The sequence below is a fragment of the Lycium barbarum genome, chromosome 6 (genome assembly GCF_019175385.1).
Source record: "Lycium barbarum isolate Lr01 chromosome 6, ASM1917538v2, whole genome shotgun sequence".
Classification (NCBI taxonomy): domain Eukaryota; kingdom Viridiplantae; phylum Streptophyta; class Magnoliopsida; order Solanales; family Solanaceae; genus Lycium; species Lycium barbarum.
In genome coordinates this window covers 105,163,410-105,227,733 of record NC_083342.1, presented here as the reverse complement: position 1 = coordinate 105,227,733, position 64,324 = coordinate 105,163,410, and the positions used below count along the sequence as shown (strand labels likewise).

At 35.9% G+C, this 64,324-nt stretch overlaps 4 protein-coding genes across 4 annotated transcripts; 1 reads left to right on the top strand and 3 right to left on the bottom strand.

The window, feature by feature from the left end:
* Positions 1-35,214: 35,214 nt before the first annotated feature.
* On the bottom strand, positions 35,215-36,773 carry LOC132644319 (uncharacterized). The gene is made up of 2 exons (XM_060360903.1): positions 36,198-36,773; positions 35,215-36,087 (listed from the first exon to the last, which is right to left on the bottom strand). The coding sequence occupies exons 1-2, from the start codon at positions 36,771-36,773 to the stop codon at positions 35,215-35,217; spliced, it is 1,449 nt and encodes a 482-aa protein (XP_060216886.1).
* Positions 36,774-36,830: 57 nt separating this feature from the next.
* LOC132644318 (uncharacterized) lies at positions 36,831-39,092 on the bottom strand. The gene is made up of 2 exons (XM_060360902.1): positions 39,089-39,092; positions 36,831-37,570 (listed from the first exon to the last, which is right to left on the bottom strand). Exons 1-2 carry the CDS (start codon positions 39,090-39,092, stop codon positions 36,831-36,833), a joined length of 744 nt encoding a protein of 247 aa, XP_060216885.1.
* A 7,082-nt stretch (positions 39,093-46,174) lies between these two features.
* Positions 46,175-49,055, top strand: LOC132645196 (gibberellin receptor GID1C-like). Its single transcript, XM_060362028.1, has 2 exons — positions 46,175-46,536; positions 47,364-49,055. Exons 1-2 carry the CDS (start codon positions 46,486-46,488, stop codon positions 48,360-48,362), a joined length of 1,050 nt encoding a protein of 349 aa, XP_060218011.1. The 5' UTR covers positions 46,175-46,485; the 3' UTR covers positions 48,363-49,055.
* A 9,178-nt stretch (positions 49,056-58,233) lies between these two features.
* Positions 58,234-60,516, bottom strand: LOC132645195 (histidine-containing phosphotransfer protein 1-like). The gene is made up of 6 exons (XM_060362027.1): positions 60,192-60,516; positions 59,973-60,103; positions 59,782-59,850; positions 58,795-58,866; positions 58,589-58,661; positions 58,234-58,468 (listed from the first exon to the last, which is right to left on the bottom strand). Exons 1-6 carry the CDS (start codon positions 60,252-60,254, stop codon positions 58,421-58,423), a joined length of 456 nt encoding a protein of 151 aa, XP_060218010.1. The 5' UTR covers positions 60,255-60,516; the 3' UTR covers positions 58,234-58,420.
* Positions 60,517-64,324: the final 3,808 nt, after the last annotated feature.

Genomic DNA, 64,324 nt, shown 5'->3' with positions numbered 1-64,324 from the left:
TTCTGGAGTTTGTAACTCCAAGAGTGAAATAATGATAATATATATATATATATATATATATATATATAAGTTTTAAAATAGGTGTCATGAATGAAATAGGTATGTAAAAGAAATTATTTTACTTAAGGACAAGGTACCGTCATGGAGTTCGAACAAGTCTTACTTTTAAATAGAAATGTAGAATTTTATTTTAAAATTGAGTTGAGACAGTAGAATATATTAAAATTTCACTTTTTTGAATTCGAGCACACTATAGCGTAATGGAGCTTTTTTACCTATAGAGGAATTTCGAACATCACTATAGTATAATGGAGTTTCACTTGTAAATGTTTCAAACTTTCCCACACTATATTGGTGATTTTCCATGTTCAAGGTAAGGATATTTTTGTTCAAATATTTTTTTCGTATTAAAGACTAACTAAACATTAAATAGCTTTAGATAATGACCAAAGTTTAATTACAACAACAACGTACCTTGTGTATTTCAAAAGTAATAGATGATTAAAATGGAACCTACCTATAGGGAGGGAAACAAGTGTCACGACCCAACCTAGGGCTATGACGAGTGAGCGAACTTAACTTGCCCGATAACCCAACTTAAGTTACCTGTACTCAAACATGGCATTCAATAGGGTCTATTTAACTAAGTTTGAAAGCTGTAAATAGAATACCAAAGTCCATCTGTAACTTAAAACATCTCAAAACATACTTATATATACGTAACATATCACAAGGCAAGCCAACGAGGCTGCCGATACTTCTGTACAACAAAAAAATGGCCGGAAAGGCCAAACAGTATGGATGACACCTACGCTGACCGCAAACTACTAGAAGAGTATGACCGTGCATAAGTGACGGGACAGGGCCCCGTCGTACCCATAATGTATACAAACAAAATTATACCAAAACAGGAACAGTCTCCGAAGCAAGTGGAGCTGTCTGACTCTCAATGCTGACTCCTCCTAGGTGGCTGGATCGTCTAACCGCATCCCTGAACCTGCAGGCATGAAACGCAGCCCCCGAAGTAAGGGGGTCAGTACGAAATATGTACTGAATATGTAAGGCAATACTGAATCATAAAACAAGGAAAAGCGTAACAGTAAGCAAGTTTAGAAAGCAACCTGGGAGTAACCTGGAACAACACTTTGAACCATGTCATATGGTCCCTTACACAAATTATAGCATACATAATATAAATATAGAATATCCTACTCGTAGCCGCTTCCGGCTAATAATACAATAGTCCCTTCGGACGGCCGCTTCCGGCGTAGTCATGATGGCCCCTTCGGGCTGCCGCTTCCGGCTTAAGAATATCATAATCCAACTGATCAGGTGGAACAATAACAATACTTATGATATAAAGTATGAATATGTAATGAAGTTACAAAACGTTGCACCCCTTTCAGAGTGGTTTCTATTACAACTCCTTATGGAGAGATTTTGAGAACAAATTTCAGAGTTTCCTTCATTTACCATTTGCTTTGTAGTGAACATGTAAGTATAATGTATCGCAGAAGCTTCCTTCGAATTATCAACAAGAGTATAGCATGAACGAAACAAGACATTGGATATCGACTCCAAATCCAACTAAGAATAGAGTACTTATGTTTTACGTTCTTTAGGAGTCATATAAAAGGGATCATGCCAAAATATGAAAGAAGGTTAGCCTTACATACCTTATTTATGCCTCAAGCTAATCCTCGAGTCCCTTCCCGAGCTTAGTCAATTAAAATACCATCAACAATATAGGGATTAAGACTAGGCCAACAAGATTATTCTAACTAATCATTTATTCTGTCGCCTAACGGAATTTGGACAGTATCTCCCCTATAATCCTACCAATCCAACAATTCCAAATTAAGCTAATAACTAACAACAACAACAAATTTAACAATTTACAACAATAATATGACTAAACTCATCTTACAATTCTATCCAACACAGCCCCTAAACCACAACGCCTTAATATTCGGTATACGATAATTATAATTATATTTCTAACACTTTAATCCGTTAAATCTCCACGTAATCATCTCAATAACAAAGATGAGAAAATAATACATACTTTAGCAGCAGCTCAACCACGAAAATATCATCCCTCAAGCTCAATATTTAGCTTGAAACGACGACGACAACTCGTATTACACTTTATCCTTCACGAGCCTCGGGATTCGGGGCCTCGAACTTGATCGATCCCTTGCTTTATCTCTCTATCTCCTCACTCTCTCTCTCTAAAATATTCTAGATCTTTTGGCATGCAATGAGAAAGATAATGGGTGAAAATTTTCCTTAAATAGTCAAGGAAGTGTGCCTAACCCGACTTGGGCAAAACTATTACTACCATTTTTGCTGTTAAAATTGCTCCTCCATGAATGTTTACAGCAAGTTTAATGACAGCGCACATTGTGTTTACAGAGCAAATGGAATGAATGCCACCGTGGACGGATGACAGAAAGCGCCTGCCGCCAAGTTTATTTGGCTTTTCTTCTTTATTAGGTTTTGGTTATGGAGTACTACTACTTTTTATTATTATTAAAACTTTGGGTTTGGGAAGGGTAGCTCTTTTTTCTTTTTTCGCTTCAAAAATTATCATTTAGAATCATCATCTTGGTATTAAACTACTCGGTCATGTCCACATTGTATGGTTTTTGCTTGGGCACATTATCTAAGAAATTATTAATCCCTAAAAAAGTAACAAATATTTTTATTAATTGTTTTTATTAAATAGCATTCATTCCGGTTTATAATAAGTGTCCACTTAGGATGTGTTCGCTCTGGAGGAAAATGTTTTCCTGAAAAATGTATTCTTGAAAAATAAGTAAATTTTTACTTATTTTCTCATGTTCGTTTGGATAGTGAAAAATAACTGAATTTCTTACTTACTTTTTTATGTTCGTTTGTGTGGTAGAAAACATTTTCCGAAAAATACTCAACCCAAGCCCCCATCAACTCCACCCCAACCCCATCACCCCATACCACACCAACCAACCAACCCCACTCCCCCCTCCATGCCCGGGCCAAAAAAAGAAATTGAAGTTTTTAATTTTATTTCCTGGATTTTCTACACCACCACATCCCCGCGTGGACCCATACCACACCAATCCCCACTCGCCCAACCCCAACTCCCCCCCCCCCCCCCCCAATTTATTTTTTGAAGTTTTTCATTTTCTTTTCTGGGTTTTCTACACCACCACAACCCCACCCACCCCCCGCCCAAAAAAAATAAAAGGTTATTTTTTTAAAAATTTTACACCACCCACCCCTGCGACCCCTCCCCCCACCCCCTCCAAAAGTTTTAATTTTTTAACCACACATAGTTTCAACTTTTTATAATTTTTTAATAAAAGTAAAATTAAATAGGAAGTATAAAATTCGAGATGCGTGTAGGGGGTGCGTGCGAGGGTGGGCGTAGTGAATCAAAAAAAGCGAACTTAAAAAAAAATGGAGGGGGTGGTGGAGGGATGTGGTGGTGTAGAGAACACAGAAGAAAACTTTAATTTGGAGGGGGGGGGGGGTTGGTGGTTGGAGGGATGTGGTGGTACCAAAAGAAAATTAAAAAAAAATTAGGGGGGTGGTGCATGGGTTGCGAGAGTAGTTGGGGTTTGGTGGGTGGTGCATAGGTTGCGGGAGTGGTTGGGGGTGGGGGTGGGTGGTGCAAAAAATAAAAATAAAAACAAATTCAAAACTTTTTTCAACATAACAAAATTAATTGTTTTTGCGGGGAGAGGGGTTGTGGGGGCGTGGTGTTGGGTCGTGGGGGTTGGTGGGTGGAGGTGGGATGGGGTGGTGGGAGTGGTTGGGGGTGGGTTGGGTGGTGGCAGGGTGGATGGTGAAATGCACTTGTGGACTTGTTTTCCCTACTTTTTTAGAGAAGTTATTTTCCCCATTTTTGAGGAACTTGTTTTTCTAAAGAATTTTTTACCAAACGAACATGAGAAAATTGAAAAACATTTTCCGGAAAATGTTTTCCTCCATACCGAACACACCCTTAGCCTTTTTATTTTCGTTCAAAATAAGTCTACTTACATAATCAAAAATGAATTAATTATTTTCTTCAAAACTTACTCTTATTTAAATAAGTGAGTTTTTATGTAATCAAGAAAATATATTAACTAGATTGTATTTAATCAAGGGTAGTTTAGTCAAAATACTTATTTTTCTCTAGGAGTTAGTATTTTTATAAGGGGTGTGCTAAAGGCTAAGTGGACACTTATTTTGAACCGGACCAATTTAATAGTACTTAATTAAAAGTAAAACTGAAAAAAAAAACTATCTTGCTTGATTATGTAAAAAAGATATTTACAAGTAAAAGGTGATAGTTGTGGGTACTTTGAAGGAAGAAGGGTGTTGAGACAGGGGGATCCATTATTCTCATTGTTGTTTGTCCTGGTCATGGAATATTTGAGGAGGGTCTTGAAGCAAATGAGTGAGCTACCAGACTTTAGGTATCATCCTATGTGTAAAGATGTGCAGCTCACTCATCTCACCTTTGTAGATGATCTTTTGTAAAGGTACAGTGATCTCCGTGCAGAAAATAATGGAAGCTTTGAAATATTTTTCTGATGTAACCAATTTGAATGCTAACTCTGATAAGTCTAGTATCTATATGACTGGTGTGCATGATGAGACAAAGACTAGACTATTGGCACTTACAGGGTTTAATGTGGGGACTTTTCCTATGAAATATTTGGGGCTTCCTTTTTCACCAAAGAAGTGGAATAAATTGGATTGTCATCAACTAGTTATGAAGATCACTGAGAAAATCAGAGTTGTATCAGCTAGACATCTCTCTTATGCTGGGAAGTTGCAGGTAATAAACTCCATCTTGTTTACATTTCGCAACTTTTGAGGGGTTTTATTCATTTTACCTCAAAGTGTGTTGAAGGCGGTGGACAAGAAATGCAGAGAATTCCTGTGGGGAAGTAATGAGAAAACAAAGACGATGGCTTTGGTAGCTTGGGAGATAGTATGCACACCAAAAAAGGAAGGAGGCCTCAATGTTAGAAGCTGCAAGATCTGGAATTTGGCCTCTGTTGGTAAACTAATTTGGTTACTAGTAACAAACAAAGAGTTATTATGGGTCAGGTGGATTCATGGAAATCTATCTGCAACCTAATGAGGATTTTTGGACTCATGTCCCATCTGGAAATTGTAGTTGGTATTGAAAGAATTTAAATAAGATCAAATTGGGGATGCAACACTGGTATAGTAATGATAGGTACACTTTAACTGCCAATGGTAAATACTCTGTTACTCCGAGTTATCTAGCATTGCTAGTACATGGGAAAATCATTAAGTCACATGAGCTCATATAGAGCAAAATGTTATTGCCAAAACACAGGTTTATTCTACGGTTAGCTTATCATAGGACACTGTTGACTAAAGACAGGATGGTGGGTATGGAAATGCAGTGTGATAATGCAGACTGTGTGTTGTGTGAACAGGAGGAAATGGAGGATGCTAAACATTTATTTGTTGATTGTGAATGGGAAAAAGCAGTCTAGAGTGAACTCATGCGGTGGTTGGGGTTGCAAATGCCTCAACTGGAGACAAGACTCGCTTTGAGCTATATTAAGCAGAAGCAGTGGTGCAACATGAAGAAGGAAGTGTTGGCTGCTATGCATGGTGAACTGGTATACTTCACCTAGCAGGCCAGGAATTGGAAAATCTTTAGAGAACTAAATGTGAATACAAGCTCTATAATACAACAGATAAAGTTTATAGTGAAGGAAAGGATAGATATGTTTATAAGTTCAAAACAGACTAGGAAATGTAGTTTACTTAACCAATGAACTCCTTCGGTTTTAATCGATAAAGTCTGTCGGTCTTTGTGTTCCGAGATACTATTTTCTGACATTATTAAGTCTGTTGAATTTTTCCTATAACGGACTAACATCCGTTGGTTTGTCCCAAGGTATTTGGTCTTTTATTTAGTAATGTGTACCTCTAACTATGAGTTCTCACTAATTTTTTTTTTTTTTATATAGTTCTTGTCAAATCTAACAAACAGAGTTCGATGAATATTTTGTCAGACACTAAAAGTGTTAACTTTTGGCTAACTTAAAGGATCAAAACTGTTAAGTGTATACTTAAGAGGCTATTTTTAACCAACCCTCATAGTTAAGGGACCACTTCTGTCACGACCCAGCTAGGGGCCGCGACGGGTGCCCGGAGCTAGCTACCGAGCACCGCTTACCTACTACTCATTTAATGCTCTTTCATCAACTTTTCATACCAATTGTAGGAAAATCATATTTAAATAAAAACATAAATACTTATATGCATCTGCCCTTCGGCCATCAAAATAATATATATATGGTAATAGCGTTTTGTGAGACCATCTAACCCACACTGCGTACCTACGAGCCTCTACTAACATAATAAATACATGGACGGAACAAGACTCCGTCATGCCCAAAATATGCATGTATGAATGTACATCAAAAGAATAGTCATAAGCATATCCGAACAATGGAGTGCTATCTATCAGCTGACAGCTACTGAGGACCTGGGCCAAGCTCTCCTCCCTGTCTACCTGTGGGCATGAACACAGCGTCCGAAGAAAGGACGTCAGTACGAATATTGTACCGAGTATGAGAGGCATAAACAATGAAAGAAGGCATCAATAATATAGTGATAATATTAATAGGAAGCATCTGGATCTGACTGATGATCATAAAGAAGTAATGCATGCTGTCTTACTCATACTCATCATCATGACATATATGCATCATATGCAAGCTGCCCGTCCATGTCAGAACGGTGTGATAATCAATAATATTAGCCCGCGTCCGGGGTACCATCTCATGCCGCCCACTAGTGGTGTCTGCCCACGCCCGAAGGTCATGGTGTATCCGTATAGCTGCCCGCCTTGGCGGTGACTACCCGGCCAACTAGGCACGGTGTAAAATGCTTATGACATGCTCAATGCAAAATATTCATAATAATATGCTTATCACAAAATACTCATCTTATCATGATATGTGTATAAGACTCAAGATCAACTTTACTCTATCGGGGTGACGTAAGGTCGTAATCCCCCGGTTACATTATGGAACCATTATGGACATTCTGCCTCACCTTGAAAGGACTAATACATAAGGTAAGTGTAGGCAAGTAATAACATCCTCATATCGTATAGCTTAACTCATATAGACATTTATAGGCATAGGCCTTTAACTTCTTAGAATGTGAGAACTCATGAAGAGAATAGAGATTCAAGCTAAAAGATTCATGCCATTAGAAAGAAGGACTAGCCTCACATACCTGGTCGTTTAGCTAGACTATCGCTCACTTGCTCTCCTTCAATATCATGTCGTTACCTTCATAAGAGAATTCGGATCAACGTTAGTAACTAACTACAAGAACGCATCGCTAATTCTAGGAAAAGTCGGACAACGCTTCCTTCGTTTATACTACTTTTCTCATGCTTTATCTCAACTCCCAACATTCATAACATTACTCATAATATCACAATCGACAATCGACATTTACGTACATTTGGCAAAATCCACAATTTTCCTCCAATTTCCCCTTATTTCTACTTCTAGCTCATCCTGGCGTTTTCATGCATTTAATGCTTGATTCATGATATAAACATCGTTTATAATGTAATTTTACTCTCAACACTTCAACATTCGTAATTCAATTCCACTATCATTCATTTATGTCACTATTCATTCAATAATGACTCATTTCTATGTTCTTCTACATTTCAAGTGTCCAAGCTTTCCAATACTTCAAACAACATGGAATAATCATGAAACTTATCTTAGATGATGGTTGAACAATCCTTAAGTTGAAATACTTCACTTAGCCAAACTCTAGTTCCACCTTCTTTGGAATTTCTTCACTTAGATGATCCTTTATTGTGTTCTTACACTTGATTTCATGAATTTGGTGGTGTTGATCTTGATATCCCCTTTAATTCTCTTGAAGTCTTGTGGAGGAATTATTTGGAATGTTCTAGAGGTCTCTTGAGTTGTTGGATGAATAATGAAATAATATGAAGCCTAAGTTCCTTTTTAAAATCACAAAATCTGATCTTTAATGAATTCTTGTCGGGATGAACAGTGGTCGTAAACCACCATATACGGACCGTATTTTGATTTACGGTCCGTCCACTGTGGTCGTATTTAACCATTTCAAAGACAGAAAGTTTTGGCTGATGGACATGGTAGTTTACGACCTGGTTTACGGACCGTAAACCAGTTTACGGGCCGTAAACTGGGTCGTATTTAACCATATCATCACTGGGCAGAACTTGAGATTTTTGGCCAGCTGAAGGACGATTGCACTATACGGTCCGTAAATCACTTTACGGGCCGTATAGTGCCATATACGACCACTGGACAGAAAATTTTCCGCGACTTTCTTATTTTCCAAAAATTCTTAATTAGCCATTCCCGACTTAATAAAACATCATTCACTCAACTTTTCATTATTCCACTCATCATACAAGTACGGAGAAATTTCCACACTTGGGAATTCTAGAAAATGTTTGCCAGAGTTTCCTTTGTAATTTGGACACTACCTTTCCCTTACAACAACCCACAATATATTCGCTTCAGAGGGCTATATCACAATATCAACACATTTATGGCCACACACGACCAGAAACAAAATTAAAACATACATACCTTACATCATCGGCGTCTCATCTTGAATCTCTTTTGGGGATTAGAACAAATGGGGGTACATAGATTTCATCTTCTCCTCCGCTTCCCAAGTCATTTCTTTCCGATTATTGTTCCGCCATAGAACTTTGACTGAAGCAACCTCTTTATTCCGGAGCCTTCGTACTTGTCTATCCAAAATGTCAATGGGCATTTCCTCGTATGTCAGCTTCTCTGTTACTTGCACATCATCAACCAGAACTATTCTCGTTGGGTCTCCAATACACTTGCGGAGCATCGAAACATGGAATACTGGATGCACGGATTCGAGCTCTGAAGGCAAGTCCAATTTATAGGCTACTCGACTCACCTTATGAATGATTTGGTAGGGTCCGATATATCTGGGACTTAGCTTTCCCTTCTTGCCAAATCTCATCACTCCCTTCATCGGCGATACCTTCAGGAACACCCAATCGCCCACTCAAAATTCCAAGTCTCATCGGCGATTATTTGCATAAGACTTTTGGCGACTTTGAGTTGTTAACAGTCGGTCTCGAATCACTTTAACCTTCTCAACTGCTTGCTGGATCAAGTCGGGGCCTATCAATTGTACTTCTCCGGTTTCAAACCATCCAATTGGAGATCTGCATTTTCTTCCATATAAGGCCTCGTATGGAGCCATTTGAATACTGGAATGATAGCTGTTATTATAGGCAAATTCAATAAGAGGCAAATGCTCATCCCAAATACCACCAAAGTCCAGCACACACGCTCGTAGCATATCTTCCAAGGTTTGAATAGTACGCTCAGCTTGTCCGTCGGTCTGTGGATGGAACGTCGTGCTGAGCTTCACTTGAGTGCCTAGACCTTCTTGAAAGGACTTCCAGAACTTGGATGTGAACTGTGCCCCTCTGTCTGTGATAATGGCCAAAGGAATACCGTGAAGTCGTACAATCTCCTTGAGATACAATTTAGCATAATCTTCCGCTGAATATGTGGTTCTAACGGAGAGAAAATGAGTTGCTTTCGTGAGTCTATCCACGATCACCCATATAGAATCATACTTCCCTCGCGTACGAGGTAACTCTACCACAAAATCCATATTAATTTCTTCCCATTTCCACGTAGGAATTTCCATTGCTTGCAATAAGCCTCCTGGCTTTTGATGCTCGACCTTCACTTGCTGGCAATTTGGGCACTGTGCTACAAATTCTGCTATGTCTCGCTTCATGCCATCCCACCAATATAGCAATTTAAGGTCGCGGTACATCTTGGTTGTACCTGGATGAATAGAATACCGAGAATGTGCTTCCTCTAAAATCTGTTGGCGCAAGTTTGCCACATTCGGTACACATAGCCGGCCTCGATATCTAAGAACCCCTTCTATGGAAACTTCGAATGAAGACTTTTCCTTTTCCTGAGATAGATCTCGATAGTAGATTAACTGAGGATCTTTATATTGTCGTTCCTTCACTTCTAGATTCAATGATGAAACTGTAGGGTCATTGACACTAATACCTGCATCTCCTGAATCAATTGGCCGTACGCCGAGACTTGCTAACCGATAGACCTCACGAACCATTTCTCGCTTTTTCGAAGGAACTCCGCATAAACTACCCATCGATCGGCGGCTAAGTGCATCTGCTACTACATTCACCTTCCCTGGATGATATAGAATGTTCACATCATAATCCTTCAGTAATTTTAACCATCTCCTTTGCCGCAGGTTCAACTCCTTCTGTTTGAAAATATATTGAAGGCTTTTGTGATCCGTATAGATGTCCACATGCACACCATATAAATAGTGTCTCCACAGTTTCAATGCATGAATGACCACAGCTAGCTCAAGATCATAAGTGGGATAATTCTGTTAATGTTTTCGCAACTGTCTCGAGGCATATGCAATGACTTTCCCATGCTGTGATGAGTCGTGAAATTACGCGATATTCGACGCTAATTCCTTAAGCTTTTGTGACTCCTTAAGCACTTTTGTTGTTACTTTTTGTGTTTTTTATGTTGTTTTGTGGAAAAGATGCCCGGAGAGCATAAAAGATCAAAATGGACCAAAATGGAACAAAATAGAGCAAAACAAGCCAAGTAGCTGAAATGAGTGATCGGAAGAAACCAAGTGAAAAGAAAGTCAAAAAGAGGTCAAACTGGACATTTTTGCAAAACTGTCAAAACTAGACAGTTTTGCAAAAACGGGACAGATTTGCAAAACTGTCAAAAGTGGACAGTTTTGCAAAAACGGGCAGAATTGCAAAAACATAAATATGGGGGCAGATTTTGACATTCTTTTGAACTTGGAAGAATTAGAGGAGCTACAAAAGAGAGGCTAGGGCAAAACATTTTCCATCTTTTGCCATTTTGCAAGCTTGGAGGCTAGGGTTCATCTACACCACACTTTGGGGTTGAAGATTTGAAGATTTGGTTGAGCATTTCTTAAACCTTTAATTCATTTCTTCAATCTCTTGCTTTGTATTGTATATCTAAGTGTGTAGTTTTCATTTCTATACTTGAACCTTGTTTATGGAAGTATTCTAGGATTAAAGTTTGGATTGAAACTCTTGTTTTGCTTATGTATTGAATGATTCTTATTGCTATTGAAGTGGGTCTTTGTTGATTTAATTAATCTCGTTCTTGAATGTTTCCAAAGGGATTAGCTAACCCTAGGGCTCACCCATTTACTTAGATTGAGCTTGGAAGAGGAAATCTAGGTTGGGAAAGATTAATTAACAAGAATTTGGGTCATTAAACTCATCTAATAACTTGAGCTCGGAAGAGGATAGTTACTTGAGGTTAAATTGATTGTACCTAACATCACACTCTAAGGCTTGGAAAAGCTTAGAGTGAAATTCATTGATTTGGTTGGAAAACTTTCAATGAGATTTTAGAAATCATTATCTATTGACATAAACCCGTTCTTAGTTGTAAAATTGTAAAATACGTTGGATCGTTACTTGAGTGTAATCTCCTATTATCCATGCTTGTGGCCATTGATCATTTTACTCGCTTTCTAGGTTAGTTTACATTTCCGTATTAGTTATAATCTTTCTCAAAAAACCAAAATATTATCCATCGTTTGGCTTTAGCTTAGTTGGTGAAAGTTCCTTACTTTCTTAATCGCCTAGCATATTGTTCCCTGTGGGATCGACCCCGACTCATAGTTGGGTAAATATATTGCATACGACCGTGTACACTTTCTCTTTGAGGAGTGTATTTGGACGTTATCATGCTGCATCAATACACATCCTATTCCCACGCCGGAAGCATCACAATATACGACATAGCCATCTGATCCTTCTGGAATTGTTAGCACTGGCGCTGAGGTCAACCTGTTTTTCAACTCTTGGAAACTACGCTCACAGGCATCACTCCACTGGAATTTAGCCGACTTCTGGGTTAATTTTGTCAATGGGGCTGAAATAGATGAGAAGCCCTCTACAAATCTTCTATAATATCCTGCTAACCCGAGGAAACTATGAACTTCCGTGGGTGTCGTAGGACTTGGACAAGTCTTTACAGCTTCTATCTTCTGAGTGTCGACTCGGATACCATCGTCTGAAATAACATGACCTAGAAATGCCACCGAGTTTAGCCAAAACTCGCACTTCGAAAACTTTGCATACAATTCTCGATCTCGAAGAACGCCAAGAACAATTCTTAGATGATCTGCATGTTCCGATTCTGTGCGAGAATACACCAGGATATCATCGATAAACACTATTACAAAAAGGTCCAAGAACGGCCTGAACACATTATTCATTAAATTCATAAACACTACCGGGGCATTTGTCAACCCAAACGACATTACTCGGAACTCATAATGGTCGTACCTCGTTCTGAAGGCTGTCTTGGGAATGTCTTCTTCCCTGATCCTCACTTGATGATAACCCGATCTTAGGTCTATCTTGGAAAACCACTTAGCACCTTGCAATTGATTGAACAAGTCGTCAATTCTGGGGAGGGGATATCTGTTCTTTACCGTCACCTTGTTCAACTGCCTGTAATCAATACACATTCGTAGTGACCCATCTTTCTTTCTCACGAACAAGACCGGCGCTCCCCACGGCGATGAACTGGGTCTAATAAAACCCTTCTCGAGCAAGTCTTTCAGTTGTGCCTTTAACTCTTTCAACTCTGCTGGAGCCATTCGATAAGGGGGAATAGAAATGGGCTCCGTGTTTGGTAATACATCAATGGCAAAGTCGATTTCCCTTTCTGGAGGAAGGCTTGGTAACTCGTCGGGAAACACATCTGGAATTCATTCACTACTGGGACAGACTGGAAAGTTGGTACTTCCGCTTCCGTGTCATGAACCCGAACTAGATGACAAATATAACCCTTGGCTATCATCTTTCTCGCCTTAAGGTAGGAAATAAACCTACTGTAACACCTCGTAACTTCGGACGAAAGTTTGACTCATAAGATGATAATATAATGGAACCAATATGAGGGTTAGGAAGTGTTTTGAAAACTAATTAAGTCATAGGAAATGTCTTCGGGCAAAGAAAAGTTGGGAGCCACTCTACGGGGCATGGTTGCCAGTGAGTTTATAGATAGTCTTACTTCCAACGACCATAACCCCATTATTAATTTAGATTTTGGGAAAACTTCCTTGTTGAAAGTTGTAGCCCTTTGAAATATATTTCCAACGGTATATTATGGAGGTCAAACGGACATATGTGCAAAGAGTTATGCCCATTTTACTGAAGCCTATCTTCGCTGGAAAATTGGTGACTTCGACGGGAAGATCGACGCTCCGTCGTTATGATCGACGGTTCGTCCTTTGAACCATCGACTGTGCATTGTTCACTGGAAATTTGATCAATTCGACGGAGCAGATCGACGCTCCGTCGATCTGATCGACGTTTCGTCCTTTGAACTGTCGACTGTGCATTGTTCACTGGAAATTTGATCAATTCGACGGAGCATATCGACGCTCCGTCGATCTGATCGACGTTTCGTCGTTTGAACCGTCGTTTGGTCCGTTAAGTACGTTTTCGGGTCAAAGGTCGGGTTTGCGCGTTTTTTTTTTGTTATATTTGGGATTTGGGATTTATTTCCCCAGCCCCATTCACGAAAATTCTCTCTAAACTCATAGAGAACAAGTCCCAAACCTCAAGATCTTCTACGGTAAGTTTCTATCATGATTCTAGATTGAATCCAAGTCCCTAATCCCTTTCTAATTTGAGTAAACCCTTCTAATCTATAGAGTTATGATTGGAACACTATAGTTGGAGGTGAAAACCCTAGAACCCGAATTCAAGAGGATTGGACTTCAAAAAGGTAATGTTTCTACCCTCTAAACATTTATAGTTATGAATTGATGAGTTCTTGGGAGAATAGTAAATGGGTTTGATAAAGAGAATTATATGAACAATGCTAGAGTTTTGGATTGTTGACTTGGGATTGTTGTATTCATGTGGGTGATGAAGAATGATGTTGATTCCACCTAATTGAGATTGTAGAATCACCTCGAAGTAATAGAATGGGAATTGGGTGAAGAAATCACCATTAATAGAGACTGTGGAGCTTCATGCCCACTAAGTGTTTGATAAAATGCTTAGATGACCAAAGCATGAATATTATTGCTAATATAGAATCCCTTTGACTTGTATTGATATAGATCAAAGTTGAAAAGGTCGACGAACATTGTATTACGCTCAAAGGCTGGAATTAAGGTATGTGAGGCTAACTATCTACGTTAGGGAATGTTCATGATTCTCCCTACGCCACATTCTTCATACTTGTTCGCAATTTGACTCAGAATATAGTTTAGCCCTAGTTTCAGGATATGATATAGAACTGTTATCTTCTAAGGTTGCAGTCACAGAATTCGTTCATGGTTGTCACTTTGAACATCATGAACCCAGCACGTAATCTTTATAGACTCATGCATTATTATCACATGAGTCTCAATCAGTGTATAACCAGTTATTTTGTAAGAGTCCCAGAATCAGAAACAGTTATCATGCTATCAGCTATAGCCAGTCTCAGTTTTGGAAAATATTAATGTTTAACACATGTATCTGTACTTTTGGGCCCTAGGCCACAGTTTATGCATACGTATTGCTTGGGCCAGAGGCCACAGTTTTTGTGCACATTATTTGGGCCTGAGGCCACAGTTATATTTACAGTTTTACAGGTGACTCTTCATCCAGAACAGGGAGTACTTCAGCTTCTTACTATCCTGTTTAGTTCAGTTTCAGTTCCAGTTCCAGTATTTTATTGCTTCAGTTTCTTTACATACCAGTACAATTCAAATGTACTGATGTCCCTTTTTATTGCTTGGGAGCCTGCATCTCGCGATACAGGTAACGATACACAAGTTGATGACTCAGCTAATTAGGAGTGCACATATCAGCTACTGGTGAGCCCCACATTCCTTCGGGGCGTTGTCAGCTATCTGGTTATTTCAGTTTATAGACAGATCTATTATTCAGTACTCTTAGAGGCTTCATAGACACAGTTCAGACAGTCAGATATTTATTATGTTAGCCTTGTTGGTAGTCGTTCAGTTGTTTGGTTTAGCCATGTTGGCTAATTTCATATATGTTCAGATTGTTTAAGTATTTCCGCATTATGATATTTCAGTGAGACTTTCAGTTAATCAGCATGTGTTAGTTTTATTTTATAAATTAGTTATGTTTTGGTATCACATGTTGATTCAGCAGCCAGTTGGTTCGCTCGGTCACATGCAGTCAGGCACCGGGTGTCGTGTTACGTCCAGGCCCAGGTTTGGGGCATGAAAAAGCTTGGTATCAGAACCCTAGGTTCAAGTGTCTTAGGGAGTCTATGAAGCCGTGTCCAGTGGGGTCTCTTTTATATGTGTGAGGGCCCCGCACATATAAACAGTTGACCACCAAGACATTCAGGATTTGTTTCACTTCTTTCATACTCTAGATCGTGCAAGATAGAGTAATGCTTTTAGGAATTCTTCTAACTCATGCGAATTACGTATTTCAGAAATGGCTCCAAAAAGGAAGTACAACAAGAAAAATACGGCTACTACCCAGAGGGCTACCGTTGACGCAGCAACAGAAGGGGGCACTCAGGCCCAGGCTGCCGCCACAACTAATGTCGGTGCTACGCCTTCCAATACTTCTGATGCAGATGTTAGAGGAGCTATTCACCTGCTCACTCAATTTTTGGCAAATCAGGCCCAGCGACAGGAAACAACCCCTAGCTCTGGCGCTAGTAGTGGGTCAAACAGTTCTAGGACTCAGGAGTTTATGCGGATGAAGCCGCCAGTGTTCACAGGGTTAAAGAAGGAAGAAGACCCCCAGAATTTCATTGATGGACTCCAGAAAATATTTCGTGTGATGCATGCTACTGATACGGAGGCAGCAGAATTCGGGGCTTTCCAGCTGCAAGATGTGGCCCATATTTGGTATGAGACATGGGAACAGTCCCGAGGGGAGGATGCACCTTCTGCTACTTGGGACGAATTTGCAGACGCTTTTATTGAACGTTTCATGCCAATTGAGGTTAGAGAAGCCAAGGCTATAGAGTTTGAGAATCTAAGGCAAAAGGACATGACGGTTCAGGACTATTACCTCAAGTTCGTGTCATTGTCCAGACATGCTCCTCATATGGTTCCTGATATGAGAGCCGTGGTTAGGAGATTTGTACTTGGGCTTAAACCCGAGTTGCACAGGGATGCCAACACAGCTGCTCAGAATGACAAGATGACTATTTCTAAGATACTGGCATTCGTGCAAGGTAACGAGACAAGGATAAAGGAAGAAGAAGCCCTGCAGAAGCAAAAAGATAGAGTGTTTAGTAAGAGGGCTAAGTCTGCTGGTAATTTCAGTCATGGGGGATCTCAAGGTGATGGCAACCGTCAGTTTTTTAAGAATAGGTCATCAAGACCTACTCCCTCAACAGCTAGTGCTCCATTTCAAAAGTCCAAGTTTAACCAGAAAGACCGGAACTTCGGAACGACAGGCTCACATTCACAGGCCAGCGTGACCAACCGTGGTTTTCAACACCCTACATGCAACACTTGTGGTAAGAAACATTCAGGAGTATGCCATTTGGGCATGGATGGTTGTTTTGGGTGTGGTCAGCCGGGTCATTTTTTGCGGGATTGTCCGTCCGCAAGACGGAATACCGGAGGTAACAATAATGTAGCTCAGTCTACAACTTCAGCAGCTCCCCGAAATTTCCAAGCCCAACAGGGGCGCGGAGCAGCAAATCCCGGTAATACGGGCGGTGGTCAGAATCGTCTGTATGCACTGTCAGGTCGCCAGGATACAGAGGCTCGTGGAGATGTTGTCACAGGTATGCTAACAGTCTTCACCTTCGATGTATTTGCTCTTATGGACCCAGGATCCACTCTATCTTATGTAACCCCGTATATTGCTAAGAAATTTGGGATAGAACCCAAAAAGTTGCAAGAACCTTTCGAAGTATCCACACCGGTTGGGGAATCAGTTATAGCTAGGCGTATCTATAGAAGTTGTCCAGTGTTAATCTACCATCGCAGCACCATAGCAGACATAATAGAATTAGAGATGGTAGATTTTGACGTGATTATGGGTATGGATTGGTTAGAGTCCTGTTATGCCTCTGTGGGTTGTAGAACCAAAACTGTGACATTTGATTTTCCCGATGAACTTATAGAATGGAAAGGTAATTCAGTAGCACCAAGGGGTAGATTTATTTCCTACCTTAGAGCCAGAAAGATGATCTCCAAGGGGTATATTTATCACTTAGTTCGAGTCAGGGATGCAGATGCCCAGACTCCAACTCTTCAGTCAGTACCAGTTGTCAGTGAATTTCCAGAAGTCTTTCCAGATGACCTACCCGGAGTCCCTCTAGATAGGGAAATTGATTTTGGAATTGACCTACTTCCCGGCACTAAGCCGATATCTATTCCTCCATACAGAATGGCTCCAGCAGAGTTAAAAGAGTTAAAAGCCCAGTTGAAAGACCTTCTTGATAAGGGGTTTATTTGGCCCAGTGTTTCGCCTTGGGGTGCACCAGTCTTATTTGTCCGAAAGAAGGATGGTTCCTTACGTATGTGTATAGACTACCGTCAGCTGAACAAGGTCACCATTAAGAACAGGTACCCTCTTCCTAGAATAGATGACTTATTTGACCAACTGCAGGGCGCCCAATGTTATTCCAAGATTTATCTCAGAACAGGCTATCATCAGTTAAAGGTTAAGGAAGTTGATATTCCGAAGACCGCTTTCAGAACCCGTTATGGCCATTTTGAATTTCTTGTTATGTCATTTGGGTTGATAAATGCGCCAGCTGTTTTCATGGATCTTATGAACAGGGTCTTCAAGCCTTATCTCGATTTATTCGTCATTGTCTTCATTGATGATATTTTGGTGTATTCCCGTAATGAGGCTGATCATGCAGAACATCTCAGAATAGTGTTGTAGACTCTTAAAGATCGTGAGCTTTATGCAAAATTTTCAAAGTGCGAGTTTTGGCTCAAATCAGTGGCCTTCCTAGGCCATGTAATTTCAGGTGAAGGTGTTAAGGTAGACCTTCAGAAAATTGACGCTGTCAAGAACTGGCCCAGACCCACCTCAGCAACAGACATTAGGAGTTTCTTGGGTCTGGCAGGTTATTATAGGCGTTTTGTTGAGGGATTTTCCTCTATCTCAGCTCCGCTGACTAAGCTGACTCAGAAGAAAGTCAAATTCCAATGGTCAGATGCTTGTGAGCAAATTTTTGAAGAGTTGAAGAGGAGATTGACTTCTGCCCCAGTTTTGACACTACCAGAGGGAACCGGGGGATTCGTTGTCTATTGCGATGCTTCGGGAGTTGGTCTCGGATGTGTCTTAATGCAGCATGGTAAGGTTGTAGCTTATGCATCTCGTCAGCTCAAGGTTCACGAAAAGAATTATCCGACTCATGACTTAGAGTTGGCAGCTGTAGTTTTTGCACTTAAGATATGGCGTCATTGTTTGTATGGAGTGCATGTTGATATTTTCACAAATCATAAAAGCCTGCAGTATATCTTCAAGCAAAGGGATCTAAATCTTAGACAGAGGAGATGGCTTGAATTGCTTAAGGATTATGATGTGGATATTCTCTATCATCCAGGGAAAGCGAATGTTGTAGCTGATGTTCTTAGTCGACATTCCATGGGAAGTTTAGCCCACGTAGACGTGGATAAGAGAGTTATGACAAAGGAAGTTCACCGTTTGGCTAATCTTGGAGTTCGACTTTTGGACTCCGAGGATGGTGGTGTGGTTGTTTAGAATAGTGCTATTTCCTCTGTAGTCGTTGAAGTCAAGGAGAAACAGTTTAATGATCCCTACTTGTTGCAGCTGAAAGAGGGGATTCACAAACATAAGACGACGGCTTTCGAACAAGGGGGAGATGATGGTACCTTGAGGTACCAAGGTAGATTATGTGTCCCAGATGTAGATGGGCTCAGAGAGCGAATCATGTCAGAAGCTCACAATTCCAGGTATTCCATTCACCCAGGTTCCACTAAGATGTATCATGATCTCAAGGAGATTTACTGGTGGAACGATATGAAGAAGAATGTGGCAGATTTTGTAGCTAAGTGCCCGAATTGTCAGCAGGTGAAAGCCGAACACCAGAGGCCTGGTGGCTTGGCTCAAAATATTGATATTCCTGTTTGGAAATGGGAAATGATCAATATGGATTTTGTAACGGGCTTACCTCGTTCATCTAGGAGACATGACTCCATTTGGGTGATCGTTGACCGGCTTACTAAGTCAGCACACTTTTTGCCCGTCAAGACCACAGATTCAGCAGAAGATTATGCCAAGCTGTATGTTAATGAGATTTTCAGATTGCATGGGACACCAGTGTCCATTATTTCAGATCGTGGTGCTCAATTTACAGCAAACTTCTGGAAATCCTTTCAGAAAGGATTGGGTACCAAGGTGAACCTCAGCACAGCTTTTCATCCACAAACGGATGGCCAGGAAGAGCGTACTATTCAGACTCTGGAGGATATGTTGAGAGCATGCGTCTTAGATTTCAAAGGTAATTGGGATGATCACTTGCCTCTCATTGAGTTTTCTTATAATAACAGTTATCATGCTAGTATTGGGATGGCACCATTTGAAGCTCTGTATGGGCGAAGGTGTAGATCACCAATTGGTTGGTTTGAAGTTGGTGAAGCAGGGTTGTTAGGACCAGATTTGGTTTATCAGGCTATGGAGAAAGTCAAGTTAATACAGGAGCGTTTGAAAACAGCTCAGAGTCGCCAGAAGTCTTATACAGATGTGAGACGAAGGAATTTAGAATTTTCAGTTGATGATTGCGTGTTCCTTAAAGTCTCACCCATGAAAGGTGTTATGCGATTTGGCAAGAAAGGAAGCTCAGTCCGAGATATATTGGACCTTACAGAATTTTACGAAAGGTCGGTCTAGTAGCTTATGAACTTGAGTTACCACAAGAGTTAGCTGCGGTTCATCCAGTGTTTCATGTATCCATGTTTAAGAAGTGTGTGGGAGACCCTTCGTTGGTTGTTCCTGCTGATGCTATAATAGTTAAGGATGGCCTCACCTATGAGGAGATCCCTGTAGCCATTCTTGATCGTCAAGTTCGCAAGTTGAGAACTAAGGAAGTAGCCTCAGTGAAAGTTCTGTGGAGGAGTCAGAAAGCTGAGGAAGCTACATGGTAGGCCGAGGAGGATATGAAATCCATGTACCCTCACTTGTTTCAGCCTGCAGAAGATATTTATGATGAAGCACCAAGATTTTGAGGTATGTAAGATTTCTTTTCATGCTTTTGGGTCATGTGTGGCCAATTTATAATGCTATTGTGATGTAGACCTGTGAGGCAATGATAATATGGGTTGTTGTGACAGGTTGGTAGTGCCTTATTACAGGGGAAACTCTGGCAAAATTTTTGTAGAATCCCGAACGGTTATCATTCGAGGACGAATGATCCCAAGGGGGAGATATTGTAACACCTCGTAACTTCGGACGAAAGTTTGACTCATAAGATGATAATATAATGGAACCAATATGAGGTTTAGGAAGTGTTTTGAAAACTAATTAAGTCATAGGAAATGTCTTCGGGCAAAGAAAAGTTGGGAGCCACTCTACGGGGCATGGTTGCCAGTGAGTTTATAGATAGTCTTACTTCCAACGACCATAACCCCATTATTAATTTGGATTTTGGGAAAACTTCCTTGTTGAAAGTTGTATCCCTTTGAAATATCTTTCCAACGGTATATTATGGAGGTCAAACGGACATCTGTGCAAAGAGTTATGCCCATTTTACTGAAGCCTATCTTCACTGGAAAATTGGTGACTTCGACGGGAAGATCGACGCTCCGTCGTTATGATCGACGGTTCGTCCTTTGAACCATCGACTGTGCATTGTTCACTGGAAATTTGATCAATTCGACGGAGCAGATCGACGCTCCGTCGATCTGATCGACGTTTCGTCCTTTGAACCATCAACTGTGCATTGTTCACTGGAAATTTGATCAATTCGACGGAGCATATCGACGCTCCGTCGATCTGATCGACGTTTCATCGTTTGAACCGTCGTTTGGTCCGTTAAGTACGTTTTCGGGTCAAAGGTCGGGTTTGCGCGTTTTTTTTTTGTTATGTTTGGGATTTGGGATTTATTTCCCCAGCCCCATTCACGAAAATTCTCTCTAAACTCATAGAGAACAAGTCCCAAACCTCAAGATCTTCCAAGGTAAGTTTCTATCATGATTCTAGATTGAATCCAAGTCCCTAATCCCTTTCTAATTTGAGTAAACCCTTCTAATCTATAGAGTTATGATTGGAACACTATAGTTGGAGGTGAAAACCCTAGAACCCGAATTCAAGAGGATTGGACTTCAAAAAGGTAATGTTTCTACCCTCTAAACATTTATAGTTATGAATTGATGAGTTCTTGGGAGAATAGTAAATGGGTTTGATAAAGAGAATTATATGAACAATGCTAGAGTTTTGGATTGTTGACTTGGGATTGTTGTATTCATGTGGGTGATGAAGAATGATGTTGATTCCACCTAATTGAGATTGTAGAATCACCTCGAAGTAATAGAATGGGAATTGGGTGAAGAAATCACCATTAATAGAGACTGTGGAGCTTCATGCCCACTAAGTGTTTGATAAAATGCTTAGATGACCAAAGCATGAATATTATTGCTAATATAGAATCCCTTTGACTTGTATTGATATAGATCAAAGTTGAAAAGGTCGACGAACATTGTATTACGCTCAAAGGCTGGAATTAAGGTATGTGAGGCTAACTATCTACGTTAGGGAATGTTCATGATTCTCCCTACGCCACATTCTTCATACTTGTTCGCAATTTGACTCAGAATATAGTTTAGCCCTAGTTTCAGGATATGATATAGAACTGTTATCTTCTAAGGTTGCAGTCACAGAATTCGTTCATGGTTGTCACTTTGAACATCATGAACCCAGCACGTAATCTTTATAGACTCATGCATTATTATCACATGAGTCTCAATCAGTGTATAACCAGTTATTTTGTAAGAGTCCCAGAATCAGAAACAGTTATCATGCTATCAGCTATAGCCAGTCTCAGTTTTGGAAAATATTAATGTTTAACACATGTATCTGTACTTTTGGGCCCTAGGCCACAGTTTATGCATACGTATTGCTTGGGCCAGAGGCCACAGTTTTTGTGCACATTATTTGGGCCTGAGGCCACAGTTATATTTACAGTTTTACAGGTGACTCTTCATCCAGAACAGGGAGTACTTCAGCTTCTTACTATCCTGTTTAGTTCAGTTTCAGTTCCAGTTCCAGTATTTTATTGCTTCAGTTTCTTTACATACCAGTACAATTCAAATGTACTGATGTCCCTTTTTATTGCTTGGGAGCCTGCATCTCGCGATACAGGTAACGATACACAAGTTGACGACTCAGCTAATTAGGAGTGCACATATCAGCTACTGGTGAGCCCCACATTCCTTCGGGGCGTTGTCAGCTATCTGGTTATTTCAGTTTATAGACAGATCTATTATTCAGTACTCTTAGAGGATTCATAGACACAGTTCAGACAGTCAGATATTTATTAGGTTAGCCTTGTTGGCAGTCGTTCAGTTGTTTGGTTTAGCCATGTTGGCTAATTTCAGATATGTTCAGATTGTTTAAGTATTTCCGCATTATGATATTTCAGTGAGACTTTCAGTTAATCAGCATGTGTTAGTTTTATTTTATAAATTAGTTATGTTTTGGTATCACATGTTGATTCAGCAGCCAGTTGGTTCGCTCGGTCACATGCAGTCAGGTACCGGGTGCCGTGTTACGTCCAGGCCCAGGTTCGGGGCGTGACACCTACCCTTTGGGGAAACTGTATTACCCTTCCACTCGAGTATGGGCTCTCCCGGAAATTATAATCGAACTACCTTTGTCCGGCAACAAACATTAGCATAGCATGATGCCAACCAGTCCATACCCATAATTACGTCAAAATCTATCATCTCAAGTTCAATTAGATCAGCCCTTGTCTGACGATCACCTATAATGACTACACAGTTCTGATACACTTGCCTCGCTATTACAGGATCACCAACCGGAGTGAATACCTCGAAGGGTTTAATTGGCTCAGGTCTTACCCTAACACAATCAGCGATATACGGAGTAATATATGAGAAGGTAGAACTTGGATCAATCAGAGCATATACATCACGGGAAAATATAGTCAAGGTACCTGTGACAACATCTGGGGAAGACTCAAGATCCTGTCGCCCAGCTAAAGCATACACACGGGGCTGGACAGCACCTGAAGTAGATGCTCCCCCTCAACCTCTGCCTCTACCTGCTGTAGTCTGAGGAGTCTGTGCTGTCGGGCGTGCTGAAGAAGAACCCGCTGCTTAACCTGTAGGCTGAGTCCCAGCTCTATCTCTCGCTGAGGGGCAATCTCTCATCATGTGACCGACTTGCCCATAGGTATAACAAGCATCCGTACCCTGACGACACTGTCCGGAATGTAGTCTACCGCACTGACTGCACCGCGATACTGGAGGTCTCCTCTGACTAAAATCTCCCCGATACTGAAAATCTGGGGCCCTCGAACTCTGGCCCTGCCCTGACTGAAAAGAACGGTCGAACCTTCTGTCTGAGAATCTGGGAGGTGCACTGGTCACTGACTGACCTGAGTGCCTAGAATATGTCTGTCTCGGTCCCCCTCAGTACTCACTGTTCTCCCCCATAGATCTAGCCCTCTTACCTTGTCTTCTGTCACCACCACGATCACTTCTCTGCTATCATTGTCGTTCCTCGAGGTTCTGAGCATGGGCCTGTATCCGGGAAATATCCATCCCGTCTTGCAAAGAGGCTATCAGGCAATCTCTGAACAAGTGTGGTCCTAAACCACTCACAAATCTATAAACTCGGTCTCCCATGTCAACCACCATAGTCGGTGCATATCTGGCCAATGAATTGAATTGCATACTTTACTTTCGATCACTCATGCTTCCTTGTTTCAAATTCAAGAACCTGTCCGCTCTAGCTCGGCGGACTTCGGGTGGCAAGTAATGACGAATGAAGGCGTCCACGAATTCTTGCCAAACAGGAGGTGGTGTGTTCTCTTTCCTCGATATCATCCAATTTCTATACCATAGTACCACCACGTCGCGAAGTCTATATGTGGTCAACTCTACAGATTCAGTCTCAGAAGCATGCATAAGTGTTAGCGTCCTCAGCATTTCATCAATAAAACCTTGAGGGTCCTCATCCGGCCTCGACCCGAAAAATTCAGGAGGATTTAGAGTAAGGAAATCACGGGCTCTTGTACTAGCCGAACGATCACTTGGGCCCACATTCTGTCGTTGGGCCTGAGCGACAACCAACTGTGTCAATAAATGTATGGCCTCGGACACTTGTTGACCCGAAGCACCCGGTGGAGGAATCGGAGCTGAGGCTCTTCCCTGCTCTTCTATATTGGGCGCGGCCTCACTTTACGATTCACTTTCCTCTACATTTTCCGGAGGCTCTCTTTCCGCCTGCCTCTTTGTCGTAGCTTTGTCTTTCTGGGCAGCTGTAGCTTTCCCTTTAGGCGGCATTTTTCTGAAACCATAACGCACCTTTAGGAATGATATAATCCTAGACATGGCTCTATCGCACGATCTCATGAGAAGAAAGATGGTCATTTTCCTAAATGACCTGTAGCCTCTTGTTTATTAGCGTGGCGCGCAACACACCATAAACAAGACTCTACTAGACACGGCTCGCAGACACTTCTTAGGGCGAACTGCTCTGATACCACTTCTGTCACGACCCAGCTAGGGGCCGCGACGGGTGCCCGGAGCTAGCTACCGAGCACCGCTTACCTACTACTCATTTAATGCTCTTTCATCAACTATTCATACCAATTGTAGGAAAATCATATTTAAATAAAAACATAAATACTTATATGCATCTGCCCTTCGGCCATCAAAATAATATATATATGGTAATAGCGTTTTGTGAGACCATCTAACCCACACTGCGTACCTACGAGCCTCTACTAACATAATAAATACATGGACGGAACAAGACTCCGTCATGCCCAAAATATGCATGTATGAATGTACATCAAAAGAATAGTCATAAGCACCTCAGAACAATGGAGTGTTATCTATCAGCTGACAGCTACTGAGGACCTGGGCCAAGCTCTCCTCCCTGTCTACCTGTGAGCATGAACACAGCGTCCGAAGAAAGGACGTCAGTACGAATATTGTACCGAGTATGAGAGGCATAAACAATGAAAGAAGGCATCAATAATATAGTGATAATATTAACAGGAAGCATCTGGATCTGACTGATGATCATAAAGAAGTAATGCATGCTGTCTTACTCATACTCATCATCATGACATATATGTATCATATGCAAGCTGCCCGTCCATGTCGGAACGGTGTGATAATCAATAATTTTAGCCCGCGTCCGGGGTACCATCTCATGCCGCCCACTAGTGGTGTCTGCCCACGCCCAAAGGTCATGGTGTATCCGTATAGCTGCCCGCTTTGGCGGTGACTGCTCGGCCAACTAGGCACGGTGTAAAATGCTCATGACATGCTCAATGCAAAATATTCATAATAATATGCTCATCACAAAATACTCATCTTATCATGATAAGTGTATAAGACTCAAGATCAACTTTACTTTATCGGGGTGACGTAAGGTCGTAATCCCCCGGTTACATTATGGAACCATTATGGACATTCTGCCTCACCTTGAAAGGACTAATACATAAGGTAAGTGTAGGCAAGTAATAACATCCTCATATCGTATAGCTTAACTCATATAGACATTTATAGGCATAGGCCTTTAACTTCTTAGAAAGTGAGAACTCATGAAGAGAATAGAGATTCAAGCTAAAAGATTCATGCCATTAGAAAGAAGGACTAGCCTCACATACCTGGTCGTTTAGCTAGACTATCGCTCACTTGCTCTCCTTCAATATCATGTCGTTACCTTCATAAGAGAATTCGGATCAACGTTAGTAACTAACTACAAGAACGCATCGCTAATTCTAGGAAAAGTCGGACAACGCTTCCTTCGTTTATACTACTTTTCTCATGCTTTATCTCAACTCCCAACATTCATAACATTACTCATAATATCACAATCGACAATCATCATTTACGTACATTTGGCAAAATCCACCATTTTCCTCCAATTTTCCCTTATTTCTACTTCTAGCTCATCCTAGCGTTTTCATGCATTTAATGCTTGATTCATGATATAAACATCGTTTATAATGTAATTGTACTCTCAACACTTCAACATTCGTAATTCAATTCCACTATCATTCATTTATGTCACTATTCACTTAATAATAACTCATTTCTATGTTCTTCTACATTTCAAGTGTCCAAGCTTTCCAATACTTCAAACAACATGGAATAATCATGAAACTTACCTTAAATGATGGTTGAACAATCCTTAAGTTGAAATACTTCACTTAGCCAAACCCTAGTTCCACCTTCCTTGGAATTTCTTCACTTAGATGATCCTTTATTGTGTTCTTACACTTGATTTCATAAATTTGGTGGTGTTGATCTTGATATCCCCTTTAATTCTCTTGAAGTCTTGTGGAGGAATTATTTGGAATGTTCTAGAGGTCTCTTGATTTGTTGGATGAACAATGAAATAATATGAAGCCTAAGTCCCTTTTTAAAATCACAAAATCTGATCTTTAATGAATTCTTGTCGGGGTGAACAGTGGTCGTAAACCACCATATACGGACCGTATTTTGATTTACGGTCCGTCCACTGTGGTCGTATTTAACCATTTCAAAGACAGAAAGTTTTGGCTGATGGACATGGTAGTTTACGACCTGGTTTACGGACCGTAAACCAGTTTACGGGCCGTAAACTGGGTCGTATTTAACCATATCATCACTGGGCAGAACTTGAGATTTTTGGCCAGCTGAAGGACGATTGCACTATACGGTCCGTAAATCACTTTACGGGTCGTATAGTGCCATATACGACCACTGGACATAAAATTTTCCGCGACTTTCTTATTTTCCAAAAATTCTTAATTAGCCATTTCCGACTTAATAAAACATCATTCACTCAACTTTTCATCATTCCACTCATCATACAAGTACGGAGAAATTTTCCGAGGTGTAACATTTTTTGTTAACTTGTGGCAAACTTAAAGGTCCAAAACTGTTGAGTGCATAGTTAAGGGATTATTTTAAACCTACTCTCATAGTTAAGGGACCATTTATGTCCTTTTGTTCAGTGGAATACTACTACTTTTTATTTTCTTTTTCTTTTTTTAATTATTGAACTTTGGGTTTGGGAAGGGTAGCTCTTTCCTTTTTTTTTTTACTTTAATAAATTATCGTTTATAGCATCATCTTGGTTTTAAACTACTTTCAGTCATGTTCATATTATATGACTCTTTAAAAAACTATTAACTCCTAGAAAGTTAAAAGTGTTTTTACTAATTATATTAATTAAATAGTACTTACTATTTAATATGTTTTTTGGTTATGAAAAAAATTCACTTAGTTAAAAATATCACTTATCTAATTAAGAGTAAAATTGAAAAAAAAATTAATATTTTCTTGATTATGTAAAAAAGTATTTATTTTGGACTAAATGTAAAAGATAAAATAGCCATATAATATGGACCGGAGGGGAGTATTAGATGTTGTTTAATAGTGATTCCTTGACATTTTGCAAACCATATTATAAAATAATAAATAAATGGTACTAATAATCAAGCAATTTTATTAAAAGGATTAAGAAATTTCCACAAGTCCATGAAAATTAAGTAAAAGAAAGTCAGTACACAAATAAGTGAATTTTCCTGTTTACTGCAAAGCTCACTTGGACTACAAAAAGTACGACAATTTTGTATGCATAGGTTGATTTATTTGAATCTTTTCAAGTACATGGTGCAGAGGAAAAAAAGAAATAGCCTTTGACTTGTATTTTCATAGCAATTATTTTCTCATTTTAATATGTGAAAACTTGCAAATTAGTACTTCTATGAAAGGATTAAAAGACACAATCACCACAGAGCAAGTGCAATTAACATATAGCAGTATCAAGTGTCGATCATGTCACAGCCTCTTAATAAAATTTTGTTTACGATATATCGGAATCTATACATAGGATAGTCGATAGACTTATGAAAATAGTTTTACTACTCGTAGGATTGCATAAGGCATTGTTTAAATAAGAAATTCAGTTTTTAGTCAAAAACAATTTCTTATTTTTCTTTCTTATCCTACTTCAATTTGAGTAGATTTTCCTCATAAATATAGTATTTTCTTCTGAAATCTAATTTATACTTATTGTGCTGGAGTTTGAAAAGTTTCTGGAGTTTGAAAAGTTCGTAGAGTTTAAAATTTTAAAAACGATTCTTGAACTTTAAACTTATGAAGGACTAAACTTTATGGAATTTGAACTTACAACAGTTCAAACTCCAAAAATTTTCATGGAGTTTGAAATACGCACCATAAGTGAAATAACTATCCATAAGTGAAATAATAATAAACTTTACTATAAATTTATTTCACTCATGGTATCTCTTTTGAACTCAATGACAACGAATTGAGAATTCTAAAGCTATATACCAAGGCTGCTGTGTGAAATAATGTGAACATTATTATTTCATTCATGGTACCTTTTTTTAACTACCTAGAGCTGCAACTTCCTTGGTTCTAACAAGTCTTGCTATAAATTTGTTGCTTGGAATTTTATTTTAAAATTGAGTTGGAAATAGAAATATATTAAATTTTTACTTTTCTAAATTCCAACACATCATAGCATAATGGATTTACCGATAGAGGAATTTCAAACTTCACCGTGGTGTAAAGGAGTTTCACTTATAAAAGTTTTTGAGTTTTCTCGCACTAAATTGGAGATCACTTACTTGTATATAAGAATATTTTTGTTCAAACATTTTTTCCGTATTAAAGAGTAACTAAATAATAAATATTTTTTAGAAAATGACTAAAGTTCAATTATAACAACAACAATAATAATAATAATTACCCATATAATTTTACAAGTGAGGAATGTAGGGAGGGTAGAGCACGAAGACCACCGTACTCTTAGCTCAAGTGCAGCAAAATGACTAAAATTCAATTAGTTTTCCAAAAAGTGGCTAATTTGCCATGCATAGATACGGCTTCATGAAGCTTGCGAGGCGAATAGTTGCAACTCCAAAATCCAAATGAAACATGCATAAGGGCAATTTGCACAATTGTCCTCCGTAATTTTTGCCTCTCAATTCGCTAGTTTTTAATTTTTGTCCTTCGCTTAAAAAAGTGGCCGAAAATACTCCGAGGTTCTGGGTTCGAAACCCAACAGAGTCGAAAATAGTAATAATTTCGTAAGACATAGGTTTCTATGAACCTATGCCTATTCAGGCGAAGTTACATAGAACCTATGCCGAAGACGGCAGACTTTGCCTTGTAAGGCCGGAGACGGTAGACTTTGCCTTATAAGGCGGATTTTTAGTTATGCCTTAAGGCAAAGTCTGCCGCATAAGGCAGACTTTTTGCAAAAGTCATGCCTTGCGAAATTTTTTTTTTTTTGATTGAGCGGGAAGTTCGAAACCAGAATCTCGGGGTATTTTCGGTCACCTTTTTAAGCGATGGGCAAACATTAAAGACCACCAATTTGAGGGGCAAAAGTTAAAGACTACCCCAAAAGAAGTATAATCCGTGCAAAAAATGCATACATAACATTTTTTTGTGCGGAGTGCCCTTCAAATGCACTAGTCTTTAATTTTTGGCCCTCAAATTAGTGGTCTTTAATTTTGTCCCTTTCGCCTAATACCATGAGGTTTGGGATTCGAACCCTGACTCGTTAAAAAAAACAGTATCGCAAGGCAGAGTTTTATAGCAAAATTAGACCTGTTCGGGCCAAAGTTAGGCCTTAAGACAGAGTTTTGCCTTTAGGTATAACTGAGGCAAAACTCTGCCTTAAGGTAGAGTTTTGGCATACTCGACCTGATCAGGCAGAGTTTGACTCAAACTCTCCCTTAAAACGGGCAATTGGCGTGCCCTTCAAATGCGCTGGTTTTTAATTTTTGCCCCCGTAATGCGTGGTCTTTAATATTTGCCCTTCTGAGCTAAAAGATAATAAGAAAAAGACGTTACTATCCCTATTCATAACATATAAAAACCTGAAAGTCTGTAACGAACCCCAAACATCCATTAAACCTATTCATCATTCCAACAACAAACCTTTCAATTGTTCCATCGTTCCAACATTTCACTTGAGAAATCTCCATTGATTTTGCTGCTACAACGTCGGAAAAGGTAAATACATAATATATAGCGTTTCAATTGAACGTAATTCAACTCAATTTGATGCTTTATTAAGTTTAGATTTGTTAATAGTTGAAAATAACAACAAATCATCTTCTATGAACTAAACAACTGATATTCAGTTGAGATTCAATATTGCGAATCATAATTTTACTCAACAACATAGAATTGATCAAATTTATTGCTTTGTTCTGATTTTGATTAGTTTATATGTTCCATTTGATTAGTATACAATGCTCAATGACTTAGACTTGAAATTATAGTAACTTCAGTTGACAAAAAATAATCAGGAAAAGTTCTGAACAAGTATGCCAAAGGAGGCAGAAGTTCACCTTACAAAAGAACAAAGTATGCCGTTAGAGTCAAACTTTCATTTTCATAAGCAAAACATCAAGTATACAAGTGTTAAGAACTAGAAAAGTATGCTGGAGGAGGCAGAAGTTTACTTTACAAAAGAACAAAGTATGCTGTTAAAGGCAACTTTCATTTTCATAAGCAAAATAAAAAAGTACACAAGTGTTAAGAATTAGACAAGTCTGCCGGAGGAGGTAGAAGTTCACTTTACAAAAGAACAAAGTATGCTGTTAGAGACAAACTTTTATTTTCATAAGCAAAACATCAAGTATACAAGTGTTAAGAACTAGAAAAGTATGCCGGAGGAGGCAGAAGTTCACTTTACAAAATAACAAAGTATGCTGTTAGAAGCAACTTTCATTTTTATAAGCAAAATAAAATATGTACACAAGTGTTAAGAATTAGATAAGTCTGTCGGAGCAGGCAAAAGTTTACTTTACAAAAGAACAAAGTATGCTGTTAGAGGCAAACTTTCAATTTCATAAGCAAATGCTGTTAGAGGCAAACTTTCATTTTCATAAGCAAAACATCAAGTATACAAGTGTTAAGAACTAGAAAAGTATGCCGGAGGAGGCAGAAGTTCACTTTACAAAAGAACAAAGTATGTTGTTCGAGACAACTTTCATTTTCATAAGCAAAATAAAAAAGTACACAAGTGTTAAGAATTAGACAAGTCTGCCGGAGGAGGCAGAAGTTCACTTTATAAAAGAACAAAGTATGCTGTTAGAGGCAAACTTTCATTTTCATAAGCAAAACATCAAGTATACAAGTGTTAAGAACTAGAAAAGTATGCTGGAGGAGGCAAAAGTTCACTTTACAAAAGAACAAAGTATGTTGTTAGAGGTAACTTTCATTTTCATAAGCAAAATAAAAAAGTACACAATTGTTAAGAATTAGACAAGTCTGCCGGAGGAGGCAGAAGTTTACTTTACAAAAGAACAAAGTATGTTGTTAGAGGCAAACTTTCGTTTTTATAAGCAAAACATCAAGTATACAAGTGTTAAGAACTAGAAAAGTATGCCGGAGGAGGCAGAAGTTCACTTTACAAAAGAACAAATATGCTGTTCGAGGCAACTTTCATTTTCATAAGCAAAATAAAAAAGTACACAAGTGTTAAGAATTACACAAGTCTGCCGGAGGAGACAAAATTTACTTTACAAAAGAACAAAGTATACTGTTAGAGGCAAACTTTCATTTTCATGAGCAAAACAAAAATTTACGCAAGTGTTAAAAACTAGAAAAGTCTGTCGGAAGGGGAAAAACTCCAGTTTACAAAATCACAAAGTATGCCGTGAGAGGCAAACTTTCATTTTTCATAACCAAAACAAAAATATTATTAACAAAACAACACCAAAAACACATAAGATTGCATAAAAACCAAAATTATTAACAAAACAACAACAAAAACCAAGACACACATAAATTAACTTAATTCACGAAGTTATGCCGGAACAGGCATAACTTTATGCTGGAACCGGCATAACTTCAGTTTCAAAAACCAAAAACTCTGTCGGACCCGGCATATGTTGCCTCAGACAAACACAGTCTTCTTGAAAACACAGGTTACTAAACCAAGAAAATACCAAAAATCTTAAACTAAAGTTTATAATTAGGAAAACATATAAATTTTCATAAAAACCAACATTATTAACAAAAATTAAAGACCACCAATTTAATGGACAAAAATTAAAGCCGACTCCAAAATAAGGACAAGGGATTCTAATGGAGGTCAAAATTAAAGACCACCAATCTAATGGACAAAAATTAAAGACGGCCCCAAAATAAGGACATTCCTACGAAGGTCAAATAAAGACTACCAATTTAATGGACAAAAATTAAAGACGACCCCAAAATAAAGACATTCATGTGAATTGCCCTAATACATAACGGTGATGGGTCCAAATTGAGTCATTTAATTTGATGGGCTTTTCCTATTTTCAGTACAAGGAAACGAACTCAGTCCATATCACTTGAAGCAAGCCCATGTTCTTTCTCTAGAATGATGAATCAATACATCACTAATCACTATACTTCCTGGCACATGAGGTTTATGGGCTGATAATAATAAGAGTTAACAAATTCTGTCATTCATATTGAACTTATTAGTATTGGGATAACTTTAGTGTTTTATGCATACTATTTAACTTAAGTGTCAAAAAAATTCATGTATTTTAAAAGCACCATGGCAAACACCGACAAATAAACCGGAATAGACGGAGTAACAATTTCATACCTATTTTTGGGAGAACCATAAGGATTATTTGTAAGAAGATTTTATCCCTAATTTATCTATAAAAAACACTACAAATTCTTGCACAATTGGATGTGATCAAGCACTATAAATTGGAAAAGGGATAGGGACAGCAAGAAGTTTTGATAATTGGATTTTTAGTGAAAATACTATCAAAACACATTGATATAAAAAAAAAAAATGACATAACTAGCTCTCCCTATACTGTTGAGCGAATGAAAATAATCAGCAGGATTGGACACATCGAAGATCCTATGCTCGTATAATAAAGTAAAATAGAATATTTAGACAAACAAAAGGTTGATGGTGTTTATTAATTGTATTTCATATTAACTTGAGATATATTACCATGTGCAGGGGCGGTGAATATAGAAGGTTGGTTACGAATTCTTGTGAATCAGATGGGAATTGCCCTTTACGGTTCAGTATATTCAGTGACTTTCGTACAAATTCTATATTCATATTAAAAAAATTCATTGAATATTTATAAAAATTTAATTTAACACTAAGTAAAGAATTAGAATCCCGAACCATAAACTTTAAATATCGGTTTTGTCTCTGACGTGAACTCCACAATGTCAAAAATAACGAACAAGCCGGCTTTACAACAAGAACTACAATTTTAGTAAAGGCCGATAACATAAAACTAAAGAGTAAGATGTTGATTCTATAGAAGGTTCGATTCCTTCACCGAGAACGAGAAGGAAATCTTATAGAACGAACAAGCGCTGAAGAAGGGGGTGGAATCTATCCTAAAAGAAAGAATTGAACTCGAGCCTGTTCTACTCATTCTCCTTTTCCTATTCCTGATCCTGAGTGTGGAGGGGTTAGCCTTGGGCCAAGTCTTGATTGTTTATTTCATTTTGTCAGTTTAAGTACTGGAATGGGAGTTAGGAATGACTATTTCAAGCTATGAAAGGACAGAAATAAAATATAAAGAGCGGCAACTAGACTGAGTAGGGGTATGAATCTATCTCTTCGAACGGGTCAAACACTGTGGAGTCCATCATTTTAGCCTAGAAGAAATTTATAAGTGACTTTGTGATAAACTAATGGATGACAGGACAATGAGTAATGAACCGGTAGAAGTGGTGACTATGGACAAGAAAAATTGTTGTCCCGATCATATACCTGCACCAAAAAAAAAAATTAAGAAAATAAAAAGGAGTTTGTTCATTGTTGCCGATATAAAGGCTGCAGTCGCCCTTTCTTTCTTCCTTTAAAAATAGGGAAGTTAGAAGTGATGTCTTGGAGGGACAATAAGAAAACTCGACTTGAATAACGAGTCTCCAGTTTTTTTTTTTTTTTTTTTTTTTTAAAGAATCCCAATTATTATGTATTGTGATATCTAAGGATTTACTAAATATTTTGTAAACTCACTTATTATTATAAGATTAATTTGAAATTGTCCTAAAAATACATAAATATCAAAATTTGAATCCATCCTCATTCCTCGCCATATGTTAGCTTGGAAATTACTGAGGAGGAAACTTGGTGGGGAGACTAGTGATTCAGAAGAAGCCAAGATCTATTAGAAATTTAGAATGAATGAAGTAAAGAGGATTAGGTGTTTAGTTTTTGTCCATAACATGAAAGACCAATATGAAGTACAGTGAGGTGCATGCCACAAACAAGTGAAGTACTCACTTATTTTCACGATTTGACCCTTCAAATATCTCAAAATTCCAGCTTTGATATGTTTTTTTTTTTTTTTTTTTTTTTTTGGGTGAACTGGATATTATTAGCTTTAATATCAATTGTACTTATATTCCATCAATCATTTCTACCTACTTCAGCACTTAAGTTTGCTAACTAATGAAACTTGTACCCTGTCAATGTTGTCTAATTAATTACAGGATAATTTGTTTCGCTTTTCCTGTTGAAGAGGAACAATAAAATACAATTGAGATTTTTTGCACATCCATAGTGTATTATGAATTGCTGGTGAACTACCTATGCGGTGTTTAGATAAATTTTTGTGTGTGTTCTCAAATATAAAGTTGTATGGATAGTTAATCACTTAAAATATGTCACATTCTTTTATTATACGTACTAACTATCAGAGACGGATCTAGGGTTTTAAGGTTGTGGATTCCCAGAAAAATAAAATTAACATGCGATAATAATCAAACAAAAAATAAGTATTGAAATTCTTCATATAAATAAAAAGTAGCGAACCACGTTATCATTACAATTGTACTCGACGAACTACCATCTTTTGATAACGATCAGTGATTGCTTCATTAGGTACACTTTCAAATACTTCATTCTCTATATAAAAAAACTAAGCAATCATTCAAAAATTCATCATCAATTCTGCTACGCAAGTCATTTTTAATATACTTCATCGAAGAAAAAGCTCTTTCCACCGTTGCAGTAGCGACAGGTAATATTAAGCTCAACTTCACAAGCAAATAAACAAGTCTCCAAGTCTTATGCAAATTTGTTTTAACCAATGTCTCTGAAAGATCTCCAAGTCTTTTCAAGTTAGAGAAATCATTGTTCACTTCTCGTACATAGTCAATATAGTTGTCAACCTCAAAACTAAGATCCTCAAGCATGGAAACACTAAACTCATCCCGATAATGTGTAGCAAGTTTCATAATCCTCTCTTTATCATAATTTGTAAAATAATTATCCAGACTCAAACTACCCATACCAAGAAGTAGATCGGTATTCACTTCATCAAAACGATTGTTAAGCTCTGCAAGTTGCAAATCAATAACAGCATTAAAAACTTCTACACACAAATGATGAGAATATTTAACACTTGAGCTCTTACGCTTTGATTTTCCAAGAGCATAATTTTTATCCATTTCGGGAATCACAATATCATGCTTGACACAAAATGAAGAGACGTCTTTTACCAAAGAATCCCATTTAGACTCTCTCATAGATTGCAATTGTCTCTTTGTGAAACCAACAAGGTTCATCGCACTTACGATATCTTGATCTTTTCTTTGCAAGGCCATATTCAAATCATGTGTAATTGCCAACACTTTCAACTTCAAATGCAATGTATACATAAACTCATAAGATCTTATGTCATCTACTAAGCTTTTTGCTAGTGATCTCTCTTGATAATTTGAACCCTCCTTAGCAAGAACTCCAAGTACATGAATAATTGGGGAGATAAACTAATAAAGTTACGCACTGTCTTAAAATGAGAACTCCAACGTGCATCCCCTGCCCTTTGAAGTCCAAGTTCTTAATTCAATCCATTTCCCATATGAACTTCACCGAGCACTAGTAGTTCCTTTAATTTTTTTGCTTGATCGTCTCTAAGCATCTCCCTACGCTTAAAAGAACCTCCAACAACATTCAAAACATTAGCAAGAATATCAAAAAATTGATCTACCTCATGATGCTTCTTTGCAACAGCTACAAGAGTCAATTGCAATTGATTAGCAAAGCAATGTGTGCAATATGCCGAAGGAGAGTCTTTCACAATCAAAGTTTTAAGACCATTGATTTCTCCCTGCATGTTACTAGCTCCATCATAACCTTGTCCCCGAATTTGAGATGAACTCAAATTATGTTCTAAAAGTAAAGAATATATCGCGTCTTTCAACGATCTTGCAGATGTATCTTTGACATGAACAACACTAAGGAATCGCTCCATTAGTTTACCCTCTTTGTTGACGTACCATAGAATAAGAGCCATTTGTTCTTTATGAGAGACATCCTTAGACTCATCAACTAATATCCCAAAGTAATCCCCATTTAAGTCTTCAACAATTGCTTTCACTGTTTCTTTTGCACAAGAACTCACAACGTCTTTTTGAATACTTGGACAAATCATGATGTCATTTTTGTGCAGCATTTTCTAACACAACTTGTTTCACATCTTCATTCTTATCCGCATACCACTTTAAGAGATCTAAAAAGTTTCCTTTCTTGAAGAAGTTTCACTCTCATCATGGCCTCGAAAAGGCCTTCCTTCTTTTAAAAGAAACCTTGCAACATCAATCGAAGCATTCAAGCGAACCTGATATTTTCCTTTAGTTTCCTCATTTTCCTTGTCAAAACAAGTTAGAATAGATTGTGCTTGATTATCTAAATCTAGCATCATCTTGAAACATCGATAATGAACACTATTCACCTCACCCACATGTTTATTAAGTCTTTCTAAACCCTTATTCCAACTTCTGAAACCATCCACTGTGAAAGGATCGCCTACTTGTTTTCCATATCCTCCCGTCTCATTTTTAAACAAATAACAACATAAGCAAAAAGATGCGTCTTTTTTAATGTTGTATTCTAACAATCCAGAATATGAAGTGCCAAACCAATCAGAATGACAAGAACGTGGTTTTCCACCAAAATATGTTATTGGAAAAACAAAATGATCATCAGGTTTACATGGACTCTTGTTAATGTAATATCTCCTCACTCTATCATGTAGATTAGGAGAATAAGATGAAATTTGTTTTCTTTTAGCATGATCGGATTCAAGAGGACCCAAATCCAACATCTTGTCTTTACTTGATGGTCGAGAAGGATTGGCATCATCGACGTTGTGAATAACTGGACTTTGTCGAGAGCTTAGCGGAGGAGAATCTGAAGTGGTTTGACGCTTGAAAAAATTTGTGATTATATCTCTCACTTCACAATTTTGACCTATTTAAATACAAAATTTTAATTTAAAACTAATCACATTCTAGGACCAGATATGAGCTTTGCAACCTTATCACAATATGCACAATATTTACTATGATATGTGAAATAGAAAATAATTGCAATATTGATGACGACAATGTCACAAACGCACAATCTACACAACAATCACAATCATAGAATGTCACAATCTACTCAACAATAGTAAAAGAAGAAAAATAGAAAAATACTTTACATAGACAGAGAGAAAATAAGCTTACTATGCGAGAGGAGAATGCAATGGTATGGAGAATTGGAGATGAGAATGAGGTTGAGCATTGACTCTTGAGCTTTGGGAGAGAAACAAAATGAGAGATGAGGATTTAGGGGTTTTTTGATACTTTGTAGAACAATAGAAGAGAAGCTATTTTTAACCCTAGCTTTTCTTGTTTCTCATTTATTTGGTTTCAAATTTAATTTGAGATATTGGGATTTTGGTAAAGTAATAATTTATTGGTTGATTCTTTTTAGTTGACTTTGTAATGTTTTTTTTAAAAAACAATAAAAGAAGAAAAAAAATGTGACTTATGTTATGCTAGGTCTCTGTTTTCGGTGGCTTCTCTTCTGCTTTTAGAAAAGAAACGTGCCTACTGCTTTTAGAAGCAAAATAAAGCAATTCTTTTTTTTTAAAAAGGAGAGCGCCCAGCGGGACTCAATCCCGCTATCACCTAGGCGAAATCCCCTTTGGCAGTCCGCCCTTTACCATGTAACCATCCATCATTTGGGTTCCACACTGAAAATACTTAAACTCTTCAAAATTTTACAATATAAAAATAGGACTTACAGTAGCAGGTGTGGGTTCTTGAGAACCCACACCCGCTACTGTAGATCCGCCCTTGCTAATTATTTAGCCTTAATAAGTTATATAATCTCAGACATGTTTCAATTGATTTTGATGTGTATAATTAAATAGGTTATATATTTTAGGAAAAAGGGTCAAAATACCCTTCTACTTTGGAAAAAGGGCTAAAAATATCCTCCATTATAAATTTGGGTAAAAAATACCCTCCCGTCATTAAAGTTTTCAAATATACCCCTGTCTTAATGGAAATCCTCAACATAACTTGATTTCATTTTTAAATCCGCTCCATTTAAACACGACCCAACTAAATAAAAAATCCATATGGGTTACCCGATCATGTGCCTAGTGGCTCCAGATGTAGGACTCGGAAACAAGTTGATCGCTTATGAGTTTTTTATGTAGTTAGGTCGGGTTTAAAAATGAAATCGGGTTATGTTGGGGATTTACGTTCAGACAGGGGTATATTTGGAAACTTTAATGACGGGATATCATCCATTACAAATTTTTTACCAAAATTTGTAATGGATGATATTTTTAGCCCTTTTCCCAAAGCAGAGGGGTATTTTTGACCTTTTTCTCTATATTTTAAGTGGTAAGGTTACCTACTTAATGATCACTTGAGAACACGTACAAAATCTTTTTCAAAATTTGAGCCGATATTTTCTAATAACAAAACTTACTCATGTGTTCAGGTGCTCAATTGGAACATGTCATATTTCGATGTTTATATAAATTATCGACAAGTTTAAGGGGTTATCGATGCATTCAACCTTCTAAAAAATTAGGGAACGCCTCGTCTTTGGTGGACATGTATAACCTGTTTGACCAAACTTCTAAAAACTTGCTTATTTTAAAAAATGTTTTTAGTTAGAAATATTTTTCAAGAATTACTTTTAAAGAGTAATAATTTATGTTTGACTAATCAATTTAAAAAAATGATTTTACCAATATTAGAGCAACAATTTATGCTTGGTTAAGGTCTGAGAAGTGCATTAGGAGAAAAACATAAGTACTAGAAAGCACTTGTATGTGTGTGTGTGAATACGTACTTCTATATTTAGTCTTGTTGAATAAATTGATCTTGGGCCTAACTCAATTTTAAAAGTTAGCTATGAGGTGAGAATTGTACAAGCCAAATAAAGAGATCATTCATCCCTTCACCAACCGATGTGAGACTCTTCAACACCACGCACGTTCAGAACATATGGAGCGTGGACAATATAATAATGGAGCCCAAAATCCAAAAACTAAGAATTGAAACATGTCCTCTCTAATACCATATCAAAAAATAAATATTAGGTCTAACTCAACTTCAAAGGTTAGTTCAAGAGATAAAAGTTGGGGCAATTTACACGAATGGCCCTATCTTGCGGTGGTCTTTAAATCTTGCCCCTCAAATCGCTGGTCATTTATTTTTTCCCTTCGGCACTTTAAGTAAAAAGTGACCGAAAATACCTCTAACATCGATAAAACAAAAAAGAAATTCAGATCTATGACCTAATTACGCAAAACAAAAAAAGAAATTCGGATCTATGACCTAATTTCGCAAGGCAAAGTTTCATAGAAACCATGCTTTGTCGGGCAAAGTCACATAGAAAATATGTCTTATCCGACATAAGTTATGTAGTAACTAATTTGCTCGACATAAGTTTATAGAAACTTTGCCTTGTCCGACAAACTATGCCTTGCGATTTTTTATTTTTTTTGACTTCGCTGGGAATCGAACTCAAAATCTCTAATTTTGTAGACCAGTGAATAAGGGTTCTTTTGCCCACAAATTTTTATTAAATGAGAAACAAGAACAAAAATTAAAGACCGATCCGTATGAAGGACAATCCTCGCAAAAAAATTGAAAAATTTATCTAGTCATATAAAAAGATCACCCATCCTTTCGCTTCGCTGCGGGACTCTTCAACAAGTCTTCATGCAGAATATTTGGGAGTCGTTCTAAAATACTCATTCTTGGACGAGTTAGTCTATATACAAATATTGACCACTATAATAATTCAGGATTTAAAATATAAACTTTAAACGCATGAAATACCATTTTTCTCTTAGTCTTTGTTTTCTTTTACTTGCAACATATACCTGTCCGCTTGACGGAGGAATTTTTCTTTAATGTTTTTTCTTATTAATTTTTAAAATTCAGATTCCCCTTTAAAGTTTCCTGAAAAGGATAATAAAGATTCCTGAAAAGGCTAAAACCTTGCGAAATAACTTAGGTGCCCATCCCATTTTAATTGCTTTAGCTCAAAAAAATTGTTTCAAAATAATAATTATTTAGGAATTCAAGACTAAAGTGGCCATAGCATTAATGAGGTGGTTCTCTTTAATACTCCTCAATTCTAAAATAAAAATAGGGACAACTTAGTAAATCTTACCTTATATTTATCATTTCTTAACGGGCCCGAAAGAGCTAAAACGACATTTAAAATATGTGTGTGTGTTTTTTTTGGGGGGGGGGGGGGGATATTTTTTTTTTACTTGTCTATTTTAACAAATCAAGAGAGATTTATATTTTCTTTCAATATTACCCTTATCATCAAGTGCTACTAGTAGTCAAACTTAGATTTCCAAAGCATAATTAATAAGAATAATTCAGTAAAGAGTCAATACTTCAAAAAAACCCGAACTATCCAGGTTTTGTTATTTTAATATTTCGTAGGTGTTTGGCCATATAAACTAAATATTTTCACTTTATTTGAAAATTTTGAAGTTGGAGTTAAAGATGCAGTTGTGTGTTATAATCTTCGTAAAAAAAATATTTGATTCTCTAAATGTACTGAAAGTGGAAAAAATAAAAATTTAATTTTAGGTATTTTTTAAATTCCGAATATAACCTCAAGCTCTATTTGACATTTTTATGGCCAATTACTGACTTTCAAATAAAATGCAAAAAAAAAATCCAAAAAAATAATAATTCTCATAGCCAAATGGATCCTTAAATTATGAGATGTTATTATTACTCTCTGAACTATAACATTTTCCATTTAAGAACCTCATATAGTGCCAAGTGGCATGAAGAGTAACCTCACACTTTCTTTAGTACGTGGGAACTAGAAAATATGCCAAAAAAACATCTATGTGGCATTTTACATTTTTTTTATTTCTTATTTGTTATTTTATTTCTTTTTTTCTTATTCATTTTCTTCCTCTTCAAGTCTCTACATCTTATGCTAATAACAGTAAACTAATTGGAATACATAACCTTGAAATAATAGTAATGTCAAAAAAAAAAAAAAAAAAACTCTAGTTAAAAATCACTATGTTTTATTATAACCGTAAACTCAATAAAAAAGGGGTCATTCGCACAAATGCCCCTATTCGGGGTGGTCTTTAATTTCTACCCCTTAAATTGCCGGTCTTTATTTTTGCCCTTCAGCATTTTAAGTGGCTGAAAATATCCCTGAGATTTTGGATTCGAACCTTAGCAGAGTATTAAAAAAATTGTAAGGCAGAATTTCACAACAAATTAGGCCTATTCGTGCAAATGTTAGGCCTTAAGGCCTAACTTCTATAAAACCCCAGCAAAGTAAAAAAAAAATTACATAAATACAACTAAATAAGTAGAATATTTCGTAATCTACAACTATTAACTAAAGTACATAATCTACAATATATACTCTATATTTAGGGTCTATGTATGATTTTATACCATTAAAAAAATGTTGTTATGAATAAAAAGTTAATAATAAGGAGTTTCCTATTTTAGTGATAACTAAATTAAATACATATCAGAACACATTAATTACTTTTCTAAACATCCCAATATACTCAGCTAGCATTTTAATCCATAAAAAAGTATACTACTGTTTATATGATACTGTATATATTATACAATTCCTTGAACAAATATATATATACTTGTACTTATATATTACGTATATTTCACTATTATATACTATATATCATATTATTTTTTATGTATATTAACTAGTATATACTATATATAAAATGATTTCTTCTGTATAGTGAACAAAAAGTATTATATATATTTGACCACATATATTATTTTATATATTAGGCGTGTATTGTTTATTATATTAAATATATACAATATAAATTTAATTGAGTTAATTTTTCTATTTCATGGAAGAGAGAGAGAGAGAGAGAGAGAGAGAGAGAGAGAGAGAGAGAGAGAGAGAGAAATTGAAAAATTAATATGTGGTGGCAGAAAGGACGCCAAGTTTTATGGATGCGGTGTCAATTATTAATTATGATCCTATTTTAGTGGTAATCCATAAGTAATTATATTATTCTTTCTATATATTGTATATTGTATATTTTATATGTTAATGTAGAGTACAATTGGTTGGAATATAGAGTAATACATTCATATATTAGGTATATCGTGATATTATATACTATATACACAAATAATATTTTAATATTAAATATATACTATATATAATATACAAACTTAAATAGACTAATTTTTACTATTATATTCACAAATATTTTGTTGTCATCTTTTCAGTTAAATACACCAATTTGAATATACCATATACTTTTTAAGGAATGTACATTTCTTATACCATATCTTTTCATGTACTTTTATTAATATTAATATATTCAAATAATTTGAGCCGAGGGTCTTTCGGAAACAATCGCCTACCTTTCAAGGTGGGAGTTAGGTCTGCGTACACTCTACCCTCCCCAGACCCCACATAGTGGGATTATACTGGGCTTGTTGTTGTTGTAATATATTCAAATAATTTCATTTAGTCACATTTTTTTTTTTGAATCATCATCAAGTGAAATTAAAAAAAAAAAAAAAAAAAAAAGGAGGAAACGAAAGTTTTTTTTTTAAATGGTAGATTGAATATGAGATTTGAATTTGATTTTGTTATGTTTATTTGGAAAATTACATTCTAATGATTTTGAAAGAAAGAGAAAGTAAAAAGTGGATATGCATTAATGGTAGTAACTCCTAATATTAAGTATTATTAATATTTTAGGAATGTAAAAAGTTATATTTTTGTAATTAAGAAGTTAAAATTTTGAATAAGTTGTATTTATGTAATTTTTTGAAAGTAGTTGTAATATTTTTAATTACTATTTGAAAAAGTTATATTTGTGTGACTTTCCCAAAAAATAATAATTAATAAGGCAAGCTATGCATTAAGGCATAACTTTAGCCCTTGTCCGGCATAACTTTTACCTTAGGCATAACTTAGAACTACAGAAGTGATGCCTTATAAGGCCTAACTTTCGCGAAACTTAGTCTTGCGATTTTTTTTTACTGAGCCCGGATTTGAACCCAGAACCTCGGGATATTTTTGGACACTTTTTTAGGTGAAGGGCAAAAATTAAAGATCAACAATTTGAGGGGCAAAAATTAAAGACCAGCGCGTTTGAAGGACAATCTGCGCAAAGAAAAAAAAAAGAAAGTCTAAAATAGAAATTTTACTAAATAATTAACCAAAAAAAATTAGACACCAAAGCATAGACCATTTTTTTTTTCTAATTTATTCTTTCTTGAATTTTTTAGGTGTATTAATTTCTTTTTCTTCTTTTCCAAAATCGCATAAAATTTAGTATAACAATAAATTCACTTAAAAAACTCATATTATAAAGTAGCAGTAAAATAAAAAAAGTAATCAATAACAACAAACCTAATTGCAAACTAGAATAAAACTTACTCAGTAATAAACTCAATTGAAAAGTTTGAATAATAAAACATACTTAAAATAAAATTTGTGCGCGCTATGGGTTACATCGTTTCAATTGAGTTGACCAGAAGAAGGAAAACTAAAAATAAAATTAATTTCAGAAAATGAATGTAAAACGCCATGTAAATGCTCTTTTTAACCTATTTTCTTGCCATTAAACCACTCTCCATGTTACTTGACATTGCATGAGAGTTGTAGATAGAAAACATTATAGCTCAGGTAGGACAGTGGCGGAGTAAGGATTTTCATTCAGGGGTTCAAAAATTCTAAAAGGGAAATACACGAAGAAGTCAGGGGGTTCAACATCTACTATATATACCTAACAAAAGATTTTAACTTTGAAAATACACTGTAATTTTTCACCGAGGGAGTTGAACCCCTGGAGCCAATATGAAATAAGAAAGACTTTTGAAACTTGTGGTGTAAAATAAATAATAGTAAAAATTTTTATGGCTATAAATTATTACAATAAAAGTAAAAAAATAAATTTAATTTAGATTAACTTAAAAAAAAATATCATATAAATTGAGAAGGAATAATTTATCAGGGACGAAATGTGAAAGGGAACGAAAAGAGTGGTGAGCAAGCAGTACCACTTCACCCTCCAATTCCAATATTTTTGGTAAAAAATGTCACCGAATCTCTCCCTTTCTTTATCCAATTTTAGAACCACACCCACATTTAAGAAAACTCCATACTGTAGATGGGTATCTGTACTTGTTTTTTTCTCTCTCTCAAAGGGGTACGTGTACTTGAAGAAAGAAAACGGAGAATACAAACACAAATATTTTTCACTTGTGTCACATCACTGAAGTCCTAGGCACTGACCCCACTAAAGTATGTGGTGCATTATAGGGTGTCATGATACGGTATTTGAAAGTTGGTTATCATAATTTCGATTTCTAAAAATATAATTTATGTGAACTTATTTAACTGATTATATAATTTAAAAAAGTAGAGAAGATTTTTAAATTTATGGTATTAAATGAGTCACATATATTTTATGTGATTATTAATCATTGCATAAAGGTAAATTATTTCTAAATATAGAAAAATGTCATTTTTTTTATACGGACTAATAAGAAAATAGGTCCACATAAATTGAAACAGAGGGAGTATATTATTACTATAACAAAGTAATTCGGTATGATTCGGTATTTTTAAGTTCGATTTTGATATTTTACGGTACGATAAATCGGTACCATAGTTTGTTTAACTTCGACCTACACATACTCATATTGTAGAAAATTATGACTTCGACAACTCAAAAAACGTCTCAATTATATTATACTAACACCTTATAATGCAAAAATATTCAATAGAAAGTACAAGCAATCCCCTTCGTAAATCAATTACATAAAAAAAAAAATCAAGATAGAGTTGACAAAGTTTTAAAGTTTAAACAATTAGTTTTATAATAATACCAGTTTATATATTTGTTAGTATTATAATACTAAAATATATGAATTGTATATGTAACTATATACTTCGGTATGATATTCGATATTTCGGTATTTTATTTATGAATTCCGAATACCAAACTTTTTAAAAACGCATACCAAATATCATAATACCGAAATCGCAGTATAAAAAATTTTGGTATGGTAATCGATATCTATCATACCGAGCCCACCCCTAATGCAGTGGGAGAGTCTGCTCTTTCCTCAATCAGAGGTCTCGTGTTCGAGTATAAGCATGAAAAAAACCATTGATAGGGAGCGTTTTTCTCTAATAGACGTTACACGACACGAATTCAAATACAGTTAGGCTTTAATACGGGTATCGAGCGAAAAACCAAACAAAAAATACTGAGGGATTCCGTTTGTCGTCACGTGCCTTTTGGCGTTTCCCACACGCTCGTTAGCTTTTGTCCTCAATTACGCCGTTCCTTCTTTCTCACAACACTCTTTTTGTCTTTTTTTCAAACAAAAATGGCAATAAACACACAATTTCAGGGCCAACTCATAAATACCCTATACTTTAAGTCCCTCACCCCGAAACCTAGCAATTACTAAATACTAGTACGCAGGTCCCACTGCCGAGACAAAAGTTTATTACTCCTTTAGTCCCTCAATTTGTCGTCTATCTATTCGGAGTCCTTTACCACCCCGCTCACTTTAGTATATCCCTATTACTCCCTGCTATTCTGCGCTGGAATCCCTTATCCTTCACCCCCTCAATTCTCTCTTTTCTTGCTTGATAGTAAGCTACTCATTTCTCTTCTTGTTGTTTGGCTTTTCATTAATGAAAATACTATCAGAAAAAAGAAGCTTAATTTTTGTTGGTTTTTTTAATAGAAATGTAATCTGTTTGTATCTTTAAAAAATTGGTCTTTATTTTCTTGATTTTGTTTAATCACATTTTTTTCTTTACTTTCGTCCAAATCAAAACAAGAAAAGTTCTCTATGGCAAGAAATAATGAAGCTGCTGTCAACGAGTCCAAGAATGAATCTAAGGTACTTTTTATTTTTATTTTTTTTGCTCTGACGATTAAATTAATTGTTTCAGTTCATGGGTTGGCTTCAAGATTTTGGTTTCTATTTTAAGGCAATGTTTTAAATTAAGTTTGGAGTGATCTTGTCTAGGTTTTTGTCATGAAACTAGTACTTTGCTGAAATATTGGTTTTTTTTGCTGCTATATTTGGTATATCAGTGCTCTGTGCCCCCACAAATTTGCTTGTTTTTATAGGAAAATGAGTGTCTATTTGTGTAGATTATTAATCTGTATACCTTTGGTAGTGTGGGTCTGGAGTTGCTCTAATTGTTGCCATAAAAAAACTTCCCTTTTTGTATGATGGGTCTGTGTCATTTTTAGCTATTCCTCTTTTAGTATGCTGCACAGTCTTATGTATCATGACAACAACAACATACCCTGTGTAATCCCACGTGTGGGGTTTTGGGGTAGCGTGTACGCAAACCTTAGCCCTACCTTTGTGGGGGGTAGAGAGGCCGTTTCCCATAGACCCTCGGCTCAAAAGAAAAGAAGAAATCGAAACAGGACTGTAAGAAAATAGACAGCAAAAGAATAAGTTACTACGCGATAACGGAGTACTGCTACTAAATATCATGGTATATGCATAATAAATGGATAGTTATAGTCGGGAACAGATTGACTCTTCACTTCTAATTTGGCTGGTAGCAGTACATGCTAGTGTTATTTAACAATTCTGCTGTAAGTGTTAGATGTAAATTAAGAATATTGTTATGCATAGCGCTGGTTATCATGTCTTATAACACTTCAAAATCGTACAATTTCTCAATTTTCACCTCTGTTTTCTTATAGAGAGTGGTTCCACTCAATACATGGATCCTAATTTCCAACTTCAAGTTGGCTTACAATCTTCTCCGTCGCCCTGATGGGACTTTCAACCGTCACTTGGCAGAGTTCCTTGACCGTAAGGTCCCAGCCAATGCGAATCCCGTAGACGGAGTTTTCTCTTTTGATGTTGTCATTGATCGTGAAATAGGCCTACTCAGCCGCGTCTATCGCCCATCTTTCGAAGATGGAGCTTCACCGAGCATAATTGAACTTGAAAAGCCTGTCACTGCTGATGTTGTACCGGTCATAATTTTCTTCCATGGTGGAAGTTTTGCGCACTCTTCCTTCAATAGTGCTATCTATGACACACTTTGTCGCCGCCTTGTTGGCATTTGCAAGGGAGTTGTTGTGTCAGTTAATTACAGGCGAGCTCCGGAAAATCGTTATCCTTGTGCTTATGATGATGGATGGACTGCTCTTGAGTGGGTTAATTCAAGGCAATGGTTGCAGAGCAAAAAAGACTCGAAGGTTCACATATACTTAGCTGGAGATAGCTCTGGTGGTAATATTGTTCATAATGTGGCTTTCAGGGCAGTAGAATCCAAAGTAGAAGTGTTGGGAAATATATTGTTGAACCCTATGTTTGGTGGACAAGAGAGAACTGAATCGGAGAAGCGATTGGATGGCAAATATTTCGTCACACTTCAAGACCGAGACTGGTACTGGAGAGCTTATCTTCCTGAAGGTTCAGACAGGGACCATCCTGCATGCAGCCCGTTTGGTCCAAATGGTATAGACCTAAATGGAGTTAAGTTTCCAAAGAATCTTGTTGTTGTAGCAGGCTTGGACCTTGTTCAGGATTGGCAGTTGGCCTATGCCGATGGGCTTAGGAAGGCTGGACAAGAGGTTAAACTGATATATTTGGAGAAGGCAACAATAGGGTTCTACTTGTTACCAAATAATGAACACTTCTATACAGTCATGGATGAGATATGTAACTTCGTGAATTCTGACTCTTCATAATATTAACCTTGTCAAAAGTAGGATGCTTGAAGTTTTGTTGAAGTTAGTTTCTATCAACCGTTTGAAAGATTGTATAGCATTTCCAATTACTGCTTTATTGGTCATGCTATTGCTTGGATTCTGCTTCAGTGGCTGAGATGGCTTGTTGGAAGCGGAAAGCCTCAATCATGTAGCTGGATCTGATCTATATTTTATTCCAGGTACACAAAGTGTCTGGATATTGGTTGTATATTTGGATAGCTGTGCCAGTGGTTATAGTCATCTTGTCTTCGGTTAGCAGATATGCTGATTTACAATTAACATTTCCCAAGTTAACCTCCGTAGTACAGGGGGTAAGTCCGGCGCTGATCCACCAGGGGAGCGGTGCCTTGCTAATGTTATATAGCTGATCATACTATTATGCTTCACGGATGAACATCCTAAATTGTGGAGTTGTAAAATATATCTAGAATTATATAGAACTATGTTTGCTTCCTCGCGTTATCATGGTCTTTGTTCGTATCACCCCCTGGTTTATTTTCTTTTCTGAGTACTTTGTCGCTTCTTTGACCTTGAATATGTACATCCTTAGAGCACTTCCTGCCGTTTAGAAGATATGTTTGCAAGTACTGTTTATTTTCTTCAGGATGCACAATATGAACATATGTAATTCAGCATATCTCATTGTTATAAGCGGAATGTAGTTCTCTTGTACATGAACTGGTATGTCCAATGAGGTCTTTCTACATTTTGCAATAGTAAAATTTTGGCACTGTTGAAGGTGGTAAAGAATAATAGTCTAATGCATGAAGTGATTTGTTGTTGGTAACTGGTTTTAGCTAACCTGGAAAGTGTTGCTTGTTATAGTTTTGAATGTAAGTTGCACCAATGTGTGACCTATCAGTCAGTAAAGTGACTGAAAATCATGGTAGATTACCCGCTTGGCCATAGATTTTGGCTCAATGCAGATCATTTCAATTTTTTAAAAATCAAATTGACCCATTATTTGAACTTCAAATTTGAAACCGAATTTGAGATATAAAATCTGAAGTTTGAAAAACAAGTTTTAGGAGTTTTGAAGTTTCTACTCACAAAACTTTAGGATGTTTTCTTGTCAATACATAATTCAACTTTTAAATACTTGTCTTCAAATTCAGCTTCGAATATTCTTTTTATAAAATCTTATCCAACTCGCGTTCAAATGCCTACTAAATTCAAATCCTAGCATAGATTGAAAACAATGGTTGATTTATTTCATCACTCTAAGTTTTGGTAGATAGGTCACTTGATACTTTCTGTTGATGGAATGCAACTGGTATCCAACTGGTATCCGATAGAGATTCACATAAGCTTGGCTCAGAAACTACTGCTATGTATAAAAAAATAAAAGCTTAAATACAGGTTTTGAGACACTGGTGATTTTGGAATACAGACAAACCAACCAGTCTGTCTTTGCCAAATTCAGCTGTCTTTGGTGACCTTATGAATCTAGTCCTATAGTGTCAAACTGGTGAAAAATTCACTGGCAAAACTGTTTTGTTTTACTCCCCTTCCCCTTTTGTCTCTACTCCAATTCTTTCTTCATTTTTATAAGAAAGAATAAAGAATTGTTTAATATGGGCTCAAGATCTGCCACTTTTGCTGGTCGGCTTACAAATGAGGAAATAGTTCAACATAGTCATCTATTCTATAGTCCGAAACTCTGAATAGAAGTTTCTTTTTTTAAACAAATATTTCTTGTATTTTATTTTTATATCTCTAATTTGTTAAGTTAAAAAAAAAAAAAAAACTTGAGAGATTCAACACAAAATTTTAAAAATTTGTAATGAGCAACAAAACGAATTGACCGGTCATACACGGTTTGTGGAAAGAAGGATGCTTGCAAATATAGATATTTGACTAGTTTGGAAGAGTGGACTTGCGGTGATTGCTATTTGGATGTATTAAAGGGGACCAATCATAAAATCCAAGATAATCAGGTGAAATTTTGGTTTTCTTTTCTTTAAAGAGGAAAGTGGGTGAGGTGTATATTTTTGAGCCAATTAGAAGGAGGTGGCATCTGTTTAAAGTTTATTATTTCTTTTCTATTTTAGCAATACGCTTTTTGATATTTGTAATATGTATGCATTTGTAAACTATTAATTAGCATCACAAATTTACCTTTAACGTCACGACTTATTTGGACCCACTTTATATAAGATCATTCTTTCACTTGGAATGTTTTTAATTATAAGAGAAAATAAAAAGATACGTGAAACTCTTATCGTTACTCATTTATAGAACGGCAACTTTTGATACTCTTGCAAGAATTTAACTTGTGTGTGCATCAATTTTTCTTTTATAAAAAAAATGGGGTCCAGTAAAACAATTTTATGTAAAATGTAATGTCTAACATAGTATTTCATTTTATCGAATCTTGTGGGCCATGAATTTGCATTTGGTAAATTTAGATCGATGAAAATTACTTGTGAGAATGGAAGTCATTGTCATGGAATAGAGATGGTATCTAATCATGGAAAGGAAATTCGAGTGCCTTTGAGGGTTTTTAGTAGAAAAAAGGTGTAAAGGGAATAATATTCTGACTGTAGAACATATTTCACCCTGTTAAAAACAGGAAAGTAAAAGCAAAATTCCTGTTGGAATACAATAATGATGTCAATTTGTTATTCTTAGCTTATCACTAACAGTAGTTGTTACGACAATGATATGTACTAGCACCAAGTTTATGAATAAAAATTAAAGAGACTTATTAAGAAATCGTAGGAGCACCCAAGGATGTGAGTTACTCATTAATAGAATGGTTTGAGAATGATGAGGTTTCAGGTGTAGGGTTGTTCAAAATCGAATCGCAATCGATAACCCAACCGTAAAATAGGTTTATTGGTTTATTGATATCGGGTAATTGGATTAACGGATGGGGAATGATTTGGAATTTTATAGTTAACGGCTTAACGGTGTGGGGATGGTTTCCTCATTTTCCTTATCGGTTTAACCGTTAACCCGTTAAGAATAATTAAATTATAAATAAATCCCTATGTATATAAAGTACTCAAGATTGGAAATACTAATCATTGAGCCTAAAAATCATTTTTCTTCCCGCAACATGGTAGCCGTTTCTCATTTTTCTTATTGCTTCTTACTGGTGTTTGTTTCTTATTTTCTCATGTTATCAACTAGAATCATTCAAAACATTTTTACTTTCCTTGGATGTTTCTTCCCTTTTCTATGGTGAAGATGAGAACGAGATAGAATTACTAGTGGCTGTTTGAAAAAAATAAGTTTTTTTATGGACATTGACACGCTTTAGTATGAAAATATCATACTTAATCTGCATAGTTTGTTTAATAACGATACTTTAGTGAAAATTTAATTCGTGTTTCCAATAATTTAAAATTATGTGTCCCAAGAATACCCACCATGAGTAATACATCCATTTAAATCTTGCGATGTGAAGCAAATAGGGTCAAATGTGAGTTTCCAACCTATACACTATCAATATTGAGCCTTTTGTGTTTTGATGATTTTGTACTGATGCAATAGTCCAAGCAATAGAAGGAAAAAAAAATCTCATATACTTTATTGATTAACCGATAAACCGACCGCTAACCGACCGTTAACCGTTAAATCCACACCGAACCAACCGATATCTTATTGGTTGGTTAGTGAATTGAGATATTTAAAAATTGATATCCGATAAGCCGAACCGTTAAGCATAATTATCTAACTGAACCGCCCGATAAGCACCCCTATTCAGGTGCGCATAAACTGACTTGACCATCACAGTTATAAAAAATAAATCATAGAAAATATGTATCTTTAGTCTCTAAAAATATTTAATAAAGCTCAAAGTCTATTTATATTTACGAGATCTATAAGCATTTGTTTGCATTTTTCTTAAAGAAAAATCTATGATATTACTGAAATATTCCAAATACTAGGTTACTTTAGACAACAGTATTTTCTGTATAAAATTGGCATCCCCATTCTAAGGTTATTTGAGAAATTAAATGAAGTATTCCAGATATCAAATATGGACTAATAGAAATAGATCGACTATCAAAGATATTTGTGTTATTTCGTCTGCACTATTTTATACGATGTAATTTAACATGCAGGTTATAATACATTGTGCCTTATTTTCTTAATTAAATTTTGTTCATTATGAATATTTACATAAACTATCTTTTAAATGATTTGATAATTTTACAAAATCATACTTACTATGTATAAAATGGGCAATTTGCAGGATTGCTCTTTGCTGGAGGTGGTCTTTAATTTTTACCCCTCAAAATGGTGGTCTTTAAAATTTGCCCTTCAGGCAGAAATTCTGCCTTAGAATTTACATGGGCAGATTTGCAAAAATTCTGTCTAGCGAAATTTTGGCTTGCGATTTTTTTTTTTTTTTTAATTGAGCTGGGGTTCGAACCCACAACCTCAGGGTGTTAGGTGAAGGGTAATACTTAAAGACCACCAATTTGAAGGGCAAAAATTAAAGATCACCCCAAATGAAGGGCAATCCGCGAAAAAAAAAAGAAAAGAAAATTACCCTTCGCTGGGAGTGGTCTTTAATTTTTACCCCTCAAAATGGTGGTCTTTAAATTTTACCCTTCCGGCAGAATTTACATGGCACAGGCAGAATTTCTGCCCATGCAAATTCCGCCTTGAGGCCCAAATAGGCAGAATTTGCATGGTAGATTTGCAAAATTCTGCCTGAGGCAGAATCTTGCAACTTCTGCCTCGCGAAAATTCTGCCTTGAGATTTTTTTTTTTTTTTTTACTGAATTAGGGTCCGAACCCACAATCTCAGGATGTTAGGCGAGGGGCAAAACTTAAAAACCACCAATTTGAAAGGCAAAAATTAAAGACCACCCCAAATGAAGGGCAATCCGCGCAAAAAAAAAAAAAAACTAAACTTAATGTGAAAGCATTTTGTGGGCTTGGTCACCTTCTCCACTAATACATTCGGATCATGGGGACTAACAGGAAGCCTGGATCTACCCTAGTGAATTTTGTTTATTTATGGATAAATTACGCTAAGCACCCCTAAATATAACTTAGTTGTATACATATTTCCGTGTATTTTAGAATCAAAGATTTTACAATCTTTTATGTTTATTCTTTCTGCAAGAAAGGATTTATGAAAAAGTTGAAGATGAACTCAAAATTGAATTGGAGTAGGAAGCCAAAATTGTTTAGAATTAGGTTTTCCAGTTCCTAGTTCAAATATTGCACTATTATAAATAAGAATGTTGAGTAAATTATATTTTCCTTCAATAAGTACTTTCCTAACAATTAGAAACATATATCCATGGATAGGGGTGTACATGAACCGGGTTAGTTCAGGTTTTTTAAATAAAATACCAAATCAAACCAATTGCATCGGGTTTTTAAATCTATAAACCAAACCAACAAAAGTTGAATTTTTCGACCTCAATTTTTTCGGGTTTTTTCGAGCAAAGTCTTCATACGAAACATATAACTTGTACTTCAAATACTTCTTTAGTCCTAGTAAGATACGACTATCTAATTAAGATATTATTTAAGAAAATAATACAAAATGTGAGATAAGAGATGCCATTGTACTAAAATATTCAACAACAAAAAAGTAACGAGAAAATCGCATAAAATGAAATGATCAAAATCTAAAAGATGATCATAATCTAAAAGTACTAAGTCATGCTAAAATAAGTAAGGCTAATAAGTATTAATTACATGACTAGATATTAAAGAAAAAAATAATATAAAGTTATTGTAGAATTGATTTCTTTTGATAGTATTAGTTTTTTTTTTTTTTTTTGTCATTCCTAGTATTTTTATTTTAGCATAGTATGAATTTGATTTTAGTTGAGTTACTAACATCTATGGGCTATAAATTCTCTTGGACTATTCAGAATTCAAATCCAAGCTTGAAATAATATATTAAAAGACAAAAAACTATGAAAAAGTTTAAGAAATATTTATAAATAACCATTTTTGTGTATAAAATATTTTTGAAATTTTATATATGTAATGTCGGGTTCGTTTGGTTCGGTTTGACTTTTTTTAGTTAAAACCAAACCAAACCAATGACGGTCGGCTTTTTCTTTCTAAAACCAAATCAAATCAAACCAAACTACTAGTCAGGTTTTTTTCTCGGTTTGCTCCGAATTATCGGTTTGGTACAGCTTGTCTGTTTCCTTTGTACACCCCTAGCCATGGGTATATTGGCCAAGCAAGAAGCGGAATATGAAGAACTTCATTGTTTGAAACCATATCGGAGGGGCACAAGGGATTGAGACATATTGATAATTAATTAATTATCATATATCCGTCTACAATCCCCTGCCTCTCTGATATGATTTCAATCCGTGAATGAATATTCTATGCGCCTATTGATCTACTACAAATTACGTAACATGTATGGTTTTTTACGTTCTTTTTGTTCTTGTTTGCAACACAAAGTTTGCTCATGCTATATTGCTGCAAATGTAGCTTCATGTAATTTAAAGTTATCGGCAATCACTTCTTTTGTAGCAACAAGAGTTACTATAAGAGATAATCACACTACATAACTATTTAAGACACATTATTACCAAACATTATAATTTCTTGTTTTTTGGACCACTTACATTTGGTAAGCTCGGCGGTGCTTGAAGAAATTAAAGAAACGAAGTCTTGGATAATTTATCTTTTATGATGTTTATAGCTTCGTGCTATAATCCTTTTGTATATAGTGATTCTTGTGGGTCATTGACACTGATGTCCCCATTTTATGCTCGTCTTTAATTTTGTCCCTCATATCAAACAACTTTTTCGAGGACAATCTCACAAGTTATGCATCACGTCCTTAAAGAACTAATGCCCTGCTAGGCACACGTTCAATTGCTTAGAGCAGAATTTAAAGACCAGTGCATTTGAAGGACATAAATTAAAGAGCAGCCATTTGAAGGCCAAACCGTGCAATTTCTTCGATCTTTTTCTCTTGCCCCACGATTGTGCTGTTGCAATCTGGGTATTGGGCTGCGAGGATGAGACCCGGATGTCATCAGCTACATGGTCCTAAATAGGGGTCATTTGCACTTTTGTCCAAATTTTGGGATCATTTTGTACTTTTTTCCTATTTTGTGCTGGACTATAATATTTGCCTTTCAAATGGACTGGTCTTTAATTTTTGCCCTTCAAAATTAAACTTATGCTTAGAGAAGTATAAGTTACGTATCATAATATCCACAAGTTATGCCAATCCCCTTAAAAAACTTATGTCCCACTAGACATAAGTTCGATTTTGAAGGGAAAAAGTTAAAGACCAGCCAATATGAAGGATAAAAATTTAAGACCACTCCATTTGAAGGAAAACCGTTCAACAATATGCCTATTTTGTGCTGGTCTTTAAGTTTTGCCCTTCAAACGGGCTGGTCTCTAATTTGGGCAATTTGCACGATTGCCCTTATTAGTGGGTGGTCTTTAATTTATGTCCTTTTTCTAAAAATTCACGGGTTCCGGGTTCGAAGCCCTCGCTCAGTTAAATTTTTTTTAAAAAATCGCAAGGCAGAGTTTAAATTCACAAGACATAATTTGCTACCTTATAATGCAGAGTTTGCCTTATGGTAGCAAACTCTACTTAAGGCAAAGTTGCATGTACCTTATAAGGCAGAGTTTGCTACCTTAAGGCATAAGACAAACTCAACCTTAAAGTAGAGTTTGAATACAAAACTCTAGCTTGCGATTTTTTTTTTAAAAATTTTTGATCGAGTTAGAGTTTGAACTAGGAACCCATAGGTTTTTAGGGGAAGGGCAAAAATTAAAGACCAACAATTTGAGGGACAAAAATTATAGACAGTGCCTTTGAAGGGCAATCAGCGCAAAAAATGCTCTAATTTTTACCCTTCAAAATCGAACTTATGCCTAGAAGGACATAAGTTACGCATCATAATATCCACAAGTTATGTGAGCGCCCTTAAAAGACTTAAGCCTCACTGGGCATAAGTTCGATTTTGAAGGAAAAAAAATTAAGACCAGTCCATTTGAAGGACAAACGGTGCAATTACTTCCGGATCATGACTGGTCCGGAAACCAACTGATGGTGAAAGGTCTAGAACCATTTCATGGGTCCACAATTGTTATAATTTGTGATTAACATGTATAATTATTGCATTAAGTTTTATAACATCTATACTTCAGAATAGAATAAAATCTGTGCAGACTATTAAGTTAATCCCATAACTTTATTCATTAAGTTTTAGTTATCCAAGAATAATTTAAGAGAAAGCTAAAATGAGGTTTATCGAAGGAAGAACAATTACATTATATCCAACCAACTGTAGTACTTGGATAGTTTTGTATGCTCTTGTACATGGTTTTATCAACATGCACGACAATTGCATATCATATTTGGTATAAAAATAACTTCGGACGTGTGAGATAGCTCACATTGTGGTATCAAGAGCGAATAAAGGAGGAAGGTTGCGGTACATTAACGGTCGAAAAAAAATTAGTGAAGTCATGATGAATTCTCATAATACATAATATGTTGAAACGTGCTCGTGTCATGCATTACATCGTCACATGAGTGACAAAAAATGGCCAAAGAGTTTCATCACATCACAAACGGAATGTGGGGAAGTATCAACAAGGGTTTCCACTTTCCACATCATGGACATATGTGACAAAGATAGCTAACTCACATTAGTGTTATATATATAAAAAGGACCAACAAAGTCATCATTATTTGTTATTGTTATTATTATCATTATCAAGAAAATCTAGTATAAAATAGGAAATAGATCACATGCACTTTTATTTATATATATAAAGAGAGCATATTTCTTGGCTGCACTTTCACACACATATCTAGCTGAGTAGGAGGCATCAATAGCCAAATCATAATCTAGTTGACCTTCAAATTGAAACCACATATATTCAATGAACCCATAAATAAATAAAAGGAAAATATCAACTTCACTACTTAAATAATTTGGAGGAGCTTAATTCAAAAAAAAAAAAAAAAAAAAAAAAAAAAAGAAGAAGAAGAGAAATAGTGCTTCCATCAGTACATGTGGTCCTGAGAAAAACAATAATCATAAAGAAGAAGAATTAATTTTATAATAATGCCAAGGAGCAAGGGCCGGTGCATCAAGTCGAGAATGGTATCTAAGTTGTGCGTTGATGGAGCATCACTACTAATAAAGTACTTATATGTTAGTTGTCTTGGTACTTGTTTAAGGATATGGCACACAAAATTAAATATTCGTGTTCAGTTTTTAAAAATATTTTCTTGGTCCAAGTCTCATAGTATCGAATTGTGACGAAAATCACGAAGTGGATAATCTCATCCCGTTGCGGTTTGGATGCTTCTTTAGGAAAAATTACGAAAATATTACTCCTATTTTATAGGAGATAAAAAGGAATAAATAATATATGAATTAGTAATACATTGATAATAGCACGTAAAAATAATAATGTCCTTACAATAGGTATCCTTAAATAACAATCCTCTATTATTTGTTCACTGTATAATAATTCACGCACTATTTATTATCCGCATAATAATTTTCCACATAATAATCCTCGATCGTATTATTCTTCATTATACAACTAAATCATTAACCAAATGATCCCATAACGTATAAATGACAACATGATTGTGTAAAATATATATTTCTTATGTCAGCGGTGCATGAAACCTGAAACAAACATCTACATTAACAAGGGCACTATAGAAAAAATAATCTAATTGATCATTGTGGCGTATTAAAGCATGTTTACATGCAGCCTTTAGTAAATTTATGAGCGTTAATAACCCTACTAAAAGAAAAGCAAACCAAATTATTCATCGAACCAAGCGTTATTAAGTGGAGATTTGACTCATTTTTACCATCCTATAATTAAAATTGAAGAAGATCTACAGATGGAGTTCTTGAAATGGTTCTCTCATCTTCTCTTTCATTGCTTATACATTTAAAGCCACAGAAGTGGAGTTCGAAATATCCTGAACACTTTCTAATTAACATATCCAAAGAACTAGTAAATTAGCAATTAAGCATAAATTGAAATCCACATAATTCATATTCCATATTTCATCAATCAATAATCTTGAATATTCACACCACAGGAAATGAACCTCCAGCATCCACGAATTGTTTCTCCAGCTACAAATTAATCAATTAGTGCAAAATGAGTCCAAAGATCCTCTTTTAATTTCTCAGTAAGGTAAATAATTATGCAATTAATGAAGCATCTTTAGTTGAATGATAGAAAATGAAAATCACCTTAAATAAAGTTTCAAACTTGTTCTTGACAAGGTTGTACTCATTCTTTACTTGTTGCAAACATTTTAAGCACCTGCAGTTTATATGACACTTGGGTTTGTTTCAATTGTCAATTAGAAAAAACAAAAGAAACAAAAGAGTAATTGCACCAAAAAAAAAAAAAAAAAATAGGAAGAAGATTAAAATTACATGAAAAGTTAACTTACCCTTCAACATTCCGTTCATCACAATAATTACGGAAGGCAATGCACGCTCTTTGAACTCTTTGTGCACCAATGCTGTAAATCAAAAGAAGAGTTTAACTATAGGCTATAGCTAATGTAAATGAATTTGTATAATATCCGATCATTTAAAAAAATTACAAATACTGTCAATAAAAATTGAGATTGAAAATTTGAAAAATAAAATAAACTATCCATTACAACAACTTCAATCAAAATATATAGACAGCGCAACTCTTTTTGTACTAGTTAGAGAACAGCAGGAAAGCATTGAAAAAAGAATCTAACCATCAAAAGAAAAACTAGGCGCAAATCCTGATAAAGAGATGCACAAGTCTTTTGTACAAATTGAAAGTTGAAAATAAAATTTAAAGATATATATTTTTTTTCTTTCAATATTTTTCAAGAAGAAAGACAACTAGAAATGGGCTCTACGGGGACAATACGAATATAGAGCCTGTTTGGATGGACATAAAATAAGCAGCTTATAATTCAAAAAAAAAATAAGTTGGATAGGCTAACCTATTTTTTTTTTACTTATAAGTTAGAACAACTTATAAGCTGCTTTAGATAAGCTAACTCAAATTTTTTTAAACTTATTTTATGCACAAAATGATTTTAAGCTAGCAGTCAAACACTCAAAAAAAAATTAAAAACAACTTATAAGCAACTTATAAGTCAATCCAAACGGCTCATAGTCAGATTCCCATGCGTACATCGGGCGGTACAAAAAAAGCACGCTTTCTTTTTTACTTCAATGGAGTGAAATGGCTTTGAGCAACCAAATCCCAAACATAACTCAGACACTTGAAAGAAAATAATTAAGCTCATAAGCAAATTAGAGATCATACAATCTCTGTAGAATTCTTCTTAAGAACAAATGTTCGTCTGAGGAGACTCCTCCCACCCCGACGCCCCCCCCCCCCCCCCCACACATACACTCACACAAAAAAAGATCTTGGACTTAGGTACCTGGAGCTGCTACCCTTGAGCTGATGAACATGAGCATCCAACTTCTTGAAGTCTACATTAGGTTGATTGCTGTTTTTACAAACAAAAATTGAAAGAATGGACAATTATGTTACAGAGTTTAATATTTTTTTCCTAACTCTTCAAGATTTGCATATAAAAAGAACAAATTAAAGGGGTTGTTAATTACTGACAGAGCTTTGGCAAGTTCATTAAGAAGCCTTTCAGAATCTTCAAAGAAAAGCGACACAACTTCAACCACAAAATCAGGATTGCTCTCATCCTGCAGTTGCTGCAGTTGTACAAACTGCTCATCCAGAATTTTCTAAAAAATAAAAAGAATCACCCATCATCAAAACCATATAGTAAATAAAATCCATTTTTTTTTTTAACTTTAGAGGTTAAGAAATTACCTCATTGTACAAGGAAGCAGTGTACTCAGCTAGTTTTCTTTGCAACTGGTTTACACTCTCCATGATTTGCTATATCCACAATTACTTTCACAAATTAACAGCTGCTATTAATTATGAGAAGTTATAATTATATTAGTAGTGCATGGAGGAAGTTTTTTTTTTTTTTTTTTTTTTACTATTTTTTCTTGGAAAAGCCCCAGCAGGGCACTCTGTTCTAGTCTAGGGTAGAGAAGAGTGTTCAATGAACTTTGCACATTGATTCACTATTTATATTGTCACACACACACACATTTTTCTTTTTCTTTTAATGTTCTCCCTTTCTGCAATTATGTTTCTGTTCCTTTTGCTTCTTATGTCTCACTTTCTTGTTTTTTGCAGCTATGTAGTTCTTAAAATAGTAAAGCTGTCACAAGATCCAAAATATTTTTCACCTTACCCTATTTATTTTGTTTTTTATTTATTTATCTATAATATAATATTTCATTTTCTGATTTCCTTTTTGTTTTATCGGTTTGTTATTTCAACTTTAAAAAAAAAACCTGTTTGACACGTATTTTAAATGAAACAATCATTTTGAGCGCACAAATTCAATGTCTTTCCAAGTGAAATTCACATCCAAATGCAACTTTATCAACTTTCAACTATTGATCTTTTTCCACTTCTATTTCAACTAATACTTTATGTATTTAGTAGTGCGATTTTAAAACATTTTCCTCAGTTGTAAAAACTGCTCTTAGATGCTTCTGATACTTAATTTGTCATTGTTCTGGCTAGTACGTATGATCTGTTTTAGGATTATATCTGTTATTTGCTCAATTGAGGTATAAGTAATGTCTTACAACATATTGCTTGTGTTGAGTAATTTCATGTGGCACTTGTAAATTTTAAGAAGGTATATTCTATAGAATTCAATCCAATTTTTACCAGACTTGAATATTTTATATGAGATCCACAGACTAGTACTATCATAACTATTTGTAAAGCATATACAGAGTAATAGTAAGGCCATGTCTAGCCATTCTTTCCATCGTTTCAAAATAATAGCCAACATATCCATATATAAATTTTTGAAATTAATTTAAAAATACTGATATTACATGAAATATTAAAAATGTAGCAGCAATAGAATCCAATGTTGCAGCAAAACTCCAAATTTTGAGCAGTTTTTCTTCTTAAGATGGAAAGGTGGCCATGGGCTGGCATGGGCAGGTCAGTATGTGCTGAACATTAAAAAGGGTTGGGGGCAGAGAAGTGAAGGTGACCAGCCTAACTTATGTGCCATGTTACATCAATATCTCCAAGATTTAGTTGGTAGATTCTGTCTGCATATTCATATTTAATTATACTACGTGATATTACAAACTGGGATGATATTCATTTTTTTTAAATTTAATCTTCGATTATTTAAAATTTACTGGCTCGACTAATTTGAACTTGCAAGCTGCCGATTTACGGAAATTTCTCCTTTGTAGGCTGCAATTTAGATTTTGTCTCCTTTGTAGGCCACAATTTAGATTTTGCTTCTATTATTGAAAAATTATCCTTTTAGACGTTGTTAGACTTGGATCTAATATTTACTCATATATTTTTCAACCAAATAAAATATTAGAAATATCATGTAACTTTTGGTTCGACTTACAAAATTTTTAGACCATGATATAATGTTTTCTCATAAAATTTTTAGTTTACTCAGAGGAATCTTTAGACCGTCCTCTAAAAGGTTTATAAGTTGCAAGAGAAATAAAAACAGAGATAATGGTTAAAAAAAAAAAAATACCAAAACAATCACTTTTTCGCGACCGTAACACCCAAACTATCACCTGTTTCCTTTTGGGAAAATGTCTAAAAACACACGTAAATTATATCTGAATTTGTTGTAACACGCTCTTACTTTGCGGGGGTCCTATGACACCCCCGAACATTTTTCGAGTAGAAATAAAACACCCTTAAAATGCCACCTGCCAAAGAGAGTGCATGTACTCTCCTAAAGTGCGTGAAAAGTAAGAAAAAAAGTAAAAAAATTTAATTTTACAATATTTTCCTAAGTTTTTATTGTCTCATCAGTTTCTCTTTTTTTTCCTTGTCTTTTATACTTTCCTTCCATTGACCACCTCAAATTACAGAAATTTAAGAACCTTGCCGAAAATATTTCCGGCACCAACAGAAGGCTTTATTTCCTTTCTTTTTAATAATACTAATTTTACTCTTATTCCCTTCCACATCATACCGAGTTCAATCATTGCTACCATAACGTTTTCCTCAAACTACTACTTCTTGTTTCACAAATTTAGATAAAAAGTGATTCGCGTAGTGTTTTGTTCCAATATCTACAATACGCCTTAGATTGGCACAAAATTTGGTAAAGGGAGATACAAAAAACTAGTTTTCCTCATAATTTCAAATTGCAAGGTAAATACTCGAAACCCATTTCAGTTTAGTCTTAATCTTGATTAATTTTCGAATGTTGGTTGCTAGTGTAATCACTTTTTGATGTGTTTACAAGATTTGCATAGTCACCGGATCTTGTGTTCGAAGCGATAAGTTCACCATTCTAATCACCTTGAGGATCCTCTCATAATTCATTGAGTATGGAAAACAATTTCTTGTGGTCCATTTCTTTAAGAGCTAACCAAAGAGCAGACTGTAACTATCTTCAATCTAGAGGTACAACCAAGGAGAACAAAAATAGAAGAAGTTGGCAGAAAAGTAATAGAATCATAGGCTTGAGAAAGAAAGAAAAACGAATGGAAGAGGCAGGCTATTGAAATTGAAAGAAAGGACAACAAAGTTTTAAATGATATAAAAGAAAAGAAAAAAAAAAGATAGAAAGAGGTGTGTGTAAAATATTTTTTGATGTCTATTTGGTCATTTATGCCACATTAGCACTTATGTGTGTATTAATTCTACTTCAAAAATGTTCAGGGGGGTCATAGGACCCCCACACACAAAGCAAGTGTGTGTTATAGGAAATTTGGATATAGTTTAGGTGTGTTTTCAGTTATTTCCCTTTCTTTTTTTTATTTGAACTATTACTATCTATATATTAAAACATATCTAGAGGTGATAGTTCAGATAAGAAATAATTAGTTTTGAGTTGTGTTTTAATACAGAGATAGTGATAGTTCAAGCAAGAAAAGATAACAACTAATAGTTAGGGTGTAAAACTCGTGAAAAAGTAATAATTCACGCGTATTTTTAACTATTAACTCATAAAAAGATCATTTACTGAATAACTATTTCAAAAAGGAACAACCAACAAAAATTTCTGAAACTTGCGCTGAATAGACTCATTTACTATTCTCAGTTCTCGAACTGAAAACATCTAATTAGGAATAAAGAAATCTTAACCAGTCCTCCCCACCATTTGGTGGATTACTTAAGTAAGCGTGAAATAGCGTACTGTCACAACAAACCTGTGCTATTGATATCCTTGACATGTGAAAGTGAAAGCTAAATCAACCATCTTATCTTGTGATCATCAGCTTGTTTCTAGGTAAAGTTAAGAACGCTCTTATCTAAATCCAACGAAATACCCCTTACCCACTCTTCTTTTCTTTTTTTATTAATATTATAAAAATGATCTAATCTACACTTCTTTTTTGAAATTTTATCTTTCACCTTTCAACAACTATATAAGGCTTTGAGGGAATCTCTTTCTGGTTTGTTTGTTTTGTTGTGTTGTTTGTATTGGTTCGTTAGCACATTGTGGATTAACTGACTGGTTTATATTATCTTCAAAAGGGATAATAATTATTGGTCCCATTTGCTGTTTCCCCACAACAAGTTCAAGGAATTACCTTTCTAACATTGCAACACCTGAGACTTTTTCATATTTCTACAAATTTTAATCTTAAGTCGAGCAAAAGAAACAAAGAAAACTCAACAGTAACAACAACAACAACATCAACATACTCGGTAAAACCCCACAACGTAAGGTCTAGGAAGGATAAAGTGTACGCAGATCTTACTTATATCTTGAGAGGGTAGAGATATTATTTTCGGTAGACCCTCGGCATAAGGAAGTAAAAAATACATTTCCCATAATTCACTTTATCTTTTTAAAAAAAGAATTTTCTGCTCTATGAATGTTGTTAAAGACTTCCAGTGCTTCAAGATAAATACGTGCTACAAAA

What these genes read in the sequence shown, in the direction of transcription:
- LOC132644319 (XM_060360903.1), bottom strand. Translation starts at nt 36,773, where the DNA reads ATGCTGCACAAAAATGACATCATGATTTGTCCAAGTATTCAAAAAGAC. An exon ending in AAAAATTAAAGGAACTACTA is followed by an intron (nt 36,088 to 36,197) that starts GTGCTCGGTGAA and finishes TAACTTTATTAG; the next exon opens with TTTATCTCCCCAATTATTCA.
- LOC132645196 (XM_060362028.1), top strand. Translation starts at nt 46,486, where the DNA reads ATGGCAAGAAATAATGAAGCTGCTGTCAACGAGTCCAAGAATGAATCT. An exon ending in AGTCCAAGAATGAATCTAAG is followed by an intron (nt 46,537 to 47,363) that starts GTACTTTTTATT and finishes GTTTTCTTATAG; the next exon opens with AGAGTGGTTCCACTCAATAC.
- LOC132645195 (XM_060362027.1), bottom strand. Translation starts at nt 60,254, where the DNA reads ATGGAGAGTGTAAACCAGTTGCAAAGAAAACTAGCTGAGTACACTGCT. An exon ending in CTGCTTCCTTGTACAATGAG is followed by an intron (nt 60,104 to 60,191) that starts GTAATTTCTTAA and finishes TTTATTTTTTAG; the next exon opens with AAAATTCTGGATGAGCAGTT. An exon ending in GATGAACGGAATGTTGAAGG is followed by an intron (nt 58,662 to 58,794) that starts GTAAGTTAACTT and finishes TATAAACTGCAG; the next exon opens with GTGCTTAAAATGTTTGCAAC.